This window comes from Nyctibius grandis, chromosome 3 (genome assembly GCF_013368605.1).
Source record: "Nyctibius grandis isolate bNycGra1 chromosome 3, bNycGra1.pri, whole genome shotgun sequence".
NCBI lineage: Eukaryota > Metazoa > Chordata > Aves > Nyctibiiformes > Nyctibiidae > Nyctibius > Nyctibius grandis.
The window spans coordinates 87,174,395-87,246,483 of record NC_090660.1 but is presented as its reverse complement, the minus strand read 5'-3'; the positions used below and the strand labels follow the sequence as shown (position 1 = coordinate 87,246,483).

The window sequence follows — 72,089 nt, the reverse complement described above, 5'->3', positions numbered from 1 at the left end:
CCTGTGTCTGTTCCTCACTTGGAGGTTGCTATTGAAAAACACTGAGTTTTGCTTCAGCACAAATGAATGCACAAAATGAGCTGGGGTCTGGTTTTTACAGGTATGGAAAAGCATGAAAGGATGGATGTAAGCCTCACTGACTTTTCAGTAACACTTTGAAGAATATGGAAGAACAACTTGACTTCAGTGTTATGTTATCTAAGGTCAATTTAGCCTCATACTAATGGAGGTGGCCACACTATGAAGTGACAGCTGAACTGCTTTGTTTGGACTGGAGTCACCTGTGCATAGTGTGAAGCCCTCTGGGGCTTCAGTACTTGTCCTCAGTCTTCAGGCAGCTGAACTGTGGGTCTGACATGCTCCTGTGCAAATTGAGAGGGAACTTTCAGGCCTTTTTGGTGCAAGGGAGAAGTTTTGGGCAGACAGTAAAAGACTAGCAGAAAAGAAGAGGAAGCACCTTGTGTCCTGTTAATAACTGAAGAGGTGTGTTAACTGAAGCTTAGATTAACCCCTCTGGCCAATCAATATCTCAAGGTAAAAGCACCATCATGCATAATGTAGGGATATAATATAGACTGAGTTTAAAGTCAGCTATAAAAGGAAACTCAAATCAGCTCTGCAACATGGGCAAGCCCCATCTCCAGAAAAAAATATACCTGAAGTGGGAATCATAGATTCGTGGAATGGTTTGGGTTGGAAGGGACCTTAAAGATCATCTAGTTCCAACACCCCTGCCATGGGCAGGGACACCTTCCACTAGACCAGGTTGCTCAAAGCCCCATCCAACCTGGTCTTGAACACTGCCAAGGAGGGGGCATCCACAACTTCTCTGGGCAACCTTTGCCAGTGTCTCACCACCCTCACAGTAAACAATTTCTTCCTAATATCTAATCTAAATCTAAGTTTAAAACTGTTCCCCCTCATCCTATCACTACATGTCCTTGTAAAAAGTCCCTCTCCCACTTTCCTGTAGGCCCCCTTCAGGTACTGGAAGGCTGCTAGAAGGTCTTCCTGGAGCCTTCTCTTCTCCAGGCTGAAAAGCCCCAACTCTCTCAGCCTCTCTCCATAGAAGAGGTGCTCCAGCCCTCTGATCATCTTCGTGGCCCTCATCTGGACTCGCTCCAACAGCTCCATGTCCTTCTCATGTTGGGGGCCCCAGAGCTGGATGCAGTACTCCAGGTGGGGTCTCACAAGAGCGGAGCAGAGGGGGAGAATCACCTCCCTTGACCTGCTGGCTACGCTGCTTTTGATGCAGCCCAGGATATGGTTGGCCTTCTGGGCTGCGAGCGCACCGTGGAACTCAGGTTCCATTTTAAAATTTGGCATTTCTTAAGCCATTCTTTAGGCTTTTCTTAAGTTGTTGCCTTAAGATCTAGTTTCATCTGCATCCTTTGTAATCTTTGCACAAATTGAGCAATTAGACAGCTGTCATATAGTTGCCAAAGGACTGTACAAAACCGGTTCAGATTAAGGTATTAAAAGGACATGTACGAGTGCACAGGTACATACATTAGAAGGCTGTAAATGTTCAAAATTAACCAAGGAAATAAAGTAAGAGGATATCCTTGCTGAGTGCTTAAATAGTCTGTTGACTTTAGTGAAAGTTTTGGCAAAAGCTAAAGGCAGGCTGGCCCCTCACTAAAGAGAACTGAATGAAATAATTGCTGATTATGGCAATATCAGCTGTGTTTCTTTTAGGTTTTACATGAAGTGTGCTGTGTTTGGGGCTTAGGGAGAGACCTCTAACAGCACGTGTATCAAAAGGTCCATTAAGACTCACAGAGCTTTTGAACCTGCTCTGAGTTGCAAGCTTAATAACAGTGCTTCATTTTCCTCCACCAAAATTTTATGAAATCTACAGTTCAGTTTGCATGCTTTCATTATGAAAGTCAGGAAATGTGATACTTTGAAGGATTTTTACATTAATGTTTCACAAACACTTGAACCTGGAGCTCAAAGCAAACTTCAAGGCTTGCAAAACCATTTAGGTTGGAATGTATTGTACAATAAAAGGCAATAGTTTGCAGGACTCTCTGCCAACTGAAACCAGCAAGCACCACACAGATCGACTGGGACCTGATTCTGCCAGGTGCCAATGTGTCTTGTGAGTCACTGTGTGCTCTCAGCTCTTTGAAATCAACTGAACCAAGGCAAAAGACACCCAGTACTTACCCAGATCAGGTTTCTAACAAATCAGTAAAAGAGCGTTTTCTGCTCTACACTTTGAATAGAAGAAGAAACTCAAAACACCTACTCTCAGACTTCAAAATTGATAACATTACCAAGGAACCAGCATTTCTCATATCATAATGAATGCAAAGCAAGCAGCTGAGCTAGCAGATAACATGAGGCACGTTAATTTGGAATTACAGAAGCATTTGAAGGCAAGGCAATGGCTAAACTTCTATCAGCTCTTCCATTACAAGCCACCATAAAAATCTACTGTAAGCAGATATTTGGTGTGCCGTTTCTGAGCCTCAGAGTCATTCTAAAATTTGCATTCTAAAGTAGTTTCCACTGAAAAGAAATCAAATCAGTTATTATTATGGCATTCTAGATAAAAATTTAACTGAAGTTTAGGAGAACTAAGTTTATTTGTACTTTTATTACCTAGCAAACTTTGGTCCTTAACATTAATTGCAATGCTTATTATTCCATAATTGTAAGAAAGAGCTTCCTTATTTTAAAAATAACCTGCAAAGGAGTAGAGTAATTGCTCATTCTTTATGAGTATGTGCTAAGTGCTCCTGATGTAGATACACATGGCTGACAATTTGCTGGTAGTGTTAAAATATGCACTAAAAATATAATAACTGACTCAAGCCAAGTATGTCTTCTATGAGGGAATGGCGCCTTCTGCCTATTGTACTTTGTGCTTTTTGGTGCCTGTGATGCTATGTAAAGATTATTTTTATTTACTGGCATAGCACAAATTTCCAGTGTTCCTCAGGCTAGCAGTATTCTTACTTGAATACAAACCCCAGTAGGTTGGGCACTTTCCAAACACGAAAGGCAGCTCAGCTTTTGTTTCAGCAGCGTCACAAGCTAAAAAGGCACAACACAGAAGCAGCAACTCAGAAATCACTGAAAACTAGCCGGGTCCCCTTGGGCATCAAGCAAAGCCAGTCACCCCTAGAAACACAGCAGCTATTATAACAGTGCCAGCAACATGACACAGAGCAAGGGGAAGGAAGTGCAGAAGAAAGAACCATAGGCAATTAAAGCAACCAGAACTTTAAGGTAATTACCCAGTTTGTAATATAGCCAAAAGCCAGGATGCTGCTATTCTTGTGACAAGTGTCATCCAATATTTTATGGCATGGAGAGGTCAGGAGTCAGAGCTTCGGGGCTGGGATTTACCTGCAGGAGAGCACCCCAGCAGGGCATGAGTGACTCAGGGTGAAGAATGTCACTTTCTGAATCACAATGCCACTTCCTGTGGCACTTTGTTTTTCCTTCCAGGATTCCCCTGGCTGCCTGATACTAGGTAGATTGTACGAGCTTTGGAAAGCTGCATATATCTAAGGACTCAGACCAAGTTTGTGCCTGGTGCAATACAGTCAACACTGTTGGCTTTGCCTCCAGGTTGAAGCTGAACCATTTAATTTCCTCTAGTCCACATAAATGTAGGAATTGTAGGTCTAATTTTAAAATATGCCCTTGTTTTTGTTGTGTTCCCTAGCCTTCCGGTTCCATAGTCATTTAAGGAGTCGTCAGTGTTTCCATTACAAACTCTTCTTTCAGGGATTTATCATTGCAATAAAAACATATTCTTACGGCAGAAATATACTCTCTGTGCAAATTCTCTGGTTAAAGGAAGGTGAGTTTAAGGGTCAAAAACTGCTATACCAGAGCAGGGCACAAGGAAGAGGACTAAGGACTTGATTTTGAAAGGAATGTCAAATGCTTGGGTTTAAGCACCTGAATAATTTCATTGAGTTCCAGAGGTTTGTTTACATTTTTAATAAGCACCACAGGGACCAGAGTAACTAATAGCTGTTTAAAAACAATAAACAATTAAATAAATAAACAGACACTATACATATGCATAGTACTCATGCAAATAAGAGCCACATCTGCCCATAGAAGAAAGGACGAAGATCACAATCCTAATACAGAAAATAATGCCATCTCAGTTGTGTCATGAATTTCAGGTGTGCTTTGTACCCTCAAATCTTGTTCAATTAACTATAAGAAAGTCAAGCTGCTAAGAGGATTGTCTCCTGCCCTTTGAAGGAGATAGATAGGTTTGATATAATGCAATGAGGCTTATGCATCTTCCTTCTACCTACTCATAATATCTATCTTACGTAGATACAATAGGAAAAATTAATAAGTATTACAATATTGGAGGAAGACTAATGTGTGACAGAGAGAAACTGAATGATGTTTCTATAGATAGCCAATTTTGCTGAGGCTAGAACTTTAATCCAGCATTTCAGCAGTAGAAATTGTTCCCCCTCTCATTAACATGCTCACAAAGTGGTATCTCTTTCTGTCAAAAGTATTTCCCTACACAAATCTAATGGAACGGCCTCTGCATGATCCTGTGATGCAGGTAGAGGCAGACTTAAAGTCTGAAACTATTGTCTTCTGATACACAGAGCTACTTACTAACACAAATTTCACTGTGAATATAGTATGTTAAAGGAAGAGCTGAAATGCTTACTTATTAAGAGGATAGTTGCAATCCTAATTATATATCTAATGGATATAATAAAATATTTTGTCTACTGTAGCTACAAAAATTGTATAAGACATACTGCAAAAATTTAGATGTAACAAATGCACAATATAACTTAAAGATGAAACTAAGAAATGGGATACAGAACATATATAGCGAAAAAATATTTCCTGAATTTTAACATCATAGCTATAGACCTTGCAAGAAGTAGCAATCAAGAGAAATTGATAGAAAAGCAAAATGAAGCCAATGAAGAAAGATCCATAGACCTCTTGAACCTATTTGTAGAGTTTATGCCTCTTAATTAAATTCTCTACTGCAGTTACCACAAACCCACATCCAACAGTCAAAGAAACTGCCATACCCAATAGATTTAGTGAGCTGTAGGCCAAAAGCATGTGCCTGCAGAAATCAAAGAAAAAGGTTTTTGGCAAGCAAGCATATCAACATTTTATCATCTCCTCTCCGACTGAATTGACTTGTATGTACTGATAAACAATAGCAGTCATATAGAAAACAAAAATCCCACTTTCAACACCATCCACATTTTGACAATGATTTTCTTTTTTTTCTGTGAGGTCCATTTGATCTATGGAAATATCAGAATAAGAACACCCCGAGCATATTAATATACTGCAGCACACTTTAATTGCCCATTCAAGTGGGTTTAATATTTACTTCCTGAGTGAAATGAGGTGAAGTGACTGCAGACCCGCTTCTCTCAGCCCTCCTCATAATGCCGCACCTATCAGCTCTCATGCTTCAATCTCAGTCCACGAGTTATTTTTAAAAGTGCCCATTTTTAGTGTAAATTCACTATATTAATGTGGCAAAACTGTTACATAATAGGGCATGCTGAAACTTACCTTTCTTTTTTTTTTTTTTTTCCCCAAGAGAGATGATCCAGTTCTTCACATACGGGAATGGCAGCTTTCTGGGAAAAGCAGAGTTTTCTCCAACTCAGCTCCGGACCAAACTGCTCTACAAGTTCAATTTTAGCAGGCTTTGATCAAACTTATGGAGACCTTATGGAAAGAATCTTTTTCATATGTTTGGCCTGCAAGGTTTGAATTACCACAAAAGTTAGTCGTAGGAGTTACTGGCAAATAATTTTGAATAAACTTATAAAAGACCCATAGTATTTAAAAAAAAAAAAAAAAAAAGAAAAGAAAAGGATACACTGCAAATAACAGAGGAAGCTCCGCAAGTAAAACTAGTTGTTGGGGACAGGGTATGAAGAAGCTGGCTGGCCGCACAGACTATGGTGCTCTGTTTTAACTGTATCAGGACTGACTGATATTTCTTGTTTAACATATAAGCTTGAGAGGCTGAAGAGTATCAAACTGAAAACAAATTTATCTAAACCTGCTCTTGTTTCCTATCAGAATCCTGATTCACTGGACAGTACCAGAGGTGTTCAGGGAAGTGAAAGTCACCTGAGAAATTTTTATAGGAGCTCTCCAAGATAGAAAGAGATGCCTTAATAACTAATCATTTTTTTTCAGCTTATCTTCTTTTTAGCTAAGGGAAAACTGAAAGTAAGAGAAAAACAGACAATAAAGCTGAGAAGGAAGAGTTGTTCAAGGCTGAACACATCAACCCATCCTTGACAGTCTGTAAAATCAGCCAGCTGTGATACTGGACTGACAATTAAAAGCTTTTATTTCCCTCAATCAGGTAGAATAAAGGTGTCACAGGTTTTCCACCTGCACTTCCTAAGGGGATTTCACTTCGGAGTCAACTGCACTTTAAATGCTGGCTTAGTAAAAGTCATGCGGAGATTTTATGCATGTGGTACCTATTACGTGCACGGGAAGCAGAGCTACCTCTCTTGCCATGATATATGATGTTTCTCCAGGTATGGAAACTACCTACTTCCATCTTGTACCAAACATGCCTGCTGAAGGGGCTAAAGACGTAATTTGTAAGACTTGCTTTGAAGCACAAGGCAAGAATCTGGGTAAAGCCTCATCCCTTTTACACAGCAAAAATGCAACTGCCTGAGTGCTTTGTGGGTGTTCTACACACAGTCCCAGGACTGGATGTATCCCCAAAATAACACAGAGGTGCACTCATTTTGCTGAAATAACAAATAAACCAGCTGAGGATACTCTGGTGAACAAAAAAACTCCTAACAGTTTTCCCTACAGAGGTACTACGCTGTTTCTTTAATATTCAAATATATCAAAATAGTTCTCAGGCACATTCAGTCTGAAAATGTTGTCAAATGCCATGCTGCTTGAGACAGATAAATATTTTACAGTAATATCTTCTCAAAACTCAAGTCACTTTTAACCAGTATTTTATAGTTACAAACAACAGGAACTCACATGCCTTTGGGCACTTGCGTCAAAAAGCTTTTACTGAGAAGGGGTCAACACACTCAGACCCAGCAAAGCATTGCTGATGCAGAAAACTTTGTCATATTTAGTCAGCGTGTTACAACGAACAAGAGCCATTTGGGAAGGGCTCTGTCTTAACAACTCAACTACATCTTGGGAAAGGGCTCTTTCTTCACAGTTCAATTGCATCTGTTCACCTCCACTGGCACTGCAATACACAAAATATCAGAAAAAGATTCTTTGTGGAAAAAGGAAACAAATTAGGGCTGAAAACTTGTAATATATTGTTGTTATTAGATTATTCTTAGGGGTAGACATCCACATGGAGAAAAAATCATTGGAAAGGGACAATCTGCCATAAAAGTCTACTTGGTAACTAAGAAAAACACTGAATGTCTGAGTCTGCTTGTATTATGCAGCAGGTCAGTAACAAAGCCAAAACCAAGGTGCAGGTTTACCAAGCCTCAGCTCAGCAGCCTGGTGCAAGACCCAAAATAAAAAATGTCTCTAATATTTATTCTTCTTTACGGCTGAAGTTGTTTCTTAAAACTTCTTCATAATTTGTTTTGGGGGCTGGAAGGGTTATCTTCCTACTGATTCTAAAATATCTGCCAGTTCTCTTACAGTTCTGCTCTGTTAAGTACAAAGGCCGAATTTCTGCTTACATCCTACACATTATTTGCTTTTCTCCTTCCTGTGCCTTGGAGTTTATATTAGCCTTTGATTTAGTTACTTGAAAAGTGACAGGTACGTATGAATGGATGAGCTGATCTGTTAAGTGCAGTAACGCTGTATCGGTAGCCCACAGTCCATTCATATCACTGATCCTTTCAGATTATTGGATTCAATGGGAACTTTTCTACACTGTTTATTACTCACCGAAGAAAGAGCATTAAGAGATTGCAACACTGGCAAAATCAAACTTTCAGAAGTTAGGAAGTAACACATTTGCCCAGATGATAGTCCTAATTTTGACACTTTGTGTTCAGCGTAGGCATAAAATGGAGAAGAGCAGGCATGCAATGCTGCAGAATGAAGTATACTTGGGAAACACCAGGTTTGGTACTTCCTATTTCAAAGTGTTGATTTTGTAACCAGATCTAACTTCGTATGAATCAGGGCCCTGGGGAAGAAAGAGTCCATACGAAGGCAACTGAAGATCGTAGCAGAACATACAAACACCAGGCTGAATTTGGGTTGGCCAGACAGACAACTATCTGGCGTTTCCCAACTTCGGAGGACTTGATTTTCCACCTAAAAAAAGAAGTGTGAGTTTCAAGTTTGTGTTGCTGATTTTTTAAAGAAAGCTTACTCTGTTCACATGGAGCCACCTTTTCATCATCAATGGTACATCAATGCTGACTCCTTGTGACAGCTACACAGAAGCCAGATGCTGGAGAAACCAGATAAACCCTCTCAGCTACCAGCCACACACACCTTATTGCCAACGGAGAGAACTGGTGTAAGAGGGGGTGGAGAGGGCTCCTAGAGTGGGGCAAAGGAGGGAACCTGCCGCCCCCTTTCCCAGAGAGCAGCTCCAGCATCCCTGTAACCCCTCCTGCTGTTCTGGCTGCAGTGGAGCTGCAGGCACGCGAGCATCAGCTTGTGGTGCTGGCAAGATGCCACAGCTTCTCTGAGCTCTGCTAGGGAGAGGTGGAAAACATCTCTGGAAAAAATTTTGCAAGACAAAAAAAATATATTTTTTTCTACATTAAGAGCTCCCTCCTTTTTGTCCTGCCACATATGTATCTGCACACCCCTCACATAGCCACATTTCAAAGCCCTGTAGGAAGCACCAAAGATGTTAAAACTTCTCAGGATGAAGTAACAAGAACCTTTTATGCTGAAATGGGTCAGGGCTCCCAGGAATGCAGGTAGGCCAGCTGCCACCGCGATGATTAAAGCACTGTAAGATACAGACTACCACAGTGCATCAGGTTAAAGAAAAATTTCCTCCTTTCCTCCAGTGCATACCCACGCGTGGGGTGCCTGTTGCTGGTCCAGATTTTCCCAGTAAAAGTGCTGCCATTGACTTCAGGATGAGAGGAACCCTCAGCAGGTTTCTCATCTGGTCTCCCTGAATGAATCAGAATTGTAAATGCACAAAGCAATGCTGAGTGTCTGCCACAGCTACTACAGGAAGAAAAAAAGAATAATGTCATCATAATAGCACATTTCTCTCTCAAGAAGCTTTGATGTCAGGAAACAAAATACCCACGTACAACTATTTTTTCTACCTTGTTCATATTTGGGGGTTGCCAGAGGAAGGTCTTTTTTGCCTCCCAGACCACCACAAAGTTGAGACACGGAGAACAAGTGATCGTCCACGTGACTCTTCTGTGAAAGTTCTGGATTTTCCAAATGGCCGTTTACTGTTACATGTTTATTCATTTTTCCAGTCAGTGAGCATTACAAAAGTAAAGGACAGAAAAACAGAGGTTATGCTAATAGTTCCCAAGTGACTATGAAGAGCATGCAGCTTCAGACTCTGATGCAGATGATAGTAGATTTTCTCAGGAACCTAAGGAAAGACAGAGCCCAGCTTTGTGAAATTGCATAGAAGATAATAATTTGTAAAATTTATATCTATAAAGCTGTATCAACAACTGATTTTCAGGTGATTCTTTGAATTACTGGTAACATTCATCACCTTCTTGGACAGACACCAACTGTAACAGTTGTAGTGAGGTCGTGAGGAATTTTCCATCAGAGCTGAAAAGCCCTTAGGTGAGCAAATACATCTAGGACTTAAAAAAAATTCTTTCAGCTGAAGAAACAGTACCAAATTTCTGATCTTCTGACACTCAGATATATTCTGTAGTTGAGATCTGACATTTAGACTGTTTTTTCTTTTTTATCAGATTTTTCTGTCTTAAGAAAAAATCAAGTCAAATTAGTAAAATTCTGTGTACTTGCCTAACTACTAAGAATGATGGCCCATTTTACTGCTCTCCAGCATGATTCACTGCATAATCCAATATGTAGCCTTGCTCCAGCAGTGGTGAAATAAATTATACCTTGCTTCCTCGTTGGGATGTTGATAATAGCAGTTCATCAACATTAAATGTAACAACCCTTCTTTGTAATTTCTCCTTTTTGCAAACCTGAGAATCTTCTGAACCAAACTTAATACAGATTGATGAGCCATGCCAAAATGAAAGCACTCAAGGACACAAAATTGTATTGTTGGGCAAAAGCACAAAATTGTCTTCAGTAGAAACTTTTCTGCATATGTCTCACTATCTTTACCACATCATTTGTCATGTGAATTCATCCTGTATTTTTTATGCTTTCCAAAGTAAGTAAAAAACAATCACTTGGCATAGAAGGAGCTTTGATATGTCCATTCTTATGTTCTTCTACATGTTCCCATTGTGAGTTTATGTCATACTGTTAAAGTGAACCTGGTGAAGAGGTGGACTGGGCTCTTCATATTTAAACACTCCATTTTCCATGATATATAATTCACAAAGGATTTGGTACAAACTCAGGGAAGTTAATGTGAGTTTTTCTATACCTCCACTACAGATCTTTAACTCTTCATCATCTTTCTGAACATTCACCTGCAAAACTGATTCCTTGGAGTCATGCTTTTTCATTCATTTGCATTCAAAGACCCACATTCCAGTTCTGTAGCTTCCCTATATTTTTCTCTTTACCCTATTTCCTCCTTCCCACAGAAAGGTAGCTTGGGATATTCTCTGTTGCTCCCATCTCTTTCCCAGCTGCATCGTGCATCTTTCCCGGACTCTTGTCACATGCCTCTCTGGTATAACAAGGTGGGACTAAAAGAGCTACCCAGCTTTCTTATTCTCATTCATGGTGGAATTTGTTTCCCCCACATACAGGTACAAAGTCAAATGCCTTGTGGAAATCTATTAGAGTGAACACTCCACTCTCCAGAATTATGAGATACCACAGCCAAAGGAAAAATACAAGCACAGCTCCTTCTGGACCTGAACTGTTCTTGGGAAAAACTGCATAAGGACTACTGTGGCATTGTGCCTAAACTCCTTAGCTTTGCTGGACATAAACTGACTCACACAGGATCATCTTAGCTCTCTCTGTAACCACTGCACTGGTTGATCTGCAAACCAAATCATCTTCCTATGCATGATGGAGAGATGACTCTTTGCTTTATCAAGCAAACTGGCTGTCTCATCTAAAAGGCTATTCAGACAAAATGTTGAGGTTTCGTTGCAAATAACTGAACTCAGTTTTTTCTCAAGAGAGACATTAAGGAGCATCAAATGAGAACAATCAAGGTCACTAAGGACAGCCAGGTAACATCTCAGCCACGTCCCTACATGAAAGACAGTGGTAAGACTAAAGCCTCCAAGTTAAATAGCTGTGGAGTTTGTCAAGAGCACTATATGCTGCAACAAGCTAAAACAGTGGACCTCAGGACTGTTATCTAGTGGAAAGCAAACCAAGAAACACGTATTGCTGTGTGCTGAAAAAATGCCGCTGGTAAGAAGTCAAACACTTCAGGACGAAAGGCACTCTCTAACTGCGATACACCATGTCATAAATCAGCTTTTAGGATATAGGATGCAGTACTAGTTGGCATTTGGGCCTAAATTGATACAAAGTTATAAATACTTCAAATGCAATTGTTTATTTAAACAGGCACACATATTAAATATACTTTACTAAATATGCATTGCAGAAGATCCAGCAGGTTACAAAATGAGGGTAACTAGCCACTGGAACAGGGTAGTCGTCGTGTTTTCACTCACTTGAAGTAGTTAAATAGAGATGATACATCTTCCCATCACCACCAGCAGCTGGGAGCAGGAATTGTTCAGTGAAATTCCAAGGCTTATGTTACATAGGAGGCCAGCCGGGATCATCGTAATGAGCTCTTCTAGTTTTAAAAGCTCTGAATACTGTATGTAATCCCTGTAACTAATCTAGCTCCATAAGCTTCTGTTTACGAGTCAGTTATTTTGGCTGTCTGTATCAGGAGAAATAACTAGTTGCAGCCAGTCAGGGCTTATTGAAAGTAGGGAATTACTATTTGGAGCAAAGTCTGTTTCTGAAAAGCCTGCTGTATGAGCCTATGTTCCTCGGAAACACCGAAGCTGATCTCTATGACACATCCTATTTGCTGAAAGTTTACGGTAGATTGACTCATGCAGTTTTATGTTGTGCTCTGTTTAAAATACTATATTTTTTTGGTTGAGTGGTAGCTGTTTCAGCGGTTACCTTTTGGTTTGATGGTTTGTTTTTATAGGGCAGAGAAAGTTTACCCAAATTACGAGCAGTTGTCAGTACTGCCTGAAGAAAAATGTCATCCTGACATTGATTTCTTTGGGGAATGAATCATGCAGCTATATAACTTTTAGCAGTGCTGTCTGTCTAGATTTGTGATCTTTTTTCTTTCTTTTAGTACAAAGTTTGTCACTTGAAACAATGCGTGATGTCTCGTCTTAAGCATATTTATAGTTTTCCCTCTGTTTACTAACAGTTCTGTTCTGTGTGTCACTCATGTCTGGCATATGCATCATCAGTAGTTCCATTTCAGCATACAAACCCGTAATTTCACTTTATATTTTGTCCATATGCATCATTTTTGTGGTTATGTTTTATCCATGATGGGGCATTACAAGGAGGCCTTCTTAATGATAGAAACCATAATGTGGCCCAAATATAGCACAGTATGGATAATTGCAGACAGGAGTTTAGGGGTATTTTCGGTTTTGACAATTAATGACTGCCTGCATGAAAGTTTTAATGCATTGCATCACGTAAAAAAACGCCAACAGAAAACCAATGGCACATTTCTTTGGAGAGTTCCCTTGAGCTCAGCTAATCCAAAGAAAATCAAAACAGCCAAATCTTTAAATCAGCACAAACAGAAAACCTAAGTAATGAATACAGCTTTATGGATTTCTTCAGGCCTGATCCTGCTCACTTAAAATGTTCCACTTAGGAGGAAAGGGCTGAGGAATCCCAGGAGCAGCAAAATCAAAGCAGCAGATGTTTCTAGTCTGATTCTAATCGCATGTAATCAAAATAACAGATAAATCATAACTTCTCATTTTCTCATCCCTGCTTTCTTTTTAAGATCACTCAATTCCTTGCTCTATTACTGTGTGTCTCTGTTACTTACTATTCATTAAATGCTGGTTGATGCAAATATTTGGAGGTATAAAGCCATCATGTTTGCCGTGATGTTTAGGGGCTCTAGGCAATAAATCTCATCTCTTGCCCCTTGTCTCCTTGAAAAAGGGCAGCTCAGGATTCAGTTTGTGCCTCCATCTCCCTCCCCACCACAGCATGGAAGGACACTCACCAAACATGTGCCCCTCCATATGGCATGGCGTGACAGCAGGTATGGTCATCACATCGGAGGGGATTTGGCACAGTGGCACTGAGGACACACTGGCATCCACACACAACGAAAGACTCACAGGTACTGACTCAATCCCTGCCACAGATCTTCCTTAAAGGAAAACATGTGCTGTCTGTGAATGTCTTCCTAGTGCTAACAGGCATTAATTCACTTCCAGATCGATTAAGTCTAGAAATTTAAAAAAAAAAAAAAAAAGTTATCACAGAAAAGAGGCCAGTTGCAGCTGGGGAACTGGCATATGCAGCATTGAGCAGGATGCCAGTCTAAATCCACTTCCAGTGCTCATCTGTACCCTTGTGAAATTGGCTTCCCACCTCCATGACCAGGCACCGCACCATCCTACTGCATGGGTACTAGGGTGGGCAGCCAAGCAATCATGTGCACACACTGACTGTGGGCAAGAAGGGCACGAATCCAAGCCTAGGAATGTGGATGCAACAGCATGGCTCGAGCTTCTGCACAGATTCAACAGTTGATGGACCATGTCAACAGCATGAACCTGGAATCACCTCAGAGATCAGCCAAAACAACCTTCTCCACTGTGTGAAGTCATTTTTGTCGCCAAAGGATCAGGACATATATTGCACAAGAAAACAAGAGGGAGGAGAGGAAGGAGAAGAGCAACCGGAGATTTCTCGATGATGGGTTGTGCATTCGAGCTCTGCCTGCCCTTTGCACAGTCCTTATTCTTTTGATTAGGTCATTGGTCTTTGGAAACAAAACATCTGATCTGTGATGCAGCACTGTGGATGCTTTGCATGGCAAATCTCTTCTGTGCTATAAAGCCAAGTTAATATTAGAGGTAATCTCTTACCATTAACCCAGTTCCTCACAACTTCAGGTTTATTCTTAACTCCTCCTGGCTGGTTATGGCCCAAGGGGTAAGACCTCTCCACCAGAGTAGGACAAAAACCTGCCAGGACCTACCGCTTCCTCCCAGCACATGCTGCTCTGACCAAACTGCGAGTACCTATCAGGTTGTGGCAATTTCCTGTCCCTTAGACTGAAAATGGCTGTGAAACCCATAATAAAGTTGGCATCTCCAACACCCTTGGAGAAATGACAATGCTACATAATGTTTTACTGACAGTGTTGGACATAGTCCAACGCTGTCCTTGGAACTGATTTAATGATACTTCTAAACTCATAAATTCCTTTGAACACTGTCATTAAAGCCCACACATTAAACAAAACCATGCACCAATTTGTGGTGATGACAAATACTGTGCTGATTTATGAGCCTTTCTTCTATATCTGTATTTATATTGCTGTAGCCAGAGAGCAGATAGATAGATTAAAAAGCAAAGTACCCAAGCAGGTGTCATATTCTGTGTGGGGATGAGATAAACAAAAACTTGAAGTTTGGGGGAATCCTGCCTCAGGGAAAAATGCTGAAAACTCACCAGTTCCCAACAGTTCCCATCAATGGCAAAATAATTAGTACTGAGAAATCTTTTTATAAGCCCTGTAGCTCATTTTTTTCCTTCCTGGGGTGGCTCAGCAGTAGTTCCAAGTGATGTGAATTACTCCAAATGGTAGAAGTCATAGCAGTCCTTTTACCCAGTCCATGCTAGTGCTGTACATTATATGTTAAACTACTGTTAAACTAAAATCCAGCCATAATGATACCACACTGTATACCTAAGCAAGTACCTACAATTCAGAGACATGCATATGAAGTGGGGACTGGAATCCAGCCTTCCAGTTCCCAAACCACAAGTCAAAAGCTCCAGAGGTACTAGCAATAATCAGAATGAAGCAGAAAAATATTTTTTTTATTTTAAAATCTTTCTTCATTACACAAAACTTGGAGTTGTAAAAAGCCTAATTCATTAGCAGGTTAAAAAAAAAACACAACAGCTTTCTGAGTACTGACTAAATGAAGAGGTTTTTTCCTTTGGTTTTGTTAGGCTGTCAAGCAGAAAATGTGCCACCACCATCACCCTCCCTCCCCTTCACTAGCAAACAGTCTGGCAGACAATAACTAGGAAGGTGGGAGAATGAGGCTCAAAAACTTTCTTTTTCTTGCTAGAAAGACACCCATGCAGACACAAAACCAATGTTACGATACACATCACACAGGTGATGGAACAGATCATCCTGAGTGCCATTACACAGCACATGCAGGACAATCGGGACATCGGGGCCAGCCAACATGGATTCATCAAAGGCAGGTCCTGCTTGACCAACCTGATCTCCTTCTATGACAAAGTGACCTGCTTAGTAGATGAGGGCAGGGCTGTGGATGTAGTCTATCTAGACTTCAGTAAGGCATTTGACACTGTCTCCCACAGCATCCTCCTAGACAAACTGGCTGCCCGGGGCTTGGATGGGTGGACTCTTCAATGGGTTAAAAACTGACTGGATGGCCAAGCCCAGAGAGTGGTGGTGAATGGGGCAAAGTCCAACTGGCGGCCGGTCACTAGCGGTGTTCCCCAGGGCTCAGTTCTGGGGCCGGTGCTGTTCAATATCTTTATAGATGATCTAGACGTAGGGATTGAGTGCACCCTCAGTAAATTTGCAGATGACACCAAGCTGGGTGGCAGTGTCGATCTGCTGGAGGGTAGCAAGGCCCTACAGAGGGATCTGGACAGGTTAGACAGATGGGCCGAGACCAACAGCATGAGGTTCAACAAGAACAAGTGCCGGGTCTTACACTTCAGCCACAACAACCCCATGCAGCGCTACAGGCTGGGGGAAGAGTGGTTAGAAAGCGGCCTGGCAGAAAGAGACCTGGGGGTGCTGATCAACAGCCGGCTAAACATGAGCAAGCAGTGTGCCCAGGTGGCCAAGAAGGCCAATGGCATCCTGGCCTCTATTAGGAATAGTGTAGCCAGCCGGTCTAGGGAAGTGATCGTCCCTCTGTACTAAGCACTGGTGAGGCTGCACCTTGAATCCTGTGTCCAGTTCTGGGCCCTGCACTTCAAGAAAGATGTTGAGGTGTTGGAGCGAGTCCAGAGGAGGGCGACCAAGCTGGTGAAGGGTCTGGAGGGTCTGACCTACGAGGAACGGCTGAGGGAGCTGGGGTTGTTTAGCCTGGAGAAGAGGAGGCTCAGAGGTGACCTTATTGCCATCTACAGCTACCTGAAGGGAGGTTGTAGTGAAGTGGGAGTCAGCCTCTTCTCCCAGGTAACTAGCAATAGGACAAGAGGACACAGCCTCAAGCTTTGCCAGGGGAGGTTCAGGTTGGACATTAGGAAGAATTTCTTTTCAGAAAGGGTTATTAGACATTGGAATAGGCTGCCCAGGGAGGTGGTGGAGTCACCATCTCTGGCTGTGTTTAAGAAAAGACTGGACATGGCACTTAGTGCCATGGTCTAGTCGACAGGGTGGTGTCAGGGCAATGGTTGGACTCGATGATCCCAGAGGTCTCTTCCAACCTGATTGATTCAGTGATTCTGTGATTCTGTGATTACACAACACTCTGCGAGGGACGAGTACAGTTCACTACTTCACAGAAGGGTTGTGAGCGTGTTGGCCAGCAAAACTCAGCTTTGCACTAATACAAGGCTTCATACAAGGCCCTGTCAGCCTGTACTTCAAGATCAGTGATTTTCTGTTCTCTTAAAAAATGTTAAAGAGAGCAGGATCAACCTTTTTCAGTTTGTTGTGGTGGGGAATACGCCTGTTCTCTTGGGGCAACTCGTGCACAACTTTGCCACTAATCTCTACCATAAACTTAGAAAGCAAACTCAAAAGACTGCATGCCAGTTCTATTTCAGTTCACAGCAGTGTGTTTAGGCCTGTTTCTAAATATAAATACTTTCATTAGCCATGCAATCCACTGTTTAATTGCTTACATGATTATTTTTTTTTAGAGAGGAGCCTTGAACTGGAATGGGAAGGGAATAGCTGGGCAAGACAGAAGCGTGATTCCAGGCAGAACATTACTTTTGGTCCCTATTTCTGCTGCCCAAAATAACACCTCTCCAAAGACCATTGGGGATGTTCAAATTCCAGAGCCAGAACTAAGCTCTGTGGCTCAAGACATGATATGATCTCTAGGAAGAGAATGAAGGAGAATGCTAAAAGACAGAAATGCCTGAGATAAGAATGTAAAAATCTGAGGCTGGGTACATGCCCGTAATCTCTCATGTGTAAACAAATAGTTAAATTTGTGTCAAGGAGCAGCATGTTCAGTTTTCTAAAGAAGACATGTTTCCCAGAAGGAATTACATAAATATTTATGAAAATGAAGCAGGAAATATTTTCCCAGGGTAGGACACTGTTCAGCACTGCATCAGGTCAGCAGGAGCTGGGGTTTATTTTGTCAGTCTTCCCCTGGAACTGAATCACTGCCCTCTTGTTTGCAAAAATCTGTTCTGACACAGGAAGAGGCTGCACTTAGATAAACACAATTACAAACCACACTGAGTATTTCACTTTCTATCGCATCTCTGAATGCATATGTGAATGCCTTACTTTTTTGGACAGCTTCTCCAAGTGATTGCATGGAAAGCAATAGCAATAGGTGTCTGTCTCAGGCCTCTCAGGAAGGCTGATGCCATATGAGTGAAGTCAAAGGCACCTTCAGTAGAACTGAAAGCCTGCAGACTACCTGTAATTATTAACAATGAAAGTGTTCACAATAGAAGTGCTTATAACACATTGACTGCGAGCCAGTAAATCCTTGCGAAGTGCAAAAGTTAGAAATGCAAAGCTGTAAAGCAGTGCTACCCGAGTGAGCAGAAGTTACACACAATTGAGATCCCACAAAGAACGGGGTGCAGTGTTCAGTACTGCACCTCATAAAGCGTCCAGCAGCTCTCTGAACCTGTGGTCTGCAACCCAAGCTCCTTCCGAGATTTCAGGGCTGACCAGCCGTTCGGCTCCCTGGGCACCAGCTGTCCCCAAATCCCTCCTGCCTTGTAGTAGACATTTCCAGCTGGAGTCTGGGTCAGCTTTTCCGTTTGAGGGCTAAAAGTTGAGGGGGATAGGAGTGGGAAAGGAGAGGTAGGAGTATTCCAAGAAGGGGTTGTAAGCTCTAAAGCAGACCTGAGGTTCTGGTGCGCCATCCCTGTGTCAGACCAGGGAATGCTCATGCCCATCCCTCAAGGTACCCAACTCAAACAGTCAAAGTCACTACCAGGAAACAAGGGAGATCATAGCTGATAGAGGAATACACACATTTCTACACTGCTGGGGCTGATGAAGCCCTTCAAATATCCAACAAGAATTACCTAAAATCATTAGAGTCCTACAAGCTCTGTTTACTGAACACAGAAGCAAGAAGATTTTGGAGAATTTTGTCCTTAGTTTTACTCTTTTTGTCAGTTATTTGCAGGCATATTAAGGTCTAGTCATTATTTACATCTTACTAAGAGGAACAACAACTAGTGGAGAGTCTGTTTACAGGCTCGAGTAGTCACTGCAGGATGTCAAAACCAAAAATGACGTTTTACAAAATAGCCCTAGGATTACTTTCCTCCCTTCACTTGGCAAATCACACATTACTGCTCTTCATCTTCCATTCTCTCTAAGCTTTGCAATGATGATTGATGTATCCAGTACAACAGGCTGAAACACTCCAAATCATCATGACCTCTGATACCAGGAGAACTGAAACCATGTAGGATCCCAAAGCAGAGAAATATTATGCTTTTTTTTCTTTTACTTCAGTTGCCCCCAGGTTTATTCACTATAGTTAGGTAAAGAAGAGGAAAGTTCTCCTTAATACTATGTTTGAGTTAGAAAGGATGCCAGGGGACTCTTAGCACTTCTGGTTGAATCAGGCCATGGTTATAAGTAGGATGTATTAACCTGGAGTCCAACCACAGGATCCGTGACTCTACGAATTATGAAAATTGGCTGTAGATCTGGCTACATTTTGACAAACACTATTTTAGGATGTTGTCTGTACTCCTTACAGTCTATTAACATTTAACTGCTAACGTCTGAAGAATAAGCAAGTGAAGGTAATACAAATGACCATGGAAATACTTGGATTCCAAGGAGGCAATGCACTGCACAAAGGTTACCTGAGTAGTCAACTCAAAGCAACAAAATCTTTCAGGATTTTCTTTCGTGTCTTCTCAGGGTTTCCTTGTAACACCCTAGGAAATGTTTGCTTTATGTCTTTTATGTCTGGACGACAGTGCTTAGTTTGTTTTCCTGTCTTGCCTACAGACATTTCTCTAAGCCCGATTCAATGAGAATTAACACGCACAATAGGTAGTGTGCCTCATTAAGTCTTCATCAGCAATGAAGCTGCTTGAAGATTTTTCAGTGAAACTGGTTTGATAAATACTGATTTGCCAAAACCCAAGGTTTTTGTGCTAGTGTACCACTTTTGATAGATTGCCTGTTAAGGCAGGTTTCCTAGCTGCAGGACAGGATTTCTGGTCCAACATACAGGAAGACATAACTCATTTGCAAACAGCCTTGTAATAAGGCAATACAACCTTAAGGCTCTAGTGCAAACACTGGTTTGAATTAGGCAAAGAAAGAATTTGAATTTGAATCTCCTACATTTTAAGTAAGTGCCTTTATTACCAAGCTCTTGGACATATTAAGCTTCATTTCTCACCGTGTGTTTAGGGGTTTTGTGACTTTCATGGACAAAAAAAAAAAGTAGGGTCTTGATTTCTTTTCTAATGTGGAATGAGAACATTTGAAAATGATCACAGCAATTGTAGCATCAGAAAAATGTTCCCTGCTTAGTCCTGCTCAGTGACTGAACTGGTTAAACAAATTATTTCCTCTCTCACTTACACTTACCCCTCTTTATTCCTGATATATAACAAAGAAGTCACTGTAAGTCTCTCAGTACTGTGGAACAGATAGCATCATTCATGTCAGTTTGGCAGCATTTCCCAAAATGCCTCCTCCAAAGCTAAGTACACTAGCTTCCCACTCCTACGCTCTCCATTCTTGCTCTTACATTGACCTTCTGCTCACAAAATGGAAAGTGAAGAGAAAAAAAAGATAAATAAAACAGATTTACAGTGTACAAGTCAGAGGCACAGTGCCCAACGCAAATCACAGAGGAATAAGGTTATTCCTGGTACAACTGGTACAACTCTATCCATCTATAATCCCAGCTTTCTCTTTCCTCCCCTGCTAGCTGTGGAGTATCTGTTATCAAGGCCACATTTGAGGGTACTAGTTAAATGCCAGTCTTTAGACTAGAGACCACTATTTATTTCTGAAAAGTACTGTATACAGTTTAACAAAAAAGAAAAGAGTTTTGAAAAATGGGACAGTCTGTGACCAGGATAGAAAGAGGGAGAGGAGTGTCTTGACCCCTCTTGGGACTTCGGTCAACATTTCATCCTACATGAAAGCTTCAAATCAAAGCCTTCCTTCAGCCTTTAAGAGAAGGTATTCACTTTTACATCAGTGTTGCTACTTTTTCTGTCTACCAAAAAGGCTGAAACTTTGTAGGGCTAAGGAACTAACACTCTCTTAAATAATGAGGAAAGCATCTCAAAAGTTGTTATCATAGGAAACACATTTTTTTGCCTAGAATGGAAAGCAAACATGCGCTCTCACACACTAGAGAGCATAGTTCAGCTTTTTGAGTAGCTGTCTCCGTTGTTGTGTAAGAAAGCAGAAGTTAACGAAATTCCTGGAAAGATTACAAATACTCATCTCCCCTTTCTTTGCTGCCAGGCTACCTCAAACAGTCTGCTGTCCCTGGTTACAGTGTTCTCCCTAAGAGAAAGCTAGAGGTTTTGTCTAGGAAGGGATTGCACATGGACAGATATCTGTCACAGCTCCGTCCAAGAGGACGGTTTTGCATGCTACCTGTTCCCTCATCCAGGAGGCCTCCCACACCTGGTTTCAGAGTCCCAACACCCAACCGAAAATCTGACAGCTGCTTCATGTAGATTTGAACCAGCAGCAGCTTCCTGGACAACCCAAAGATGACATTCTGCTGGGATCTATGCTATATCAGTGTCCTGGTGTATGGTCTCTCCCAGTTAGCAAGCAGAGGAGAAAGGTGGTATGGGAGGAGGTACTGCAGTCATTCAAGTTCATTCTACTCTGCGGCTTCAATCCTGGAGTCTGTCCTTCTGTACTGTGCCTGCCAACATTATCTGGGCTTGGAGCAACCATTGTGGGGCTATCTGTAAGCACAAAACCATCATTTATGGGTTTCTGGCCCAAACACCCATTGGTAACATAAACTTTTCATTTGCTACTCTGGGGGCCACAGGTATGTGGCACCCAAAACGTGCGAAATAGCACCAGTGACTTCACCCACAGCAGACTGGAATCTCATCTGTTGTCACTAACAGTCTCCTTGGAGGAAAGCTTTTGCGGAAAAGTCTCTCTACATGTTGTATGGAGTCTGCATTACTCTTCCAGTACAAAACCAGCCACAAGTATCCTATAAGCAATTAGTACTCACTTGGATACAATACCAGAGTCTTTTGCCTCTTGAGTAAATGAAAAGCTGTGCATGAAGAGTCAGTGCCAAAAGGAAAAAAAAATGACAAAAGAGATATCCCCATATGTTGAAGAAATTTTCCATGGCAAAAGCAGCTGAACATCTCACAGATAAGAGATAAATTGGAATAAACAGCTGTCAGTGTTAAATAAATATCCTGGATAATGTGCAGGACAGAAATAACTACAGCATCGTTAAACTCCTTTCTTCACTTTATTTAGCTGTTCTTGCATGTAGTTCCCAGTCTTTGCACTGCCGCAGTTAGTGAAGTATTTATTTTTGAATCAGCTGCATTTGTTAAGACTGTAACAACGAAAGGCATTTCCTGAGAAGCTGCAAGGATGAGCAGCAAGAAAGAACAACAGCTAAGGAAATATGGGACCCTAGTAGTGCTTTTTATCTTCCAAGTTCAGATTTTTGGTTTTGATGTTGATAATCGACCTACAACAGATGTCTGCTCGACACACACAATTTTACCTGGACCCAAAGGTGAGGAATATCAGGTTGCTAATGCTGAGACCAGTACTGGTAACGGCTGTTTTTTAAAAATAGAGATGTGGAGGGCTTGTGGCATGGGCTGGGGATGAACAATGTGAATTATTGTGGACTGTACAAATAACTAGAAAAGTGGAACTGTGATGGGGGAAAGTGATGAAGCAAGGAGATTTGAATTTGCTTTTCTTTAGTTTTGGGAACAGTGCCACATAGTCTCATACAAGTTAGAAGTGTCCTTTTGCATCTTTCTCCAGCCATATAAATCTTGTATTACTTCTTGTATTCATCACACAACCAGTACAGCTAGCAGCCATAAATTGAGTGACTTTGTCTAAAAGTAGGCACCTATTGTGAACAGTTAATGGTTCACTTTGCACCTATGGATAGGGAGAGATATGCAATATTTAAAATGACTGAACTGTCATTAGTTCCAAATGCTTACTTGTAAACACAGCTCTGCTGCATTCATCAGACCTGATCCAGCAGCTCCTGTTGAATTAAACAGGACTTTTGCTACAGATTTCAACAAGAACTAGATCAGCTCTGGCATGTGCAGTTCTTTTATCTTCAAAACACTTTGCAAATATCTGAAACCAAATTTTCTGCATTAACTTACTTTTTGTGTAACACAACTAACGTCAATGGAATTGCCTGGAGGGTTTCTCAGCCAAAAATTACGTCCATGACATACAAATCTCTCTTGTGGTGACTGATCTAAAATATATATTCCACATCACGGCTATTGCAGTTCCAACTATTGCTTTCTTTTTAGTAATTCATTGTATTTTTCTATAGGCTACAGACTGAGAGAAAAAAATGCAACTGATTTAAATTCTAAGCAGAAAGAAGATTATCAAGTCAAAAGCACTGCTATAGACTCATTTGTTTTTATGATGGATTATTCAATGCATGTTGCTTAAAGGACCATTTTTAATCAGCAAGTTAATTTCTTTATGATTACAATCCAAGCTTAAACTTTTGCTGCCACAGCATAAATGCAGAGAGATTTAATGATCCCCAAGGGAGCCAGTGGGAGTTTGTTTAGTTAGTATCTGAATAGCAGCAGGCTGGAGAACAAAGTTTGACAGAATTGTGTTTAACAAGTCACAAGGCTAATGAGGTGGTCTGGTGACAACATGAGAGTAGCTGGGACTCCATCTGGTTTCTGTGGTCTAGCTTGTATAGGGAGCATCTAAAGGTTAGGTATTACGGTTCTTTGCAAGCATGATACTGAGAAAGTCAGTATTTAGTCACTACCAGTCCTGCTGCCTCCTGGCTGACACTAAGACACAAGAGGAGCCAAACAGTATATTGGCACGGTCCTCACTACTACTCTAAAATTAGATTACCATGCCCAAGATCCATTATTGGCAAAAGGAGTATTGAGTAAATCACCTCCAAATTACTGTCTCACATCCGTTGCAGGTCATCAAATACATTTTGCAGTCTATGTGATATGATCCTATAGACTAATTTCAATTCCTAACAGAGTTGAGCTCATCCAGGACAGTTACAAGTGGATCTCAATGGCACTGGTTGTTTTGACTGCCAGTCAGCTGGGCAATCAAAGGCTGAGCAGGCTGGGTGTGTGAACTACCCTGTTACTCCTCAGGCATCTCTTGTAGTCAAGGACGAAGCATGCTGACCTAATACAGCAGAAGAAAAGTCTGTCCTGATGCCAGTTTTCTTCTATCCATATTATGTCTATGGACTCAGTGTACATGATCCCCACACCACAGTCACAGGCAACACCTTGCTGCTCAAACTTTAACTCTGACAGTGGACAAGCCTCTGACTTTTGTTTCTGTAAGTTTTATTTTCTGCACTACATCTGTTGCGCCCCTTTGTCCCCCACTCTCCCAAAAATGGGTTCTGACTCACCTTGCACAAGTTTCAATCCCTCACCCCAATCTGCTCAGCATCTTCAGTTACGGTCGAACACAGTGGTGCTCCCACAAGATGGAGGTGCTGAGCTCGCACAGTATGTTGGCCAGCTTTTTCTACCACCACAGGCCAGATTCCTATTGTGGCAACTTCCTCCTTCCATATGAGCATGGGAGTGCCTAATGGGCCAAAGCACCTAGAAGTCCAAGGAATTAAAAGGTATTCAATAGCTGCAAGACTTCCTACACTGTCCCACCTCACCTATCTCAGTGCAATGCACAAATAGGCTAGATCCAGCCTATGGGCTACAAGTGGGATGGTCCCTGGTGCTATGCAGCAGCAATACTGCTGTTCCCATCACACAGCACAATGGAGAGGAGAAAGCTGAGGGAGAAGTGAAGTTGTTCGGAGAGGCTCAGAACTTATAACCCTTTACTTCTTGCACTATCAGGGGTTGCATTACTCACTTCATTACCTAGGCATTCACAGTTGCTACAGGAGCAAGCACCCGACCTCTCCACATGCTCAACCTGAAAATCACCCGTTCAAAAAGGGTTATTAGTGTTGTGAAAATAGGCTACTTCTTGTACAAGCCACATGTAACTTGTTCAAGTTAATTTGTGCAAGCCAAATTCTTCCCTTCCAAAAAATATACTCTTTGTTATGCTCATACCTGAGATGTCACCAGGGAAGTATGATATGAGTGATGGGATGAAAAGAAAGGGTAATTCCAGACTGGTTATCAGGAAAGCCTTCAAACCAGTTGTGACACTTTCACCAGCTCCCAAAAAGCATGAGGCAAAACCAGAAGCTTTTGTGTACAACACAAAGAGCTTGAAAACACTCTGGAAGGATGCAGTGTCCCAGGAAAAGAAGGAATGCAGTAAATATCCTGTAAGCCTTTTACACTCTCTCCTGCAATGACAGAAGCCAGTCTGAGTCAAGCTGCTCGGCATTAGAAACAAAGAGGGGTTTCTGTCTGACCTCTGGTGGTTCTGCGCGATGCAAACCAGGTGCCTCGCAATCCCCTCCAGCTGTCTGCTGCTCTTCCATCCCTGCTGCAAGCAAATGAAATTTGAAGTCTGTTTCTAAAGCACTACACAAAGAAATTTTCTAAACAAGCACTCCAGAAAAATGGGAAAAAAAAAGAATAAGAGAGAAGCAAAAGCTGGCACTCCTCTCCCAGTTTCCTTTTCTAGGCAATGCTCAGGTCTCTTCTCAAAAAGAGGGGATTCTTTTTAATGAACATAGTCCTAGTGCGACGGCTGTCTTGTTCTGCCTTCTTGAGAAAGCTTTTGAAGTGCACAGCAAGCTGGCTTATATAGCAGTTACAAATAGAAATGCGGGAGGCATTTCTAGGACCCTTATTGAAATACCCTGGGAAACCAAAAAAGAAAACAATCTTTGCTTTGGATCAAAACAGATTTTCAGTACTTATAACTAGTCATTTTTGGTGTTCGACCTGAGACGTTTAGGAACAACTTGGTCTTAGCTGGACTGCTTTGGCACAGGACCTTTGAAAATTGACATTAGGTGACACTTATCCACAGCTGAGTAACTAGGGCAAGACAGGCCAAGTTCTGTACTCCATCGACTTCTTGGGTCCAAAGAGAACCAGATCAAGCATAAACAAAGCAACAGATTTCCCAGGGCAGCCAAATACTTGGCCTAGCAAAATTAACCATGGCCCTATTGCTTACTTCCTATCCTTCCAAGCCTGGAAGCAGGCTGGCTCTTGCTGCTGCTGAGAGAGGAACTGGACTGTGAGGAGGCAGGAGCTAATGCAGTGAGAGCAAAAGCACCAGTTGTTGGTCCATGCCCTGGCAGTGGCAGGAACACCAGTCTCTGCTCCCCAGGCTCTGCCCTCGACCTGTGTCCCAGCTCTGTCCTTTCTTCTAGCCTGTTTTCGCCTGGAGACTGCAAGCTCAGTTTTGTCTAACCTGCAAAGGAAGTTTTAAGTGGGCTGTTGACACAGATGAGATGGAATCTGAAATAAGAGGGCAGAAAGAGGGCAGAAATAAGCAGAGGGCCCAAAACTTCGACTCCTAAGCTCCCATTAGAAACATGAGCAGGGGAAGAGAAGACTAGGGTGGGGGCTGGCTCTGCAGAAGCTGATTTCACGTGGATTCCTAGGAGCTCAGTGCTTCAGAAGACTGGCTCTAGATCTTGCTATCTGTCCTAGGTCCCAGCTCATTTCCTTTGAAATCCAGACACAGGAACTTCAAAGGTCTTGAATCAGATCCAAGTTGAGAAACTGGAATGAGATGAAATCTGAAGAATACCGGGAGTTTCCCATAGCAATTTAGATGTAAAGCATTTCCTTATTATTATTTCTGACAAATGATGCTTATAAACTCTGTGACATTGGCTGGCGCCTCAAATAGCATTTACTGTGGTCTCCAGCATAGCTGTCCATCTCTCGGCTTTAATTTTGCTTACGCAATTCCACTCCTGGAAAATCTCAAACTCTCTCAGAAACCAGATACGCTGTTATCCACTTTTTCTTCCGAAAATATAAATTACCTTACCACATCCTATAGGCTGTTCAAACCTATAACTAAACTTCCCTCTTAGCGCCTCACGTTTGATCTGAAGAGCCCTTTAATTTCAACACATAATGCTATTCTTCATGTCTTTTAGAATTCCTCATTTTAGTGTACGTTAAGTTTCTGAAGTTGAGCAGCCTGAGCTACAAAGTATGTTATGTGGAGACTTAAATACATAAATTCAAAAGATATTGGGTGTGTATTTCTTACAAATGTCAGTCTGATTCCTCACTGAAGCCACCATAATCCATGGGTCTCTCGGATCATGTCAGAATGGCAGGGGAATAGCCTGGGGAAATTAAATTGGGCAGACCAAGTGAAAAGAGAATCAGGAATAATTTACATTATTTTGTGTTATTAAAGAAATAATATATGTCCCAGTCGTACACAAAGGCCCACACTTTCAAATAACACAAGTCAGCAGAGCTTCACTGAGCTTATTGAAGGCTTGGGTCTGGCTCATGCAATGCAGTAAGAGAAGAGGGTATTTCCACTGAAGTTAGCAGACTTTGTAAGTGGAAAGCAAAAAAAAGCGAGCAGAAAATCCAGTTTATTCTTGAAGATTCCTTGTGTTTCACCAGGGAAGGGCCCCTGTTGTCTAATTTGGAGCTGGGTGAAACGAGACAAGTCCAAGAACTTGCGAGCAAAATGCTTTATTTCTCACGGTGAAATCTGTGGGAGCCCTATGTGCTCCTGCAGGACACCTGGGGGATTGGCTATGGGTGCAGTTGCACACTACAGCTGCATTCATCTGTCAGGTTTTCTGCCAAAAAGGGAGGCCCAACATCTTCTTCCCCCGCTCTGACCATGTGGTCCTACCTTTACCTTGTGCTGGATCGGCTGGTCACTCATCAGACTTTTCACTGAGCTGATTCAGCTCACTCATTAAAAATGTGTATTATTTGCTTTATTGATATTCCTCTGTTTAGCAAGTTGAATTCCTTCAACACAGGGTCAGAAGAGTGCTCAACATCAGGCAGAGGGGAGGGAGGCGTACAGGCCAATGCTGGGGGCTGAAGGGAGGAGGAAGGACAGGGAAGAGGACATCGTGTCACATAGGCAGAAGATGTCAAGAAAACCTGTCCTCACTAGCCACATATAGCTTGAAAGCAAGAATCCCCACTGCTACGGGAAATTTGCTACAGATGTAAAAGACACTGAAAGTGAAATTAGAGGAAATCTTGAGGCTTTCCACTGACGTAGCTGTGATGTGCTTCTACACTGGAAAGACAAACCGGGCTGTATTTGCTTATTTCTTGGAGTCTGTGACTCCCTCTGGTGACAAAACCTCTCAACAGAGATTGTGCATGCGCGAGTGCTGCAAAGGTTCACTGTGCGCAGGGTCACTCAGGGTCCACAGGCTGCAGAGTTAATCCTGTGGCTACCTGCAAGGCTCTTCCAGCAGGGCAGGCTTTCAGTTGCTCCTGGAGGAGTCTCAAAGCTTCAGAATTACGCACGTGTCCTTATCCCTTTAGTTTAACACCCAGGACAGGCAGAATCACCTGCACTCTTCACCCTCTGTCTGTGGAGATGGGGAGGGTCCCTAGGACACTGCAAGTGCAACTACAAGCATGAAACATGGAGCTCAGCAGAAATGTCATGCATGATCAGAGGGTAAAACCATGTAACGGGTTCCATACAAAGCATTTGTGGTGGGACATTGCCTATGCCTAGGAGTGTTAAATGCATCCAAGGCAAGCAGTGCAAAGCATCCATGTGCATACTAATCAATATTAACCATCGTCCCGCTGCCCCACAGCAAATCAGTCATGCCCTCGGGGCTTATCAAGGACTTTTTGGCTGGTGGTAGGCTTTTTTTCAGTTCAGAGTATCTGATGCAGGAGGACAACTGTGCTGTAGCCCAGCGTAAGTGGTATTTCTGTCATTTGAAAGGGTGGGTATGCCCTGGAGTGTGGAGGAAGGTACACCTGCAAAAGAGAGGCTGAGAGAGCATTAACATCTCTGTAGTATTTTTGGTCAGGGACAGGAACTGGAGCTGACCTGAGGCCATGACTTGCCAGCACACCCGGCGAAGTGTCTCAATAAAACCCCACGTGGACCCGGGGAGTCTCTCAGCAGAGCTCTGAGTGAAAAGGCTATGTGCTCACAGAGAAACACATGGATAAGCCAGCTAGGAATCTCCTCCCGGCTTTAGCCTTTAGGCAGCCTGCAGACAGGCTCTCACCCTGATGCAGGGCTGCCTCTAGGGAGCAGTATGGGCTCTGTAACCCCCAGGGATTCTCCAAGACTCCCCTGATTCTCCAAGAACCAGGGTCAGCCCTTGATCACAAGACTTGGAGAGTCAGTAAACATATGTGAAGAATTTAACCTGAAAACTTCCTCCCTTCGTGAATACAAAGCAGAAAAACTGTCTACAAAAGATTCAGCAGGGAAATCTAAGTCACTTGAAGGTCAGTAAATTCTTACTAATTAAATTCTCACCAATTAAATTCTTACCAAATGTAACCTCTTAACATTGTGTTATTTAGTGAAACTCCTAAAGAGGCAGAGACTTTTTCAACTGCCTAAAAATCCTGCTGGTTATTAGACCTTCAGCATTTTCCTGAGCTTGTTTATCAGAGAAGGAAGGACTGGGGTTCCCTCTCAGTTACAATTAAAGTTTTCTAATGGCTCCAGAAGTCATCTACTGCTTACGGCTTCTGCTTTCCTTCTGTCTCGCACAGTCCCAAGCTGGAAGAGTCTAGTAATTCATTGTTCCATGTGTTCACTTTAATAGTCTGGTATTTTAAATCATGACACCCAAGAAGTGAATCAGCTTGAGGGAATACTAACAAGGCTGAGAAAAGGTCTTGCTTCAGCTACTGTCTCCAAGTGCTTCACCCTTGCTTCAAATGCCAGTGCAGTGCATTATCTGACATCCTTGCAACTACAGTTTTAAGGTGACAATCTGCTAATTAGGATAAAACTTAACCTGACACTGCCCCAAGTGTAAAGCAGCAGAAAGGAGAGGTTAACCTCTAGGTATAGACTACAAGCATATGAGGTCAGGGATCAGAGGGTTGTTTTTGTTTTGTTTTTTTTTCTGTAAGAAAACTCATGTTGCACAAAGCACAGCAGTGCAAAATTCAAAAACCCAGTCCAGAGTATTGCCAGGACTTAGATTCAGTTTTCTGGCAGATTACAAAAAAGTGGCTAATTCAGTGGGATGGCCTGTCCACATGCAGTCCCAGAGGAAAGGCAGAAATGCTTATTATAAATTAGAGACAAAGCCAACTCAATCCTTGCCCGAAACAAAGTCAACCAACCTCTCACAATCCTTCCTACCTGGTTGCAAATCATAGCGAGACCACAAGAGGGGAGCCTAACCCAAGAGTTCACTGTTCCTGTCAAAACTTGAGATCCCTGCACACAACAGCTAAAGGAGGACACGATGCACTTATAACACCATATTATCAAGCACTGGGCATAATCCAGTCTTAAATTAACAAGGAGATGGTACCACTAATTAATACTGTTTGCTTCTACCCTTGCTTTGTAATGGCCTACCAATTCTCAGCTGCAATACGGGGAGAAAAGCAGGATTTCCCTCGCTTACAGACAGGCAAATTATTATTCTTCCCATTTTCCTAGGTAGGGAAACTAAGGCAGAGTGTGGTAGGCTTTTACCCCTTTCATCTGTCAGCTCTCAGTCTGATGGCCCATACAGGGCAACATAGCTTCATCTCCAGCAGCCTCGTGTGTGGAAAGCTTGCTCTAAAGCCTCTCAGAAAAAATCATTGCAGCTTTAATGGCTCAAAATGTTGAAACTGAGATAGGAGGAAAACACCTTCAGAAAGTAATCACAGCTTCTCCAATGGTATATTGACTTTCTTTCCTGGGCTCTATTTCTAAGACTAACTGTCTATGCAATGTTTCTTACAAAAACAAAAAAAAGCATCTTTCTCACACAGAGGTCTTCCTTCTGCAGAAACAACAGTCTCTCTAGAGCCTTTAACCCAACAGAGCAGTCTGCAGGTCACCGGGAATGTAATTAGCTGGCCTGAGAGAGGTGATGAGGACTGCCAGGGTGACGGGCGGTCCCCTGGTTTGGACAGTCAGTAGGAATCTCATTTGCTCTCCTGCATGAGACAGGCCAAAGAAACTCCCTCAGCAGTTTCTACACTGAGTTACAGCGTTATCTTACACAAAAGAATTCATTGCACAGGGAAAGGTTGGAAGAGAAGAGCCTCCTACTGCTCCCTCTCCTTCTGGAGAGCACGGTCCATTTGTTAAATATCCCTAGTCAGGAATCATCCATGTTTTCCAGTCTTGAATCACACTCTGCTTCCTTTCTATTATCACACCTTTCTCCCCCCATAAGGCTTTGCAGACTGCAATCAGATCAGCTTTTAACCTTCTCCTGGAATTTCATTTCACAAGTCCTTTGTTAGCCTCTGGGAATCTTTTCTGTTCTGAACTACTGAGAAGTGACTTTTAGTTTTCTCAAGAGTTTCATAGATGGGTTTGGAAAGGACAATTCCTTGGTTTCTCAGTTGTAAATGTTACACTGAGGTCACAGCAAAATTAAACTGTACATTCTCTGGCTCTGCTGTTTGATGATCTCTAGACAAGAACCCACTACAAGCAGGCATCCTTCCATCAGTTTCAGGCTCAGACCCACACCTTCAACGGGATATTTAAGGAGCTTGGCTTTTGGAAATATATACTGACTTTTCCAGTATTTTTTAAGAACTAGTGACAACAGAGATGTTTAAAATTTCTATTGCTGGCTGCTTATAGCCTTTTCCCTTCATACTTTGTCCTGTAGCAGCTGGTGTTAAACAAAGCACCTGAGTGAGCCAGCACACACACCATGTCATGTTTCCTCCTTGTCCGTCCCTCTAGCAAATGCTTCCTCCCTCCAATGCGGACTGAAGTTCAGCCCTTCATCTTCCTCAGCTTGGACCACTGACCATTCCACCCAAAGGGCATCCTGACCAATGGGGTGAGCCTGCCCTCCCCAAGAGAGTCACAACACTGAAGGTTTTTTTTGGCATACAGGGACAGACTCAGCCCAGTCCACCTAACTGACAAGGAAAGGAGCCAAACAGCTAATACTACATTTTATATGCTGCAATTAATATGTGCCACTTCTCATTTGTCATCACCCCACAGAACAGCCCACAATACACTACCTATGGCTACAGAAGTAGGAGAAGGTAAATCAGGAATGAGTGGGCACTATTTTTCAGAAAATAAAATGAGATCCAATGAAACGATCAGTCTGAAAGCAACCATGGAAAGCTACTTTCTCCTTCAGCACGTAATTAAATTACTGATCTCCTTGCCACAGGATATTATAGGGGCCAAAAATATAAATGGGTTTAAAAGGCACAGGACTAATATGTGCAGGAAAGAATCACTAGTGGCTGCTCATGAGTAGTCTGGATGCAGTGCTTGGCTCAGGCAAGCCCTTTAAACCACTGCTCATGGGAGAGCGGAAGTGGCTGTCTGGGAATAGTCACCCTCAGCACCCTCAGTTCCCTGAACACCTTCTGCCAGGGCTGGAGGCACCATCCTCAATGAGACAAGTTATTGGGCTTGTCATGTAATGCTGTTCTGTCCTCACTTCTTTTTTGCTGACATCCAGACAGACTTCCCTCCCTTGGGTACTCAGTATGCTGAACTGCAGCCTCTTCTCCCCTTCTGGGCTGCAGGCATGGACACAACTGGCTGCTGCTCACACCTGAGATCCTGGCTTGGCCATAAGACTCTGGCACTGCTTCCCACCACACACAAGGCTTGTTGCAGGCAAGGGTAGGGCACAGGGGGAGAGGCTTTTGAAGGCTGTCTGTATTCAGTGTTGGTTGTTTGGTGCAAAGGGGTGCAGGGGTTGTCCCCTTTCAGCATTTGTCTAAAAAAAAAAAAAAAGAGGAAAGATATTTTTTGGATTTGGCTCAAAACTAAGAAGTAGAAGATAAGAAAATCAACTCCAGTTGTGCCTCCAGTTTCCTGCATAATGTGAATCGGAATTGCATGCTACCTAAGGAAGGAGATAGATAGCATTTCTTTCCTACTAATTGCTGCCTTGCTCCTTTAGACTGTAAGCTGCTCAGTAAGAGACTGTCTCTTACAATAGTAAGTACTTATACAGTACTATACAGGAACCTGTGTAATAGGGTCTTGATCTCATTTGGAGAAAGCTCTGCACTAGTGTAATAAATGCAAAGATTTTACCTCTCACAGATACTCTGTGTATGACATTTTCAAAAAAAAGCCTTGGAGTAATTGCAAAACATGTTTGTTATATCAACATATAAATGTCACCTGTCAAAAACTGAAGGCAAGACTTCTGCCATACTAAGTGCTAAGGTCTATGTTAAGATCTATTTCAGCATATTTACATTCCTCCCATTCCAAAAGCATCTGCATACTTTGAACCCAGAGTCACTACAAACAGAGTCACTAGGAACAATTAATAAATTCCTATTGCCTCCCCTGGCAGTTCTTCCGTGTGTGTACAGGTTTCCCAACAGAGAAAGACTGGCTTATTTAGATGCTTTACAGCTAATAGGGCTTAAAGGGTAGGACTAGAAATAGGTGTTGTATAATTCTCATGTAGGAATAGCCTCTCCAAAAGGGGAAGATTTCCCTAATGATGGTCAGATTCATCAGCTCTTCTCTGGAAATTTATCCCATGGCTACTGTGCCTTCAATGTGAAATAAAAAGAAATTAGCAGACAAAAAAAAGCCTGTGAACTTTACTTTCTGAGAATGTACAGTTGCACTTACTGCACTGAGAGAAATGTACTGTGATGGTTTATTTTCTGTTTTTTTGGAAGGGGATGAAGGTGAAAAAGGAGACAGAGGAGAAGTGGGCAAACAAGGAAAGGTTGGACCAAAAGGACTAAAAGGTATTTATGACAGTTTGTTGTCTGTTACTGATATATAAATATAATTATACACAACCGTACTGGTGCCCATGATCAGTGATGTTTAATGCTTTTCATTCCTGTTGCACCTGTGGATTTCACAATCCTGTCAAACATTAATCAGTGAACCTAACAATACTCATAGAGCTTGGTGCAATTCCTGCCAATACGTAAGACAATAAATTTAAAGAGCCATGTAATAAACCAGTACATTTACTGCCGCTCTCCCAAGTGGCTGTCATGAGTGCGATCCAGAAGACCCAGATCGTATGTATAATCAGAAAGATTACTGTTCTCTTACTGAAATGATCCTTTAGTTGAAACTGAAGTTTGAGAGTTATTTCTCAGTAATACATCAGGATGCTCAACAAAATTCGGTCTCAGTTGTCCCTATTTTGCAGAAAAGCAGGGGCATACACTGAGAAACAAAGCTCCTCTGATCAAACAGCATCTGAGCTCAGAACAAGGAGTCGCAGATGTCTCAGGACTCGGCTCTATTAAACATACCCCATATCCACACTGTGAGCTGGGCAGAGCATTCGGAGACACCAGATGTGATGGGGTCAGCCTTGTTTGCATACTTTAACTCAAAAGCTTAATTTATCATTAGAGTTCAATGATAATGCATAATCATGGTCTTTCTTCCTTGACAGTGGTTTAAGACTAATCAGGAAAGATTTTACATTTATAGAAACTTTAAAATCACCCTGTTGTTATGGTTATAATAAAAAAAACTTTTTCCATTTTTAAATGCACTCATATGACTTTGCTTCTTACCTTAAAAAGAAGATCAGGTAAGATACAAGGGAATCGGGTAGCCAACCGTTTATAAAGCATCTTAGTGATGTTAAATTCATTGTGCAAACTGAGATTCCCTAAATTGGGCTGTCATCATTAGCTAGCTATTTTAGAACTTAAACTATTAACCAATTAAAAATGCATCCATTATTTTGGTGCTCTGAGGACTGGGAAAACACATACAGCAAAACTACTAGCTCCCTATTTGCTCCCTATTTGCTTTGAGGATTCCCAGCGAAGCTGTGAGGACTTGACCTCAAGGAAGAAGGAAAGGCCTTTGTTTGGGGTGGAGAAAAAAAAAACAAATAAAACCTGCTGTCAGCCTGGTTTGGCTGTGAAGTAAAATCAACATTTGAATACTCACTAGGAGTTTTAGTTTGTATTTTCTGTAAGAAAAACATGACGTTTCTGGGCATTTGAACAGGCAGTTCTACTAAGGCACCTTGCAATGTCCTACTGTTGTATCCTACAGTACCAGAGATCTGCGGTGTCCTCCACCAACCATCCTCAGGGCTCCTCTCATTGCAACTTTGCCACACATGCAGACTGCCCACACTCAGGAAAAATAGCAGCAGTAGAGACCTAAATAGTGCCTTGGGAAAGAAATTACAGAAACCATCCATACTCCTTTCCTCTTTATTTCTTCTCTTAGGAAACAAAGGACCTGTGGGGGATGTTGGTGACCAGGGAATGCTTGGGAAAATTGGACCAATTGGTGGAAAGGGTAAGCTCTGGTCTGGGAATTTTCCTGTTTTCTTCCCTCAAGGTAAATATGTGTTTTGTGAGAGTTCCAGGTATGGAGTAATATCAAACAATGTCTGTGACCAATGCTCTCCAAATAAAGTTATGCATAAAGATTGGTGACGAGAGCTAACTGAGATATTCTTGGTTTATTTCCCACATGCAATATATCTGACTTGGTTAAAATAATTTGCTTTATGAGTTAAGAAATCAATCCTCTTTGATGGTAAAAGAGGAAGGGAGAAATATGGCCCTTGTGAAGTAAATCCTCTGAACGCTCTAAAAGAGAAAGCCAAATTTGTTCCTCTGCTTTGGATGCTGAAGGCGCAAGTCAATATTCTGCTGCTGCTCAGGATGCCACACCTTGTCACCTGCATTGCTGTGGGACTTGTGAGCAATCAATGCACAGGACAGCTTGGTAAGGAAAGGATTTTAGGAGTTTTAAGAAAGCACTTGGGTAACCAGGGACAACAACTACTTGCAAATCAAGGTAGACTCTAAGTCTACCTGGGCAACAGCTTCATGAAATTATGCTCTAGTCATCTGAGAAGAGGCTCAGACGTTCCTTTCTGGTATTCCTTCTTAAGAAGGAATACTACTTCCTCCACAAGGAGACCTGCCTTGAACGCTGAGCAGGGACTCCACCATCCCCAGGGGAGCTCTGTGGTCTCTAACCAGCGCATCAACCCAGGCATGCAGGTGAGTGGGTGGAACAATCTCTCCAGGGATCTTCTCAAGACAATGTTTTTAATAAACCCTTGATGACCTCTAGCCAGCCTCGGTATCAGAGAAGAACAAAAGAATTTGGCCTGAGGGACTAATTTTCAGAAGTACCTAGACAACTGAAAACACATATAGTTATCTCCTGAGATGTCTTAAATTGCCAAAGGAGACTAGAATTTAAGAATCCCACAACTTGCTTATCTTTATATGTAAGTAAACCAACGCTCTGAGCCTTCAAATCAAGCGCTCTCTCAGCCTGAATGTACAATTTATTGTCCCCCTCTAGTTTTTCTTATTTTCTTTCTTTATTTGCAGAAGCAAAGGTCACTAAGTCACTGTTTAAATCTACCATTAAACATTCAAGTTCTTAACGAAGCAACCATGAAATTTCAGCTTCTAAGTGTGCAATGTCAAGCAATACTAAAATGACAGCTGACTCCTAATTTCTTTAAAAAACCACAACCATATAAAGCAAAAAGCACATCAAAACAGAGCCATCAACAAGGCAGAGCAAGCATTAGTATTTTTTGACCTCTGAAGGTTTTAATTCATAAAAGATGAGCTGACATGAATTTCAGATAAAGTCCAGCTGTTCCGGATCCAAATTACAGCTGAGATTTTTTTAAAAGCTAGTCACCTCCTCTTGTATAGTAGCACAGCATTTGGAGAAGTATCTCCATCATTTTTATGATTTACAGAAGAAGAGGAAAGCAGTTGGATGAAAATAAATCACATTTCCATGAACTATATCTGAAATGAACCACTGCTCCTTACTGACCTCATTTCGTGCAGGCGCAAACTGCTGCCTGCACACGTAATCTGTGGCGCACGTGAATTCAGTGGCTTAGTGCACATCAGCCTCATCTGGCGCCTCATCCCACCACGGAGCTACTGAACCCAGGGACGGGCTCTGTCCTGCAAGGCAATGAGAGAACCCAGGTCTCACCTCTCACAGATTTCTTGAGTACTTTCAGCCTCTCAGGATCATTTTGCAGTTTATGTTTAAAGTAAGCGGCACCAGGAACCAGCAGCACACAAGATGCCTGTGTTATCAGTGAGTTAGCTATTAAAGGGTTCTCCTTATTTCCATACACCAGAATTAATTGTGGTTTGTTTGACTTGGCACATCTGCCAGTACAGTACATCAGGGATCCCTATCAGAAGCACAACGTTAATATATTATTAAACAGGTTTTTCAAATGCACTCCCCTAACATGTGCACTGTCTGAGATTTGAGAATATATTTTCCTCTTTATTCAGGTGACAAAGGAGCCAAAGGCCTATTGGGGGTTTCTGGAAAAAAAGGAAAAGCAGGTATGCTATGCATCCTTCTCTGCAGAATGGTCAAGTCTGCTGGGTCTTGGATTTCAGGGTTGGTTTGTCTGGAGCTTCATAAAATTTTGAGGCCCATGGAAAAACTTGAGAATAGATGAAACAAACAGGAGGAGATTGAAAAAGTTTTGTTTAGCAAAATGAAAGTTTGGGTAGGGACATGACTGATGCCCATGAATATACCAACATACACAAAATATGGAGAAGAGTTACCTAAATTAATGGGCAATGTTTGATATCATAGAAACTAACACACAGACAGGCCAGCAGTACATTTATACTGGAAATTAGAAGAAAGTTTCTGAATACCAAAGGAATGAAGTCCTTTAAGAGTTTCCTAATAGGAGCATGGGGATGAAAAAATAAGTGATTTTAGATAAAGTATAATCTGTTGTCAAACAAATGCAATGCATTTGCTTACAGGAGGAGAATTTGGATCTGATGCCCCAGAAATTTCTTCTCAGTCCTAATAAGAACAACCCCATGTATGAGTACAAGTTGGGGACAGACCTGTTGGAGAGCAGCGTAGGGGAAAGGGACCTGGGGGTCCTAGTGGACAACAGGATGACCATGAGCCAGCAGTGTGCCCTTGTGGCCAAGAAGGCCAATGGCATCCTGGGGTGTATTAGAAGGGGTGTGGTTAGCAGGTCGAGAGAGGTTCTCCTCCCCCTCTACTCTGCCCTGGTGAGGCCGCATCTGGAATATTGTGTCCAGTTCTGGGCCCCTCAGTTCGAGAAGGACAGGGAACTGCTAGAGAGAGTCCAGCGCAGAGCCACGAAGATGATTAAGGGGGTGGAACATCTCCCTTATGAGGAGAGGCTGAGGGAGCTGGGTGTCTTTAGCTTGGAGAAGAGGAGATTGAGGGGTGACCTCATTAATGTTTATAAATATGTAAAGGGCAAGTGTCAAGAGGATGGAGCCAGGCTCTTCTCAGTGACATCCCTTGACAGGACAAGGGGCAATGGGTGCAAGCTGGAACACAGGAGGTTCCACTTAAATTTGAGGAAAAACTTCTTTACGGTGAGGGTGACCGAACACTGGAACAGGCTGCCCAGAGAGGTTGTGGAGTCTCCTTCTCTGAAGACATTCAAAACCCGCCTGGACGCCTTCCAGTGTGATATGATCTAGGTAATCCTGCTCCGGCAGGGGAATTGGACTAGATGATCTTTCGAGGTCCCTTCCAATCCCTAACATTCTGTGATTCTGTGATTCTGTGATTCTGTAATAACCTTGAATGTTTTCCCACCTTGAATGTACAGTTGTGTTCATTTTCAAGAGATTTTTCTACACAATGCCAGTTTGGTTCTTAATGGGAAACCATCAGCAGCTTATTTTCTTCCTGAAAATAACAGGAACAAACAAAAACTACACCAAGCCAAATTTCAGTTTACCAACAAAAATATAACTGAGACTTCAGTGCTTGAAAGTTATTATTTGAGCTGGTACTGACTATTACTGCTGTACCACAGCTGCATGCAGCAATTCACTAATAGTCCTTCTACCAAAGTTTTGCCAATCCCACCTCTATGCATACTCACAAAACTCCTTCACTGAGAAAGCAGCAGTTCCTCATTTCATGGGTGCTGTGGTTTCTATTAGAAGGCTGGGCAACCTGTGCTGTTTATGGATACAAAAGCAGGCCTTTGGCACCCAGATGTAATGCTGTAGTGATCACCATGACAAGCCACGTCTCTGCAGCTACATGGAATGGATAATGAGAGGGGCAGAGGATGTGCAAATCCCACACTCATATGCATGGAAAGAAGATGGCAAACTCTTCTATCCACATTTTTAAAAGTAGGGATTCTTAAGCTATTTAGCAAGGGAGTGTACAGAGCCAAAATATTAAGTGCTTTGATCAACAGAGGTATGGCCAGCGGGGCAGGGTGAGACTGGGTCTCCACAAGTGGAGGCCAAGTCTTCAGAAGGTTTGGAAGTGGGCTACAGACAACCCTCCATGCACACACACAAATGCTTCTAAACAGATAAATCCTTTGTCCCTTGTATTGCTTCAGGCACGGTCTGTGACTGCGGAAGATACCGCAGAGTTGTTGGACAACTGAATATCAATGTTGCTCGTCTTAACACGTCCATCAAGTTTGTAAAGAACGGTAAGGATCCTTATGTATTTGATGTGATTTATTTGGCTCCTATAACATTTATCATTGCTATTCTTCTACCATTGCTGATCTATGGCAGCATCTATAGATGAACCAGAGAGTGGGTCCCACTGTGCGAGGCACTCCGAAAGCTTACAGAAAAGAGAGAGTCTTACACCTCTAAGGATATGAGCAGCAGGTGACTAAAAGCAAAAACAATACAGAAATTATTAACAGCACAACAGAAAGAAACCTGAAAAGCACAAGGCACGGCACAGCTTGCTGACCGCCTCTGCACTGTCAGTGTGCTCAGGCTCAGTGGCCACTCAGGCAATGAAAGGAAAAAGTTTGTGCCAATCTGCTCCAGAAAGGGAGGGAAAGCAATAGGAACCTCTTGATCTTTCTGTTGCACAGGAAGGCTGCAGACACAGTACTCTTAGTGCTCCCCTCAGTGCAAGCATCATTTTCCTGTAACAAGGGACCAACACTCAAAGACACAGGTTATAAGAAGCCACTTTTGCAGGCAGCGCTGTCAGCTGGACAGTGCAAACTGCCTCCACTGAAAGGAAGGACGCATGTTTCCTGGCACAGCAGAGATTTTGAGAAAGCTCCACCGCTGCTTCCAGGACTAGGTCTGTATCAGTAAATTAAATGTGTTTGAGACTGTTCTCTGGCACTGTGGGCAGTCAGCACAGAACAGCACTCATTTGTAGCATTAAATCCTACAAAACTGAATGCCATATTATCAGGAGTGTCCCTCTACTAACTCCTAAACTGTGCCTGGGCTAACTCCTGAATTGTTTTGGAGAGTGTTAGTTGCCCCAGGCCAAAGCTCTGCTCAGGACCATTCCAGCAATCCATCAGCAGGGACAATCAACTTCCAGCTGCCCAGGCATGCTCCTTGGCACTGCTTAATTCCCTAGGGTATACACTGGTTGAGAAGTTTGCCTTTTAAATCTCCTGAGCAGCCAGAGTTTTCTTCCTAGTCAATGCCACTTAGTGGCTACAGCAGCTCTGAGTATCAGGCTGTATTTAAAATGTCTTATTTTAGCAGTCACATTGATTTTCATCTACACAGAAAGGGCCTGAAAAGCTATCTATACCCCTGTGTTTCTATCCCAGGGCACTCTTTCACAATCTGTATTCAAAAACATGCAAAGCAACAGGGGTGATCTAGAGTTAGACACTGCTATTTGACCATTTAGCATGCCTTAATTTGATTAGTACTAAATATCCATGAAGTAAAACTTAAGTGTCACAGGAGACACATGCCAGTCAGGACTGAATAGCTCTTGCCCCAACGTGTGCAAGGTGTTTACCAGTCCCATCAGTAGCATCAGTCTCTGATCACGTCCTCATCGTTCATCACAAATTCAGTGGTGGGAATACTTTTCCTCTCTCCCTTTTATTAATTCTAATGTAACAATCACCTCATTGTTATATTGGAACAGAAGCACCTTCAATATCTGTTGACATGCCATTAAGCAATTTTTTTTCCCCTTTAAAGTTCTAGCAGGTATCAGGGAGACAGACGAGAAATTCTATTACATTGTGAAAGAAGAGAAGAATTACAGAGAAGCCTTGATCCACTGCAGGGACAGAGGAGGAACACTGGCCATGCCTAAAGATGAGGCAACCAATGCCCTGATTGCTGACTACATCTCCAACAGCGGCCTCTTCCGAGCCTTCATTGGGCTGAACGACATGGAAAAAGAAGGACAGTTTGTGTATGCAGACAACAGCCCACTGCAGAACTACAGTAACTGGAAGGAAGGGGAGCCTCAGGACCCAGCTGGCTGCGAGGACTGCGTGGAGATGCTCAGCACGGGAGAGTGGAACGACACTGAGTGCCAAGTCACCATCTACTTCATCTGTGAATTCCTCAAGAAGAGGAAATAAAAGTGCCGCAGAATGGGCCTGGCACCTGCTGTACATACAATAACCCCTCCTCATACATCCACTGTAAGGAGAGCAGACAACCAGGAACAGGGCTCAATCCAGGCTTCACCTCACTGGGTTCAGCAAGAGCAACTACTGTTAGGAAGGCAGTTACCATAAAGTCAGCACAGGTCTGTAGGGGGCATCCAGCCAGTTGTGAATTTTTATTTCATTTCTATGTGCAATTTAGGGTGTGCATTTCCATGTGTAATTTAGGGGCAAATTTAGAGCACGCAGAGGTGAATGTGATTTCACCAATACCAGAAATAGTAAACTCACTGGTATATTAATTACAGATGTGCTTTGCAAAGTCCACAGATGGAAAGAGTGTGATCTTTATTCATCTTTGACCTGCACAGGATGTCCCAGTAATTTCCCTGGTGACTTCAGAGCTGGGAGAACAGATTTGCAGTTTCTCTCGAAAAAAATCCTTCTTTTGTTAGAATCATAGAGTAATGTAAGTTGGAAGGGATCTCTGAAGGTCACCTGGTTGAATCTTCTATGCAAAGCAGGGCCAACTTCAAATTTAGATTAGAAGTTGTTATATTGTCCTTAATTTGGCTGTGCAATTGTATTGCCTGATATGCAGGGGAGGACTCACTTATCTCTACTTCCAACTCTATCGTCCATCAGGCTGGTCTGAGGTGTGAGGAATTAACTTAGCAACGGCACTTCTGCATGCAAGTCTGCACAGCTCGTAGGCAACCTGAGAATAGATGGAGCAGTTCTAGCCTCTGATGCCCCCAAAATCTGTGAAAAACATAGAAAAGTCTCGCACAAAGAGAACAGTGCAAAGGAAGCAACACCACTGCTGTAGGCTGTAAACAGGCACACGCAGTATCAGCTATACCAATGGGCATCGCTGGTTTAACAAGTGATTCTAGGAACATGTTAGCTCCCTAACTCAGTAGCCAGTGATGTTTGATGTCTTAATGCTAAAATCACCTGCGCCTTTGCACCACAGCTATAGAATAGGCTTTATCCCCCAAGAACCCAGATTCAGGTGTGGTTGAGCAACTTGATCATGCACATTTGTGGGACTCTCCACAAATGATGAGCAGTAAGTGTGAAGGCTTTGCTGTCAGTGCCTGGCTACTCATATGTCCATGTCAGTATGACCACAATGGATCACACTTTCGTATCTTTGATAGTACTGAAGGAGGTCTTATCTTCAGACATAGCAACTGTTTTGCCTTCAGAAGTGAGCCTGTTCTTAGTCGTGGTTCACCTTTCCTCACAGCAGGAGATGTCAAGAGAAACCCCAGGGCCCCTGCAATGAAGGTCTATAGATTTTCTTTCCCACTTGACACAAAAAATGAAGGAATGATATCTGGAGGCTAAGGAGAATGCCAGACACGAGGCACGGTGCGGCAATGTACCCTGCAGGTCACTCAGCACCGGTTGTGCAGTCTTCCTCTGGGTATATGAAGAGCTGGACATGCCATGAGCTAGTAATACAGAGGGTCAGCTCCAAGTCTCCCTTCTACTGCTGTGTACAGCAAAGGCAACTAGACAACAGTCATACTTCCTCAACCTCACCCTCAATAGGAAAATCCTCCAAACCATTTAGCTGGTTGTTAGTTTGACTCCAAGCTCATGTCTGAGCAATGACCAACACAGGAGCATCCCAGCAGACTCTGTGACTCAGAACCACTCTTGTAATCCAGTTTCTCTGCCACTCATTCCTCCAGAAAAACACCTGTTGCTAGCAGCAGTAAATTACCTGTGGTGCCACACACCCTCCAGGGAACAATTTAGACCCATGAATGAAGGGGTGGGACCACATTTCTTTTCATTGCTTTCCTACTATGCTATGAGAGTATTTGGGCAAACAGGTTCATTTAGCACAATATAACTCATCCTGAATTGTTCCCTTCCTGGGAACTGATATTCCCCAAAATTAAGCAGAACTACACTTTTTAGGATCTATAGTAATAAACTCATTAAGCTAAACACTTTGGTTTTAGAATCATTCATGGGTAATGATAAAGAATTAATGACTAATTCAAGGCAAAGTTTCTTGAGGAAAAGTAATGCCTTTTAGAAGTTCAAGCCCAGGGCTGTCAGCCTCACTCACAGCAGGTCAGTTCTTACTAGTCATGCAGAAGTGGCACAGTAACATCCCTGTGGGTAGGCACAATCACACTAATACTCTTTCCACACCTCATCTTTACTTCTGACTCAAAAAGTCACTAAAACATGCTTGCCAGACTGGGAGTCCAAACTCTGGAACTCTCTGGCCATACTGAGACCACTGGCTAACAAAATCCAGAGGTGTCCTTAATGCTACAATCATCACGAACAGGCCATTTTCTTGTTCTTTAGGAGGAAACTCAGGGCTGGGAGAAGGTGAAAGATGAACAATACTTTGCTACAGGATAAAGCTCTGCCTGAGATTGGACCAGGCACTCTCCTTCATGTACAAAATCAGGGAATACATGTCTAAATGGAAACTCTGGGGTTTTTTTTCAGGAGATGGTGAGTTATAAGTAATCACAGAATCACAGAATCACAGAATCACAGAATGTTAGGGATTGGAAGGGACCTCGAAAGATCATCTAGTCCAATCCCCCTGCCGGGGCAGGATTGCCTAGACCATATCACACAGGAACGCGTCCAGGCGGTTTTTGAATGTCTTCAGAGAAGGAGACTCCACAACCTCTCTGGGCAGCCTGTTCCAGTGTTCAGTCACCCTCACCGTAAAGAAGTTTTTCCTCAAATTTAAGTGGAACCTCCTGTGTTCCAGCTTGCACCCATTGCCCCTTGTCCTGTCAAGGGATGTCACTGAGAAGAGCCTGGCTCCATCCTCTTGACACTTGCCCTTTACATATTTATAAACATTAATGAGGTCACCCCTCAGTCTCCTCTTCTCCAAGCTAAAGACACCCAGCTCCCTCAGCCTCTCCTCATAAGGGAGATGTTCCACTCCCTTAATCATCTTCGTGGCTCTGCGCTGGACTCTCTCTAGCAGTTCCCTGTCCTTCTTGAACTGAGGGGCCCAGAACTGGACACAATACTCCAGATGCGGCCTCACCAGGGCAGAGTAGAGGGGGAGGAGAACCTCTCTCGACCTGCTGACCACACCCCTTCTAATACACCCCAGGATGCCATTGGCCTTCTTGGCCACAAGGGCACACTGCTGGCTCATGGTCATCCTGTTGTCCACTAGGACCCCCAGGTCCCTTTCCCCTACGCTGCTCTCCAACAGCTCTGCCCCCAACTTGTACTCATACATGGGGTTGTTCTTGCCCAGATGCAGGACTCTACACTTGCCCTTGTTATATTTCATTAAATTTCTCCCCGCCCAACTCTCCAGCCTGTCTAGGTCTCTCTGAATGGCTGCGCAGCCTTCCGGTGCGTCAGCCACTCCTCCCAGTTTGGTGTCATCAGCGAACTTGCTGACAGTGCACTCTAATCCCTCATCCAAGTCATTAATGAATATATTGAATAGAACTGGTCCCAGAACCGATCCTTGCGGAACTCCGCTAGACACAGACCTCCAACTGGACTCTGTCCCACTGACCACTACTCTCTGGCTTCTTTCCTTCAGCCAGTTCACAATCCACCTCACTACCCGATCATCCAGACCACACTTCCCCAGTTTAGCTGCGAGGATGCTGTGGGAGACCGTGTCAAACGCTTTACAGAAATCGAGATAGACCACATCCACAGCTTTACCATCATCTATCCACCGGGTAACATCCTCATAAAAGGCTATCAAGTTGGTTGAGCAAGACTTCCCGTTGGTGAAGCCATGCTAAGTGCCCCTAATGATCCCCCTGTCCTTGATGTGCCTAGTGACAGCATCAAGAACAAGTTGCTCCATCACCTTTCCGGGGATGGAGGTGAGGCTGACCGGTCTATAGTTACCTGGGTCTTCCTTCTTGCCCTTTTTGAAGACTGGAGTGACATTCGCTTTCCTCCAGTCCTCAGGCACCTCTCCCGTTGCCCACGACTTAGCAAAGATGATGGAGAGTGGCCTAGCAATGACTTCCGCCAGCTCCCTCAGCACCCGCGGGTGCATCCCATCAGGGTCCATGGATTTATGGACATCCAGGTTGCTTAACTGGTCCCTGACCCAGCCCTCATCAACCAAGACAGATTCCTCCTCTATCCTGACTTCTTCTGGGGCCACAGGGGTCCGGGGCTCCTCAGGACAGCCTCCAACAGTATAGACAGAGGCAAAGAAGGCATTCAGTAACTCCGCCTTCTTTTTATCCTCTGTCTCCAGGACCCCCACCTCATTCATCAGTGGGCCTACATTGCCTCTAGTGTTGGCTTTACCTGCAATGTATTTGAAGAAGCCCTTTCTGTTGTCCTTGACCTCTCTTGCAAGGTTTAATTCCAAGGAGGCCTTAGCTTTCCTAGTTGCCTCCCTACATCCTCTGACAACAGACTTATATTCCTCCCAAGTGGCCAGCCCCTCCTTCCACGATCTGTACACCCTCCTCTTCCACTTGAGTTTGCCCAGCAGTTCCCTGTTCAACCATGCAGGTCTCCTGGTACCCTTCCTTGACTTCCTACCTGTTGGGATGCTCTGATCTTGAGCTCGGAAGAAGCAGTCCTTGAATGCTAGCCAACTATCTTGGGCCCCCTTACCTTCTAGTACCCTGTCCCATGGGATTTCCCCTAGCAATTGCTTGAAAAGGCCAAAGTTGGCCCTCCTGAAGTTCAGGGTTGTGATTCTGCTAGCTATTCTGTTCCTGCCACATGAGATCCTGAACTCTACCATCTCATGGTCACTACAACCAAGGCTGCCCTCAACCTTCACCTCTTCAACCAGACCCTCCTTGTTAGTGAGGATCAGATCCAGAAGCGCTCCTCTCCTAGTTGGCTCATCCACCATTTGCATCAGAAAGTTATCATCAACGCACTGGAGGAACCTCCTGGACTGGGGATGGCTGGCTGAGTAGGCCTCCCAGCAAATATCAGGGTAGTTGAAATCCCCCACAACAACCAGGCCCTGTAATTGAGAGACTGCTCTCAGCTGCCTGTAGAAGGCCTCATCACCCTCCTCATCCTGATCCGGTGGCCTGTAATAGACACCCACAACAGTATCACCCCTGCCAGCCTGCCCCTTAATTCGCATCCACAAACTCTCAACTCGCTCCTGATCCGCCCCTGGACAGAACTCAATACATTCTAGCTGCTCACTCACATAAAGAGCAACTCCACCACCTCTCCTTAGCGGCCTGTCTTTCCTGAACAAGACATAGCCATCCATGACCACATTCCAGTCATGCGAGGCGTCCCACCAAGTCTCTGTAATCGCCACTAAATCATAGCCCCCTGACCGAACACAGATTTCTAACTCCTCCTGTTTATTCCCCATGCTGCGCGCATTGGTGTACAGGCATTTCAGGGAGCGAGCTGAGCACACCGATTTCACCCCAGGGGGATGGGAGGCCTCCTGGTCTACCTCAACACTAGAGCGTTGCCCCAGTGGTGCAAGCCCAGCTACTACCCCATCCCCCTTCGAATCTAGTTTAAAGCTCTCCGAATGAGCCCTGCTAATTCCTGTCCCAGAACCCTTTTTCCCCTACGACATAAACCTTTCCCATGTATCACTGTCACGCCTGTTGTCTTATAAAACCAGCCATTATCAAAGAACCCAAAGCCCTGCCTGTAGCACCAGTCTCGTAGCCAGGCGTTAATAGAGAGAATCCTACTGTTCCATCCCACGTCATCACCTGAAAATGGAAGGAGGGAGGAGAAAACAACTTGTGCCCCAGACTCTTTCACCAACCGTCCTAGGGCCTTGTAGTCTTTCTTCATCCCCTTCAGACTATGGGATGCAGCTTCTTCCCCACCTGTCTGGAAGATCAGCAGGGGGTAGTAGTCTGTGGCCTTCACCAGGTTGGGGAGTTGCCTGGTGATATCCCTGATTCGGGCTCCAGGCAGGCTGCAGACCTCCCTGTGATGGGGGTCAGCTCTGCATATTGGGCCCTCAGATCCCTTTAGGAAGGAGTCTCCAACCACTAAAACTCTTCTCTTCTTCCTTGTGGAGGAGGTAGCTATACGCCCGTCAGGTTTTTGTGACTGTGGTGGGACCTCTGATATAGGTTGCCTCTCTACCACATCCCCGTTGGACCGGCTGTATTCCACTAGGGCTTCATATCTATTGCTCAGAGGCACCTGTGGAGGCAAGGTAGGCAAGGAGGGCACTCGCCTTTTGCCACGGCCATAGACTTGCCTCCACTCACTCCTCTCCTCTAGGTTATCGTTTTCCACCTGAGAGGGGCAGAGTACAGGGGTCCCTCGATCCTGGGAGCTCTCCGGCAGGTGCTCCCATTTTTGTTGCAGGGAAGGCAGAGCCTGGCTCCACCAGTCTATCTCCATTTCAGCCTCCCGAATGCTCCTAAGCCTTTCTACTTCGGCTTGAAGCCTTTCAACCTGGCTTTGCAGCTGTGCCGCTCGGCCAAGCAGATCATTTACTTGCTCACAGCGCACACAGCCCCCTGACACCACAGAGACGCTGTAGCATTCCCTGCAGCCCGCAACCTGCACCATCGCCTCCTTCCATGGGAGCTCTGTCTGGGTTCCCACATCCATTTTGGTCTTTGATCATCCTGGAGCATGATCCTTGTGTGGGAAAGGATGACTGTCACAGTCTCTGGCTGCATGGCTGAGGGAAGCAAGTGAGGAACTTGTGTTGTATTTCTGCAATGGAAAGGCTGGAGCTGCCAGTTCCACCATCCTCCTCCTCTTCTACCACACCAGCTTCATCCTTTCTTAAACAGAAAAAAATAAACAAATCCAACCCTTTTACGCACTATGTATTCACGTAACACTGGGCAAGGCTATAGCAGTTGAAACAAGTAGACCTGGGGTGGCCGTTCCTTTGCTAACTACAGAACAGGGACAGGAGAGGAGCACAGCGCAGATGTTCAAGCTAGCCAGGTGTAAGTGTGATCAGGTACTCGTGCAACCCATCCCCGCAGCACTGGGTCCCAGTTAATCAATTCTGCCAAGAAGCCTAACTCGCAGGCCAAGTCAAATAAAAGAGGCTATCCCGCACAAGAAACCTGGCAGGTAGGTCCACACAGCTCTGCACCATGCCATGTGGACACAAGCTTGAGCCTGCACTAACTCAAGTATTATAGCTGTGTTTTGCAGAAAAAAATATGTTTGTTGTAATTAAGAATTTGGGCTATATCACAGCTTTCACTGCTAGCCAATGGAAATTCACTGTGGTGGGTAAAGTACCTTAGGTTTCCACATGGAGTGGATGGAGCCAGGAGCACAGGATATGGTGTCTGACTATTCAGGACTTATGGTCTGTTAGAGCTTGACACCCAAATCATTTTACCCAATCCCAGTATTATTTTTTCTCATGTTTTTCTTTTCATTATTCCCAGGCTGAACCTTTCTTGTTTCAATTTATGCCCACTGTTTCTTGTTCTCCCACCAATTACCACTGTGAAGAGCCTGGCTTTGTCTTCTTGAAGACCCTCTCATAGGTCCTGGCAGGCTGCTATCAGGTCCACCTGAAGCCACCTCTTCTCCAGGCTGAACAAATCCAGTTCCTGTAGCTCCTTCTCACATGGCTCTGACTCCAACCATCTTAGGGGCCCTCAGTTGAACTTGGCTCCAGTTTTTCAATGCCTTTCCTGTACTGGGGGGCGCTCAAAAGGACACAGTGTCTAGATGTGGTCTAACAGGTGCTGAGCAGGAGCATAATCCCTTCCCTCAAGCTCCTGGCTGTGCTGTTGGCCGCCTTTGCTGCCAGGGCACACTCCTGACACATGGGCAGCGTGCTGTCTGCCAGGACTCCCCAGGGCCTTCTCAGTAAAGCCAGCCAGCCCTAACCTGTATTGGTGCAGGGGCTTGGCATCCCCAGTCGAGGGAAACTTTGCATTTGTCCTTGCTGAGTTTCATAAGGTTCCTGTTGGTCCATTACTCCAGCCTGCCTAGTTCCCTCTGTATGGCAGCCCTGCCCACTGTTCCCTCCAATTTGGTGTCATCTGCAAACCTGAGGAAAGTGGACTTCATCACCTCCTCGAGGTAATTGGTAAAGATGTTAAACAGGACCGTCCCAGAACCTAGACCCCTGTAGCACTCTACTTGTCCACTGGGTAGAGAACAACTCATAAACCATTCTCTCCTGAGCCCAACCACCCAAGCAATTTTTACCTACCCAGACCACAACAACTTAACTCGGATGCAAGAATGTTGTTGCAGACAGTGTCAAAAGCCTTGCTAAATTTGAGGTAAATGACATCCACTGCTCTCCCCTCATCCATAAATCCAGTCATTTTATCATAAACACAATCATGCTGTCAGGCATGATTTACCCTTGACAGATCAATGCTGATTGTTCCAAATCACCTCCTTCTCCTTCATATGCTCAGAAATGTATTCCAAAAGAACTCTCCCCTTTAAGTTCCATGGGGACCAAAGCGATGCTGATCAGTTTATAGTTCCCTAGATTGTCTTTGGCCTTTTTGAAGAAGGGTGAAACATTTACCTATTTCCAGTCATTAGGAACCTTCCATGATCTTCATAATCTTTTCAATGTGATAGAGTGGCCCTGCAGAGACATCAAAACAGTTTTCTTGGCATCTTGGATGTGGTTGACCTGGTCCCATGGAGTTTTCTGGTCAAACTCTCTCAAGTAATCCCTGAGTAAACACTCATCTACTGCTGGTAGTTCTCTTCAAACCCTTTCCCTAAGCACAGAGGAATGGGATAGTTTATTGGTAAAGACAGCAAAGAAACCTTAGAATACCTCAGCTTTATCTGTGTCTGCCGTCACTACATCAGCTCTGCCATTCAGCAGTGGTTTCACGTTTTCCTTGCTCAGTCTTTTTTATACTAACACAGTAGTGGAAGCTCTTCTTGTTGCACTTCCTGTGCAAGTCTCAACTGCATTTAAGCTTTGGATCTCCTGAGGCTACTCCTACAAACTCAGGCAATGTTTCTCAATTATTCCACCATAGCCTGTCCCCACTTCCATCTCCTCTATACTGCCCTTCTGCATTGGAGCTCCACCAAGCTCCACCAAGCATGTTCAGCCACGCCAGTCTCCGGATACATCTGCTTGTAGATGTACAGTGAACACCAGAGACCTGCCTAAGGTCCTACATCATAGCAGGAATACTTCATTGTGCTTCCTGCTCTTGGAGAGCCAGGACTTTATGATCTTCTGTATTCTGAAGATTGTCACCTCACTCAGTGCAAGCATTATCATCCTGCTGTCCCCAGGTCCAGAATGCACATAAGGCACAGATACCTATGATAAATATAAGACTTTAAAAACTAATTCTAATTAAAATGATCACAGAATCAATACATCCCATTAAGAACATATTTTCCTCAAGCATTTCAAACACGGGCATTAAGCAGATCCACTTCTTTCACTGCCTTTAATCTGCTCAATCACTTTAAAAAAAAAATTTAGCACCTAGAGCAATGGAGTGCCACATTCTTGACCACAGCCACAAGAATATACAGGCATCTCTTTTAGTTGCACATACAGGCTTAAGTAGCACTTTTTAGTTGTAGTTCCACTGGCTGAAATGGTTACTAGGAGATGCAGTTTGACACCATGTATGATGATAAAAATAACAGTAAATATGTCACAGAGAGAGGGATTAATTTACGGTTATTTGGAAAGCGTTGCTCTAGACTGTCTTGCTTTAATACATCTGCACATGTACAAAAGCCATGAATTGGCATTTCTTTTTTCTCTCTCTCTTATTTATTAAAGTCCTATGTAACCTACTCAACATGTGTAAGAAAGAACGAGGATCAAAGCAATAGCTTAATCTGGGTTGCTTTTATGCCTGTGTGGTAAGGGAGAACAGCAAATTGTAAAAGAATTCTCTGCCTACCTGCTGCGTGCAGTGCACCCGACTGCAGCCCTGCCACCCCGCCCGCCCCTCGCCTGGAAAGGTTTCTCCACGCGGATGTTTCAACACAGGGAGGAAAAGTTTCACTTGATTTTCATTAGGTGAGTGGGACCAAGAACTTGCATCGTCCTGTTTTGCAGACAGCAATAGCAGCCTACCAAAGCATAGTCGCTAACTACACAAAACTTTCCGTGGCTGGGAAGTGTGTGTGATCATGTGCATTTCTGAGTTCTGAATCCCTAAGACCCTTAACATCCTCAGTGCTCTACCTATGCTTAAATCCTTTGGAGGTCCTGTGCCTAATCAAGTGCAGCTCTACAGATGTTGGGGCAGTAAAGGAGCTATAGCTCCTCGTTGGTATGATGCAGTACAGCATGGGAGCATCTGCAGAGCCATGACCTTCTCATATGATGCAATTTCATTATATATCTTTCCTTTTGTAGCATTTGTCTTTCCTTATGTGTTTTACAAAATACGCATAACTTTTTAAAAGTAGCCAGATGCCAATTATTACTTTGGTCTTATTGTTGCAGACGTAGTTTAATCCTTAGGAGTACCACAAATACAAGTAATGTCTTTTTGGAAACAGATTTCAGTCATGAATCCCCAGTTCATTTTTTCCCCTTAGTAGATGTTTCAAGCCTTTGCCATCTTATTAACCTCTCAGCAGTGAATTGGCTAGCAAGAGATGCTAATTTTTCCAACTTCATACAATAGAAGTCTTTATATCAGTTGCCCCACCGCATTCCCTGAGCATGTTGGGCACTTTACCATGTAGAGGGTGGAAGGAGCAACAATGATGATCAGTCAGTCAGTAGAAGATTAAGTAAAACTGTGCAGAAAAATGTGAATACAGAGTTGGCGGATGCTTAGCCTGTGAACTGAGGAATTTATTTCCCACTGTGAGCCAGTTTCTAGGTCTTGAAAATGTTTCAAAGCTTGTCAGAGGAAATCTAAAAGGTTGTCAGTAGATCCAAAAAGAAATCTCAATTCAATAGCTCAGGAATGCCAGAGCTTTCTGCAAGTTCACATATGCAAGAGAGAGAGCTTTCTCAGGACCTGAAGAAGCAGAAATACATTTTCTGCAAAACCAAGGACAACTAGAAGCCTTTCCTTCTAAAGGCACACTTTTTTCTTTCCTACTTTCTCAGATAGGAACATTTTCCAGTGTAGGCACATACCACTGGACCCATTACAGATTAACCAAGGAACGTATATGATTGAACTGCACTGTTTTCTCCTTGGACAGGACAGTGTGTGACAGATGGTAGTGACCATGCATGCCATGCCACTAAAAGACTCTCATGAAAGAGAAAATAAGAGAATAACAACAACAACAACAACAACAACAACAACAACAATAATAATAATAGAAGAACTACTCTACATCAAAACTATCCAAGTATCCTTGAGAGTTTGGGAAGCAGAGGAGGGAAGGTTATGGAATAAAGACAGGTATCCTTGTTTAACCTCCCCAGTTGTTCAAATTACATGTAACTCATTAATTTCTGAGGATTCAGGCTGTGGTTCCTCCCAGCGCACAAGGATCTGATTCGTAACTTAGAGACGTCGCACTGCATATGCTGTCATCAATCCCTATATTCATCCTCTTTTGGTCGTTGCAGACAGGTAATATGTTCTCTGTGCATGGAGAAGGGTATTAGCCAGTTTCTGTTCCAACGGAGCTGGAAATGAGGGACAGCTGCTTGTCTGGTCAGCAAAAAAATGGGAAATAGAGGAGGGATTTGGAAAAGGTTGAAGAGAGTCCCTCAGAAGCACAGCCCTGCATTGGTCCATCCAGAGGACCAATTCTGGGGGAAAGAGCTGAAGAAAGCCTTGTAGGAACACAACACAATCCCACATTGAGAAAGATGTTTTCATTTTTTTGCTGATTAATAAGGTCAGCAAAAACCTGAAAGGAAAGATTTTCTTGAGAGAAGCCAGACTGGGACATGTGTTTACCTTACTACAGACAACATGAGACTGTGACTCAGCTTCAGGACTACCACTCGTACTACTGACCGGCACGAGAGGCTGAGCAGCTCAGAATTCTCTGGAAGGAAGCTAGGGCAGGCTGATATAGCTTCAAGCCTGGATGGGTTTGCTCTAGGAACTTCTTCTGCTAGGCTTTGACAGAAAGAAAAATACAGACTTGGAGGACAAAGAAAAAGAGCGTAACAACATTTTACATTCACTTTGTCAAACATGCTTGGAATCAAGTACATATGTACATGGCATAGAGTCTCTTTAATTTAATGTGAGTCAGTCCCTTCAATCAATCAGCCCAGGCTTTCATTTGACTCATTTTAAGCTGCCTTTATATTTACTTCCAAATCACTGCAGAAAACACTGAACTAGTTTGGTCCAGGGATTTCTCTCACCTAACTCTAGTTATCTGCAAGGTAGATTGCCCACATCAGGCCCAGTCACCATAAACTTCTTTGCAGTTGAGAAGCAGACACAAACAATTCATATGATCTGTCTTCAGATACAAAACAAACTGTTCCTCAAATGTGGCTATTTCTTTGCTGTTTGTAGTGGGGGGTCTAGCCAGGTAGCTCAGAGACACACATGGGCACTTGGTCAGCTGAATCCCACGCTGGTTTCTTTCACTGTGCACCAGAAACCCCAAAGAACTTCACGCAAGGTTAATTATTTCTTTCTGAGTATAGCTCGATGTAGAAGTGTATGGACACAACATTAGTCCTGTGCAACAAATTACATCTTCAAAGTACCCTATAAACACTAACTACACAGCAATTATATTATCCTATTAGTAAAATAATGCACAGAATACTGACCTATTTATTCTTTTGCTATTATGTAAAATTAATGAGCTGTGGTTTTTGACCACTGATTCATCCTTCTTCCAAATTTAAGCTACTCAAATAATAGCTCCAAAAAATTACTGGTAGGCAGAAAATGGCAAGGCAAGTATTTGAAATGCACTGCTACAGACTGTATACACTCAGAAGGATATGTGAACATAAGGTCCCATCCTAAATCAGATTCCAAAGTAGAAGTAAAATTTTGTTTAAAGGTGAAGGGAGGCTTCTGGTTTAAGTTCATTTCGTTTTATTTTTTAATTACTGCCTTGTAAATAAACTACAAAATTTTCCTCGTAGCTAATTCGTCGTCCTTTTTCCTCCCCTCATCCAGCATCTCTGAGAACAATGTGCAAGTCCATTGGGAGGAGTTCTTTACTGTAGAGGATGAAAACACTCACTACACAAAAGGAGCATGTACTAGAAGTGGAAAGACGTCAGGAAACAAAGCACAAAGTCAGACACCCATGAACACAAGAAACTATTAGCAGTTGTGAGTGAATTAAAATATTCATTATCTGTGTGAGTAAATTCTGTGGTTGTCGCACTGAAAATCACGAAGGGAAAGTGAAATAGTTGGTTTTTAACTTATTTTTCATAGTCTAAATGACATCTTAGCAAGGTGTGTCTCAGTGTGAGGACAGCACAACACACTTCACCTTCCTTAATGATTTGTAAGTTAAAGGATGCTAGTAGAACCACAGATGATTGTTTTCTATCCAGAAATTGCATACATACTGTGTGTAATACTTATTTCTTCACGAAGGACGCCAGGCTAACAGGAATGCAGTTTAACTGGTTTAGGATTTATGAAAGAAAGGAAAAAAACCTGAAACCTGTTTGCTTTCCTATGAATCAAAACCCACTTGATCAAATGCTTAAACTTAACAAAACATTGTGAAAGAACCTGAGGCTGGGTTCAGTAGGAATCGAGTAGTTGAGATAGGCCTGAAGAATTATATTCACAGCACTTCCCTGATTATAATACTTGTCATTTCATTGCATTTGCAGCTGAGATTCCTCCAGCCTCTTCCCCAGAATGGAAATCCCTTATACAGGTGGGACTAACCACGGATTTTCCCAAACTCATGGTCTTTTGAAATAAAGATATCATCCTCATGTGTTATACTTACTCCTGATGTTGCTTCAGCACTTGGTAAATCAGAAGCAGTCACTATTTGGAACTTGCCAGCGATATCAGGGGGCCGATCACTGATATCAATAGCACATCAGCGGGCAGCATTTCTCATCATAACCTGACATCAGAAAATTGTGCATTAGAAATAGGGTTCGTGTTCTTTACTGTGAGGGTGGTGAGACACTGGCACAGGTTGCTCAAAGAAGCTGTGGGTGCCTCCTCTCTGGAAGTGTTCAAGGCCAGGTTGGATGGGGCTTTGAGCAACCTGGTCTAGTGGAAGGTGCCCCTGCCTGTGGGTGGCACGGGGGTTGGAACTAGATGATCTTTAAGGTCCCTTCCAACCCAAACCATTCCATGATTCTATGATTCTGTAATGGGCATCCAGCTCCTGCAAACACCTGAGTGCCCTATGGGAGTTTATCATTGCAGAGGACAGGCAAGCTCATAATCTAAAGTTCAAGGCTACAAAACATGTACTTTTGCTTACTCTGAGTAACAAAAAATGAGACAAATGCTGATATATTGTGACCCATTCACCTCTATTGAGACCTTTGGAGTCCTCCAGGATGTAAAACACTGTAAACTTCACTCAAGAAAATACACTGCAGATATTAATTTCCCTAAAATCACCTATATATAAGAACATTCAAATACCTCTTTATGAACAATTTGAATTTCATAATGAAATCAATATTCTTTCAGTACAAACAGATCACCATGATGATCTGATTTTTCCCTTTACCTAACAGGGGCACAGCAGCACACAGTGTCTAGAGGTGCAGAAGCATGGCTCAGACCAGGTGCAGGCTCCTAGAGGCTGCATCAGCATTTCTTATCTAAAAGAAAAATCATAATAATGGCTTTCCATCTATCCTCTTAAAAGAGAAACAACGTTCATGTACTGTACATTCCATAAAGAAGATAGAACATGTCAGTGTATCTGGCTTATAAGTTTTGTGTTTATTTTTAAACTGATCTGTTAGTACTGAAAAGTAATTAATTTCAGCACAAGCCTAATCAATCAAACAGAAAAAAGAAACAGTTTGCCTTGGTCTGACCCAGTCTGCACCCTCACTTTCACTAGCTGTGATGCAAAGGAGGTAGAAGGAAGCCAAGGCTGGGGAACAGGATCACTTCATTTGGCAGCAGCTCAGTCACACTGGCTTACATGCAGCTTGAACTACCATGAGAAAGTTCGTAAACACCAGAGGCACAGGATTCTTGGAGGCTCGGGTCAAAGACAGTTCTGAGATGAAGCATAGTCAGCAAAAGGATTACAGGTCTGCCAGCAAGTCGGTTGTTGAAGAGCTCCCTCTCAGCCTTATAACTCCACTAGTTACTGTAAGTTGTGGAAGACCCTCAGTCTGCAAACAGCTGTGCTTTACTTGGGGAGCATAAGATTTGCTTGGGAACACTGCACTGAGAATGGTTTTTGCTTGCTTCTAAGATAAAGGAGCCGAGACCAGTTCACAGGGCTTTTTGAGGCATGTAACAAGTAAACATGTGTTGAAGGTCAGTTCTGAACACAGAGCTGAAAACAGGAATGATTGTTGGTGTTTTGAGCCCAGGACACTGTGGGCTCTTCCCAGGATGGGTGATGAGTGTTTAGCGTGTGAATGTTGATGTTATCTTGAACTGCCTAGTCTGGCTCCTGCATTGTAGCAGTTAAATAGAGTAGTAGCATAACAATAAAAAGCCTTAGGCCTTTCGGCTTCAGGCCCTTGCATCCTCGATCTCAGAGTCTGTGCCTTCCTTGCTGCCCGCCGCAAATGGCGCCCGAACAAGGTTGAAGATTAACGAAGAAGCGGCGGCGACTCTGATCGAAGGATTGTCAGGGGCTAGCGCGCGCCAGGACCGGAGAGTCCCCAGGATCGGAGAATCCCCAGGACCGGAGAGTCCCCAGAATCAGTGAGTTCCGCGATCGCAATAAACATGGGACAGGCTAGTTCCCAAGAGCATAAGCTCTACACTGAGGTATTACAGCGTATATTACGCGAACAGGGCTATAAGGTCCAATTAGCGAAATTGGTGCAGTTATTAGTATGGATCAAAGACAACTGTACCTGGTTCCCTGTATCAGGGACTTACGATGCAAAGATTTGGGTGAAAGTGGGAGTAGAAATACAAAAACGGAACACGTTGCAGTCTGATATTCTAAAGGATTTAGAAGCAACGTGGAGGGTTGTTTTTACAGCAGTCTCTGCACTCCAGCCTGCAGAGGAGTATTTGCAATGTCTGGCATCCACTCCTATTAACACCTTAGTGGATGTGAAGGAGCAACAGGAGCCTGTATATGAAACAGTCTCCGGAGAATCAGACGATCCTTACGATCTTGATTTCACAGATCCAGACATACAGTCCAATTTATACCCACCATTAACATCGGTAAAAGAAATGGCTGCGGCCGTCCCTTCGGCATGGGGGGTCTTGCAGCCGGCAGCAGCAGCGGCAGCGGTTACGGACGGAGCACAGTTAACACCAACAGCTCCTCCGTATCCTGCGTCTGCCGAGCCACCTATTGGCTTTGCTGAAAAGGCATCAGAGTCTCATGTAACGAAATACAAAACGCTGGCAGAAAATTGTAGAGGAAGCTGCTCGTAAAGGAGATTTTGCCATGCTGACGGCGATGCCGGTAATCTATAGTCCAAATCATTCTCCTGAGTATCGCTACCTTAGTTATGACATGATTAAGGAAGTACGGGCCACGGTGAGAGACTATGGTTTGCACAGTAACTATACTTCAAATTTAGTAACTGTCATTGGGGAATCCTATACTATGACTCCACATGATTGGAAGTCACTTTTACGGATGATTTTAACACCTGCACAGTATTCAGTGTGGCTGGCAGAGTACCAGGAGGCTGTTTCTGCAGACACTTTGGAAAATAGGCAAGAATATTTGGGAGTTAATCAGTATGCGACACCAGAGGTACAGGCACGGTTACCTCGGCAGCGTTTACAACAGATCTCTGCACTGGCTTTAAAGTGCCTGAAACGCGTTCCGGAGGCAAGGAAACGCCAGCCCTCTTTTGTGGCAGTCAGGCAAGGAGCTCAAGAACCCTATGTTACATTTATTGATCGTTTACAAACAGCACTGAGCAGGCAGATTGATGATGAAAATACAGTAGAAACGCTGTTATTACAATTGGCTTATGAAAATGCAAATGCAGATTGTCAAAGAATTTTGGGCCCTCTAAAAAACTCTTACAAAAGTATAGCAGAATTTGTTAAAGCCTGTCAGAATGTGGGTTCTGAAGAGCATAAAGCTACTTTACTTGCAAGTGCCTTGGCTCAGCAACTCGTTGTGGGACGAGCAGAAATGAAATGTTTTGAGTGTAATCAAATGGGGCATATTAAAAAGAACTGCCCAAAGCCGACAGTAAAGAAAAAAGATGAGCAGAAAGGAAGGTTCTCCCACAGGGCATGATGAACAGTCCCACAATTTGTCAGTTAGTGGTCTCTGCTGCAATAGAGCCGACTCGAAGTATTTTTAAACAGTCTCTTATTTACCATTATATGGATGACATTCTCATTGCAGCTTTGACACAGACAGAACTGATGAAAACTGTAAATCATCTAAAAGACTCCTTACAACAATTTGGGCTTCATATTTCCCCAGAAAAAATACAAACAGAACCGCCCTGGAAGTATTTGGGATGGGTACTGTTTACCAGAACCTTACGGCCACAACAACTTCGTTTGGTAAACAATATCTCTACATTAAATGATTTGCAGCAACTACTAGGGACAATTAATTGGATTCGTCCTGTGCTGGGTATTTCTACTGAACAGTTAAGTACCCTGTTTAACACCTTGAAGGGGGATTCAGATTTAACTTCGCCTCGAATCCTTTCTGACAAAGCAAAACAGGAATTGGCATTGGTAATTCAAAAACTTACAGCTTCCCAAGCAGGACGTATAATCTTACACTTGCCTCTTCTATTTTTTGTGATTCACACGAAATTCCAGCCTTATGGGCTATTTGCTCAGTTCACAGAATCACAGCAATTAGTTACCCTGGAATGGATTTTCTTATCAGACACCTTTACAAAAACAATTACGACTCCTTTGGAGATGGTCATTATGGTGATTCAGAAAGGACGGTTCAGGATACAGCAGCTGACAGGTCGAGACCCTGACATTATTTACCTACCCTTTCATAAGGAAACGCACATTACTCTGATGAGGGACAGCCTTGAATTTCAGGCTGCTCTGGCTGATTATTTGAATGATATCCATTTTACTTTGCCACAGAATAAAATCTTGCAAGCCTTACCTTCCCTCTGTTTACAGCCACAGAGAGTGATGGTGCCTCACCCTATACCAAATGCAAAAACGGTTTTTACAGACGGCTCAGGTAAAACAAAGAAGGCCGTAGTAGCCTGGAAAGAAAAGGCACAATCGCAACACACATCAGTTACTGTGGAAGCGTCCACTCAGATTGTTTAATTGTCTGCAATACATTTAGCTCTGACATTGTTTGCAAGAGAACCTGTTAATATTGTATCAGATTCACTATATGCTGTTGGCGCTATTAACCGCTTAGAAGCTGCATTTATCAAAGAAATTAGCAATAAAGAGCTGTATAAACTTTTCCTTGCTATTGCAACTCTGCTTCAGCAACGACAGCATCCTTGCTTTATTGTTCATATTAGGTCTCACACTCACTTGCCAGGACCTCTGGTAGAAGGGAATGCAGTAGCTGATAAGTACACTGTTTTGCCCATAACGTCATCCTCCCTTACTCAACGATTTCAACATGCACAATTATCTCACTCCTTTTTCCATCAAAATGCTCGCAGTTTACAGAAAGAATTTGCTCTCACAAAAACGCAGGCTCGTGATACTTTTCGGGCATGTAACGATTGTCAACTATATAATACTGCAACTTATCATGATGGTGTAAATGTCAGGGGACTGAAGGCTAATGAAATTTGGCAAACAGATGTTACACATTATCCACCTTTTGGCAGGCAAAAGTATGTTCATGTTACTGTGGATACCTTTTCTGGTTATGTTGTTGCTTCTGCAGCTACAGGGGAACGGACTCAGGATGTTAAGAAACATTGGACAAGGTGCTTTGCACTTATGGGCCTCCCTAAACAAATAAAAACAGACAATGGACCTGCCTATGTATCTCAAGCAGCGGCCTTATTCCTACAACAGTGGGGTGTGTCTCACATTACAGGTATCCCGCACACCCCCACCGGACAAGCCATAATTGAACGGACACATCAAAACTTGAAACACATGTTGCAAAAACAAAAAAAGGGGGAATGTAGCCACAGCTCCTCAAGAACAATTAGATATGGCTGTGTTCACTTTAAATTTTCTAAATCGGTCATCTTCTCGATTAGATACCACGGCAGTGGAACGACATTTTCAGGCTAAAGTTCCCTTTACACAAAATCCTAGGGTTTGGTATAAAGATCTGCCAGGCCCAACTGATTGGCGTGGACCAGTAGAATTGTTGACATGGGGGAGGGGATATGCTTGTGTTTTACTCCCAACAGGTCCTCGTTGGCTACCTGCGAGATGCGTGAAGCCATACCATGAGCTGGAGAAACCACAACCAGGACCCGGTACCAGAAATGCAGACGCTGAAAGCACAGGGACCACGCAAGCAATGTAGAACAGTCAACCTGACACCAGGCATTACTTGGGGAATGCTGAAATGACTGGATGAGCACGCAAGTAGCATGCTGCGAGAGGTCTTGGGTGGTCTCTGGTGGTCGTGGTCCCCCCATAGTTGTGCTGTCTGCTGTGTGACTTCGCTTCCACGCAAGCGTGGTTAAGGCCTTTCTGTTGACACATGCTGGTGGCTCTGAGGAGAAGATACTGTTTTGGTTCTCACAGCAGTTATCTCTTCTAGAGCGTGTGAATCAAGTAAATTTGGACACTACAGGGATGTTGTTCACAGTCTTGTTTATCTTTGGCCCTTCTTTGTAATTAGTGATGCTACAGCATTATTGTATAGATATCTATGTTTATTCCTTTTTTTATATGTATTTATTGCGTGCCTCTGTATATTGCTCTGCTCTACACCCCGCAAGCCAAATGTGCACGTCCAGCTTTGCACTCCCCAGGAGAAGCAGTCTCTTGAGCGAGGGGGTAGAATGTGGGAATATAACGGAAGATGGGCGAGGAGGATTGTAAACACGCTCAAGTGACTTGCACCTGGGGTGTCAAAAAACACATATATCATACTACTAACTGTTATTTAGTCTTGTGTGCTGGACAAGTAGAGCATCTTCATTCAGATAACATAGGCCTGTGATAAGACTCAAGGGCACCTAATTGTTTATGCCTGAGATTCCTGCCCTGCTGTGAGAAAGATCAAAGCACAGTGGAAAAATGCCGCCTGGCAGAAATCCCTAATATACAGGCGAAGGCAGCAGGTCTGGAATCTCTTTCACTTTCTCTCTAGCAGGAACTGAACTCCACGGTGCCTGCGTCCCTGCTTGTGTGCCTTTGCCCCAAGTGCTGCTTCAGAGACCTGGTCTGCAATCAGAGGACTCTGAAAAGCCGAAGCCCACATCATGACCACCCTTGTCATCAAATAAACAAAAAAGGGGGAAATGTGGAAGACCCTCAGTCTGCAAACAGCTGTGCTTTACTTGGGGAGCATAAGATTTGCTTGGGAACACTGCACTGAGAATGGTTTTTGCTTGCTTCTAAGATAAAGGAGCCGAGACCAGTTCACAGGGCTTTTTGAGGCATGTAACAAGTAAACATGTGTTGAAGGTCAGTTCTGAACACAGAGCTGAAAACAGGAATGATTGTTGGTGTTTTGAGCCCAGGACACTGTGGGCTCTTCCCAGGATGGGTGATGAGTGTTTAGCGTGTGAATGTTGATGTTATCTTGAACTGCCTAGTCTGGCTCCTGCATTGTAGCAGTTAAATAGAGTAGTAGCATAACAATAAAAAGCCTTAGGCCTTTCGGCTTCAGGCCCTTGCATCCTCGATCTCAGAGTCTGTGCCTTCCTTGCCGCCCGCCGCAGTAAGTAGCAACAGATGCCCGTAGAATAAGACCCTGCTATTTTAAGCAAACTGAAACTAACTACAAATTTAGAGGTTACTTATGATTCACTTAACGGTGCCCGTACTTACACTCAAACAGCTCTTTACCTCCTACTAACAGTCATTAGAATTATGTGTACACATTCTAACACTAAGATACATCCTTTTTATTTACAACTGAATAAACTCAGAGTGCTTTGAAATCTATAGGCTCGTTCCTTTTGCAGCAGTGTTTTTATGCTATTTCAAAACATTACAGAGATTTTTTATACAAGCATATTTTAATGTCTCCCTGCTTCTCCTTCCTGAATTCATTCATTACAAAATGAAGCCACCATTGTCTTTTGCTTAATTATCCTTTGCCTTCTATTGGATTTTTAGCCAGGAATTTGCTCAATAAAACAAACAGTCCCCAAAAAGCAAACAAACTGCACCTGAGGAAAAAAAGTGACTCCCTGTCAGCACTGATAGTTCATCAAAACACTAGATACATACTCCTGACCAGGGAGAGATAAGATCAGAGTCCAACATATTATGATTAAAGATTAGTACATCAAGCCCTGACTGACGACAAAACAAGAAGAGCCCCATGCTACCAGCAGCCCTATCGGCACAGCACTGTGCTGCATCCTGCGCTGGCAGCCCTTGGACGGCATGTCCTCCTGCCCGTGCTGCTGAATTCGAGTTCCTCTGCAACCAGCTGAACAGTTCCTCTTTTACACCATGAAGCAGGTGGAACACAGGGCTGAAAAAACAGTAAGTATTGCTGCTGTGCAGTCTGTCTCCCCGTTTCCCTGGCCAATTCTGTCTTTCCTGGCACAACCAGTGCCACTTACTCATCCCTCATCTACAAGAATGTTACGCTCCAGTTTGTACTTCCGAGACTTTCCCATTCCCAGCTGGGGACAATCCATGAAACCCATTTTCCCTGCTGGCTCACCTATGCCAAGAGCAGCACATTGACTTCTTGCAACATTTTCCCAACTTGGTAACTTTGCTCTGCTCTGTCATGTCCCTCCCTACCCACACAGCCTCCCGTCCCATGTGAGTTCAGGATCCTCCTCTCTGCTATGGTGAGATTTTGCATTTTTACCTTTGCTGCACCCTCACACGTCTAAGAGGAATTTCTCAGTGTAAATGAAAGGAGAATTGGCCCTTTGACTGCACGTTATACTATACTGCTAGAGAACTGCAGTGCCACCAAGCCAAACAAATTAAGTGTTGGCATCCTTAGGAACACGGAAATGGTGTTATCGGAACAGGTCAGAGACCTCATTCTGTTCTCAGTAACACCAGCCGACTCCACCAAGGAGGGTCTCTGGCTCGACGCCAGCCTCTCAGCTGTGTGGTGCCTGTGTGGAAGGACCCTCAAACTCTCTTAACCAGCCAGATAAGGATTCCCAGCTTTAAAAGGCATCCTGGGACTGTGGAGAGCCAAAGTAGCCGGGTCAACACCTTTCCTTTGCCGCTCTGGGCAAAGAAGACACTTCTGTGGGAAGAGGCTACATCCAGATTACCACCGCAGCCTTACGAGCCAGAAATCACTGCTTAGAGCAGCTCTGAGGCTGCTTTCAGCTACTCTAGGAACTGATTTGGTAACCAGCCATCCCTTGGACTGGGGGACCAAACAGATGGCACGTTTATCTTCATGTCCTCATTCCGGCAGGCATCCCAAGCTCAGTTTAACTGGATCAAGCGAGTGATTTCAACAGTTATTTTTCCCTTAGTTCAATGATGAAAAAAGGGGCAGCATTCAATCAAAGGCGTGGCCCTGCCTGTTAAAATAAAAACTGTCATGCTGCCTCCCAAGAAACTTCAACGATGTAGTGGTATTTGTACACTAATTCGTAATATGCACTGGTCCAAACATGACACTAAAGTTCAGTCACCACTGAGTAAATAAACTATAAAAATAACGCTAAAGGGTTTCTTTATCATTCATCTTATGCAAACCAGTTTTATGCCTATTTAATTTCACTGGCTAAAGGGGCATGACTCCTGAGTTTGCACCAGTATCAGATCAGAATCATGCATGCCATTTCCACGAGCATGTTAAATTAATTCATCCATAAACAAAACAGTCTGCTTTTTATACAATCAACTTCGGGCTTTCTATTTTTGATATATAACTATGGGATTAAGAGAGTCTGTGTTCTTTCTTAAGAAAGAGCAGCTTTGCAAATCTAAAAGAAACATAGAGGGCTTTTGGGGGCAACTTCCTCCAGATCAAGAAAGTAACTGGAAGAAAGAAGAAGATCCCGATACCATCAGGAAAACCTTGCTCAGCTCCGCTCTGCCTTAGGGAGATCTGTTTGTGCAGATCTGCCTATGCGGAATCAGAGCCACATGGGTAAGGAATAGGGTTACTGTCATTTATTGTTTTTAAACTTTCCACCCCTTTGGCCATTTTGGCAGACCACCCTTGTGCACACTGCAACACGAAACAAGAGATTGGCAGAGTTACATCTGCTTCCAGAGGTGCTTCTGATAACACACTCAGATAAGGCATTAAGGACCATGAATTGACATTACTTTCATCTATTAATGTAGTATCCTTAAAAACATTCAGCTCTTCCAGAAGTGCCATGCCATATATCACAAAAGGTAGTCTGAATCTTGCTACATAAGACTGCTGAGTAAGTAATTTTCATATCCAGTATGATATATGTCTATGTTTTTTCAAAATCTTAAATTTATCTCTTCTAATCCCTAAAGCTTTTATGTGATGGTTAATAGCTAACTACAGATTTTAATCATTTAATGCATTTTTCTAATGGTTGGTCACTTGGGGGAGGGTAAGAATTACAGCACTCAGAAGCAGATATTTTCATTTACATATATATATATTAAAGATACGCACATATTACATCACCATACTTGGAACGTAAAACATCAATAATTTTTATCATCTAAAAATGATAGCAAGTGGTTTTGTAGTTTTGTGACAAATGCCAAATGTACGTTAGGCTGCCATAAGCATAAGAACACAAAGGGGAAAGAGTTTGGATTTTATGTAACACCTAAGCGAAGGTTTTAGTCCTTTTGGTTGCATAGACAGACCTTCCTATGTACAGTGAATCAATATACTTTTGTCTACTTGTTGACTCTGGTGGACTTGTAGCAGCATCATTAGTTTACCCTGTAACATGCCAAGATGCAATTAGGTACATAAAAATGCTATTAAAAAGCGGTTCAACACAAACATGTGCTTTTGCCATGGAAACTTAAAAATGCAATCCTGATACTAATCTCTTAAAGAATCCAGATTTCTAAGATTCAAACAGTATATGAATCGGTATGTAAAGAATCCCACATGGCACTCTTGTGCAACCTGCCCAAATGCAGTAAAAATAATTTAAACAGCTACTTTCACTTAAATGATTAGGATTTAGGAAAAAGTACTGCCATAAATCTATTGTGTATATGTATGTCTAACAGTGAAATTTAGACTTTATTGTGAAAACCTACTAAAATTCAAGAAAATCAGTGTCAAAAGCAATGTGCAGGTTAAAATAAATAGTATTTACAAGCAAGAAAAAATGATTGCACATGGTATGTAATCATCAGTAAAATCCAGTGCTGCTGGAGTTCACACAGATTAGTTGCATGGCTGGATAATAAAACTGGAAATGTTTATGACAAAGTGTTATTTGTACTTCCTCTGTGTAAGATAAGGATAATCACATTTCTTGTTCCAAATCATACACTGATGAACCCAGTTTTCCACCCACTCAGATTTCTCCCTCTGCAGGGCAGTCTCAACAGATTTAGGGCCAGATTGTGAAATTAATTGAATATATGGTCTCCAGAATGCAACCCCAAGAACAAACCACCTACACCTAATCACTTGGGGACAAGCCTGAATCCCATTCCCTTCTCAAATACACTCAAATCAGGACCTGTACGCATGCACCTCCAGAGCCTGGAGCCCTTCCCTGAAGATAAATGGATGTGACACAAGGTTGACTTTTGAAATTGGTGTAGAGGAGGAATATTATCTCATCTGAGAACCGATGGGGTAAAGCACCAGAAAAAAGGGGAAGCCGGGCTCAGTGCCTCCGTTAGCCTAAAGGGGGTTCAATCCCACATGTCTCACTTCTTAAGAATGCAAGAGGCATCCAGCTACAAGGGATGTAGGGACAAGGAGAGAGCATGGGAAGGAATACAAACTGTTTCTTCTTCCTCCTTTAGAAGCCATGATTTCAAAGCTAAGCAGCTATTACTGCATTTTAGAAGCATCACAAACCTATTTATGTACTCGGTATGCTGGAAGGACAGATGAGTTGTGTTTAGAGGAGGCAACTGCTCCCCACCTAGCGCTTGGATTGGGGTGGGGAAGACAGGCATCTCAGGCTGAGGCATTTCTTCTCATCACAAAAGCACGACTGAGAAACAGCACACATCTAAAAATAAAGGAATACAACGTTAACGCCCTAGCTGGTTCAGCCTTCCGAGCAACTGCATACACTTGCATGAAACCTTCTTAAAATGTAATCTTTAAAATCACAGCTGTATATGTTGAGGATAAAGACCCAGAAACACTGCATGGGATAACACTGGGTAAAACAGTGCATAGTCATCCCAGCGACAGGATGTCCCATCCTAAGCCACAGAAGGAGAAATAACAAAAATGCTGGATGATGCCATGTCCTTCATCTGGGGAAGATATTTATGCTAAGCAGCATGAGAAAATGCATTTTAAGTGTTCTGATGAACATGTACCTTTCTAGACCCTCACCTACCCAAAACTTTTACATCAAACAAACATTTTTATTACTTTTAAGTAGTTGTGCACTGTTGAGTCAGATTGAACGAAGTGAAGATACACGTGAAATGTTTTCGGTATTTTGAATGGGCAACCTAGTAGGTTCCTTAAAAAAAAAAAAAAAAAAAAAAAAGGTGCAACCTCGTAATTTTGAAGCCTCAAGTATCCGTAACCGGAAGGTAAATAACCACCTTTTGCAAACTGGCGTTAGGAAAGAACGCCGTAACTCTGGCTGGGTCTGACTCAGGACTTGTGCATGAGCAGCGCTGCGCTCCAGGGCCAACGCTCCCCGCGCTCCCGGGGACGCCGACAGCCACCGGCCGGACACGGCCCGGCTCCGCGGGGCAGCCGGGAGGCCCGGGCCGGGGCGCAGCGCCCACCAGCCCGCCCCACCACCGGCCGGGAGAAGCTAGCCCTGCCCGCCCCCACCGCCGCGGCCTCCGGCCAGGCCGGGCGTGGTGAAGCGGAGCAGGTCCAGTCCCCGGTAACCCGGGCATGTCCGCCGCAGGCCCGGGCGAGGCGAGGTGGCGGGGCGGGGCGGGCCCGGCGCTGGGGCGGGCAGGAGGGCGGTGGCCGGGGCGGTGTGCACAGGCTCGCCCGCACCTGCTCCCTCCGCCTCCTCCTCGCCCACCTGGCCGCCGCTCGGCGGTCCCCACCGCGTTCGGCAGAAGCAGCAGCAGCAGCAGCCGCCGCCACAGCAACATGTTGCCCAGGGGGACCTCGTCCATGCCGCCGCCTCCCAACCCCGCTCCCTACTTCCCACCCCCCCGGGTCACTTTGCCCTCCGGCCTGGAGATCCTGCGCACCTACTCGGGAGCCGTCATCTTCCTGGAGATCGTGAGTGCGGGGGGGGGGGGGGGGGGGGGGGGCGGCCACCGGCCTTCCCGCGCTTTTCCCTCCCCTCAGCGCCCCGCCACGGCTCCGCGCCCCGCCGCCCTGTGCCCGTGTCCTTCCCGCCTAGGCGGTGGTGCCCGGAGCCGGGGGGAAGGGTACGTGCCTCTGCCCGGGGACGGACGAGCGGCAGCCCCGCGTCGCCCGCGCTCACCTGCCATTTTGTGAGTGGGAAAGGTGCGGGCGGCGGGGCTGCGGCAGGGGGGAGCCCCCGGGCTGCCCCGCGCCGGCCCTGGGCCGGTGTCTGGGACATGAGGCTGTGCCGGGAAGGGCAGCGGGACCCGTCCGCGCTCCCCCCGGCCTGCCCCAGCGTGTTTGCTCCCCTCGGGCCGGCTGGCGGTGGCGGCGCGGCGCTTCCCCCCCGCCCTGGCCGGGCGGCACCGGGAGGCCCATTGAGATGAGTTTCACGGGGGTTGTTGAAGCTGTCGAGGACTTTGAGTCACACAGAGTCCTAGACCCAAAACCCACCATGGAGACTTACGGTGGTTTTTGCCTGTGTGCGTGTGTTGCGGGTCCTATGCAAACTCCTGCAAGTACGTTTAATTTCCTGTGCGTCTAAGAGCATACTGGTGTTACACAGAGCTGAGGACCTTTGAGCTGAGGCTGAGTATGAGGCTGTGCAGGGCCGTGGTACTAATTAGTAGGAGAAAAAAAAATCCTTGGCAGAACTCATCTGAGTTTGTTAATATTTTTTTTTTTTTCTTGGGGTCAGAGCAGAATAGTGCTTGGCTCCCAGTCTGTGTGATGGATCCCACTCTGCAAGCTGTAAAACTGCACCTGAGCAAAGATCTCAGAGCACAGGTCCGGACACTAAATCAGGCCCTGAGTCAGTAGGGTAAAAAGGTTCATTAGGCTGGCCAACCTATTATACATCTGACAGCCAAACTGGACAGGTGTACTATGAGGGAAATGGCACCACAGTGGGCGCTGAGATTAGCGGTCGGTACAGTAGATTTCTAAATTTATTTTTAAAGAAGCCTGCAAGGTTGCACATTCAAGATACTGAAAACATTTCGTATGTCTCTGCTTTTTTTTTAACAGACACTTTCTGCTATCCCTTTTGCTTCCTCACTGCCCATCACTATCTGGTCTCTGAGTAACACACTTGCACCTGCAGTCTTGTGAAACTAGAGAAAGTTTGGTTCTTCACAGCAGCTAAAAAAGGAACCCTAGAAAACATCTTGAAGGCTAATATGTAAACCCCGGGGAGCTTTGAACTGAGACTAGCAATGCATCATATATGCTGCTGCAATGTAACAAGAGAGAGGAACCAACTAATTTTATAGCAGGCATTTTTGAAAGGTATCTCTCATCCAACCTCGAATCAAAAGAAAGTTCTCTGAATCTGAAAATGTAACCTCTGACTTTGTAGTTGTAGATATGGAGGATTTAAACAGGAAAATAGTAACTTGCTTGGAAATTGATTGTAGCTGTCATTACACAGCAGGTTGGATTATGAAGTTAAATCTTTCTGTAATAAGTGAACATACTTCAGATGGGAATCCTTTTTTATAAAGAGGCAGGATTTGCAGGGAGAAATAGTACCCTTCCTTAGGCCAAGCGATGATTAAACCAAGCAAGCCTTAGAGTACGTAAATTCTCCATCAGCCCATCATAGCACAGCATCCCCACCACTCATTCGCTGTGATCAGTACACTGAAAAGAAAATCGGTGGTGCTGAATTCTTCCCTGGGTTATGATAATTCCGGAAAGCTCTATGTTTTTCTAGTTGCAACATAATTTACAACTTGCCTTATTCTGTATTCTAGTTTTCTCTTTCACTTTATTGCTGAATGTGTTCTCTTTCAGCTTTTTATTACAAATGCATTGAAAAAGAGGGTGTAGCTTCATCTCTTTTCTGTATCTCATCTGATTAGGACTGCAAAACTAAAGACTATGAGATTGAATCCAAATCTGATGTACATCCTTGTCATGCTAACTTTAGTATATAGAGAGGTTTGTATATATGTGTGTGAACCACTTTTTCACATTTCTTATATTTCCCTCAAAATGAGAGTAAGGGTAAAATTTTCAGCAGCAGCATGCAAGTCACCTGGGCTTGTAAATCCCATTTTCAAGGCTACTTTAAGAGCTTTTAAGAATTTCAGAGTGGCTTCATCTTACTGCCACTTAGTGCCTATAATTTCTGAGAAGAGCACTTGGGCTCTCTGAGTACTTTTGAAGTGTTTCCTCTTGGTTTCTAAAAGTAATTTGAGGACGTGTTGATGTGTGATACTAGTTCTTAGGCAGAACGGACTGAATAAAAGTTATCTCTCAGTTCACCGTCTGTATTCCTTTCCTTGCAGCTCTTTGGAACATTAGTCTGGATTTTGGTAGCTTCTACCCGAGTTCCACTGCCGGTGCTGCAGGGATGGGTAATGTTTGTAGCAGTGACTGCATGGTTCCTGTCCATTGTGTTCCTGTGTGTGTTCCTCTTCGGTTATGCAAATAGAATTGCTGTCAACTGGAACCAGACGGTAAGATTTTTTTCTTTATTTAAGGATTCCCTTTGTTTTATAAACTGAAAATCATTTCATGAGAAGTACTGATCCGAAGCCTGGCTTTCTGTTTTAATGGAAAGTTTTTCAAAAAAGAGGAATTCAAAACAGGAAAAAGAAAGAGGAGGGCTTCAAGGATGGTGGAGGAAATACAGGACCTCTTTTATGATGGAGGCTGAAAGAGCCCAGCTTTTGAAACTGATTGAAGGAATATACTTGTCCTCTATGAGCACATAAAACGTGTGAGCAGCAGGAAGAGGACTAGTTTAACAAGGCATGATGACAGATTGGTTTGAATGGCCAGAAATAATTGTGGACTGGAAATGAGAACATATTTTCTGACTATTAGACAAGTGGTAGTAACACCCTGTGAATAATGAGGGGTAGAAAGATACATCTAATATTGTAAAGGAAGTGATACGTTTGTGAACACATTGTGTGATGCAGTTGTCTGAGATATCACAGACTGGATAAAGCACCCAGGAAGTCTCCGTCAGTTCCTAAGAAAGTCTTCTGCTGACGTTTGGGTCAATTCCTTAAAGCTAGGGTAGCATTGGTGAGTGGCTGGTAGACCTTAGGTAGCCAAAGACAGCGTAACATGCAGTATGATATAGCTTAACATCTTTTTAGGAGGCTTAACATTTATCTTTCTTAGAGGAAGCCTGGTGAGACTGCAGATATCATTATGCTCTGCTCAGCTTTTCTTTATTGTGAAGACAAGACCTGATTCTTGCTGAAATGGATTGTTATGGCTTGTGCCAGTAGTTCTCACAGACTGTACCTTCCTATTCAAAAAAGGAAGCTGTCGGCTCCGATTTTTACCAACCACATGGATACCTCAGGTTATTGACTGCTAATTTGTGTACTCCTTGGTTGTCATTAACTGTTTTTTACTTTGAGTTTTTAGCGCTCAAGTAGTTGAGCACAAGATGGTATCACTCTCTGACATTACTGGAAGTGAATAATAAGAGGTGGCAAAACTGTGATCAGAATGGGAATTTCCAAAAAATCTTCCAAAAGGACCAGAACTTCTAAAATATTAAAGTACGGCTGTTTGTAACTGCTGATCACCTTCACTTTCTTCCTATGCGGCTTAGTTTTCCTATTGACACTTTTCTTGATCACAGCTGTAGTTGCATGCCTCAGTATCAACATCTGTGGTTATTTATCTGTTTAAGTTATTCAGACTGGATTCTATTAAAACAAACTTTAGCACTTTTATAGTGAATACACATACATACATTGTCAGCTTTCCAGCACAATACAGGCAGTAATTAGGCTAATAATGAGTTACAATCACAGAGACCTTTACAGGGATTTATGCTGCGACATCCTCATAAGTTATGATGCAACAAAGCCCTTGAGCATGTGCATAACTTAAGTAAATTAATAGTGTCCCGGGTTTCATTGAAACTGTTTGCCAATTTACAGTCACGCATCTATTTAGGAGTTGCTGGGTGAGGGCATAGGCTTTTATATTGAAAATGCTATACAAATGTTCATCTTATAACAGTTGTGTAAGTGCATCTTACACATTGGCTACTTGATGCTGGCAGTGATTTATTGTACTGTTAATTTTGTCCCCTTGTATATGATAAATTACTGAAAAACTTTCTGTCAGGAAATTGCTATATGACTTGTAGAAAAGCTGTATCTGTGGGATGCTGTAACTTAATCTAAAAAGTTGTCATAACTAAGTCAACATCTGAAATAAATGCAAAGTTAATCTTTTTATTTCTAACACGGTAGTTGAAATCCAGCCCCTTCCAGCTGTCAATAAAAATAACATTAGATAGATCATTTGACCACTATTTTCAGGTACCCAAATGTTCTGTAACTTGTTGGCACTAACCACAAGGATTTTACCTTCTGTTGCAAATAATTACTGGAAGCACTA

The 72,089-nt window shown here is 43.4% G+C and overlaps 2 protein-coding genes across 2 annotated transcripts in view; both read left to right on the top strand.

Annotated features, from left to right (window-relative positions):
* The first annotated feature begins 22,106 nt into the window (after nucleotides 1-22,106).
* COLEC10 (collectin subfamily member 10) lies at nucleotides 22,107-43,110 on the top strand. The gene is made up of 6 exons (XM_068396523.1): nucleotides 22,107-22,265; nucleotides 33,484-33,555; nucleotides 35,024-35,095; nucleotides 37,096-37,149; nucleotides 39,183-39,278; nucleotides 40,774-43,110. The coding sequence occupies exons 1-6, from the start codon at nucleotides 22,118-22,120 to the stop codon at nucleotides 41,163-41,165; spliced, it is 834 nt and encodes a 277-aa protein (XP_068252624.1). The 5' UTR covers nucleotides 22,107-22,117; the 3' UTR covers nucleotides 41,166-43,110.
* A 24,395-nt stretch (nucleotides 43,111-67,505) lies between these two features.
* Nucleotides 67,506-72,089, top strand: part of MAL2 (mal, T cell differentiation protein 2) — a 9,942-nt gene continuing 5,358 nt past the window's right edge. The window contains exons 1-2 of the mRNA XM_068397106.1: nucleotides 67,506-67,640; nucleotides 70,001-70,171. Of these exons, the coding sequence (XP_068253207.1) occupies nucleotides 67,506-67,640; nucleotides 70,001-70,171 (306 nt within the window). The remainder of the gene's footprint in view (nucleotides 67,641-70,000; nucleotides 70,172-72,089) is intronic.

What these genes read in the sequence shown, in the direction of transcription:
- COLEC10 (XM_068396523.1), top strand. Translation starts at nt 22,118, where the DNA reads ATGAGCAGCAAGAAAGAACAACAGCTAAGGAAATATGGGACCCTAGTA. An exon ending in TGGACCAAAAGGACTAAAAG is followed by an intron (nt 33,556 to 35,023) that starts GTATTTATGACA and finishes TTCTTCTCTTAG; the next exon opens with GAAACAAAGGACCTGTGGGG. An exon ending in TGGACCAATTGGTGGAAAGG is followed by an intron (nt 35,096 to 37,095) that starts GTAAGCTCTGGT and finishes CTCTTTATTCAG; the next exon opens with GTGACAAAGGAGCCAAAGGC.